Here is a 72089-nt window from a genome sequence, read left to right on the forward strand (position 1 = left end):
CCCAAGGAAGCAGTTGAGGCTAGCTCATTGAATGTATTCAAATCACAGATAGATAGATTTTTAACCAATAAGGGAATTAAGGGTTATGGGGAGCGGGCAGGTAAGTGGAGCTGAGTCCACAGCCAGATCAGCCATGATCTTGTTGAATGGTGGAGCAGGCTCGAGGGGCTAGATGGCCTGCTCCTGATGCTAATTCTTGTGTTCTTATGTTATGTACTATCTGTAGACTCACATTGTGTCACTAAATCTGTTCTGTCTGCAATGGTGTCAAGACCCTTACAGCAGAAGCGGCCCCGACCTGCGAGAGACCATCAGTGGCAAGTTGGGGCTGTAAAATGAGAGCGGCAGCCTGGAGCAGTGTGGCGGCATACTCCAAGGTACAGTGCAAGCTGATCCAGGAGGGCCATGGCAGTGAAGAGGGCAACTGGATTGGACATTCCCATTTACACTTCTTCCAGACTCCTCTTTTGTTCCTTTACTTGTCACATTACCATCACCTTTTGCTTTGTACTATCATCCCTTTTGCCATCCCATCACTCCTGCCCTCTACTCTATGACAGACCTTCCCTTTTGTTCATTTCTCCCCTCCCCCTTTCCCTGCCTCTGCGCCTGCTTAAAATCTGTTGCATCTCGAACTTTTTCCCAGTTTTGAGAAAAAGTCATCGAGCTGCATCGTGAACTCGGTTTCTCTCTCCACGGATGCTGCCTGACTAGCTGAGTACTTCTCTCATTTTCTGTTGCAATACTGGTTTATGTTGCTGATTTTTAGTCCTGGAGTCATTTAAGGCACAGGTTCTGATAACAGTTCCTAATTTATTCTCTGCGACTGATTTGATACTTAAACTCCAGGCAGAATTATTATTTCTCATCTGTGAAAAGCCAAAGGTTCATTGCACATTTGTGAAATAAGATTGAATGATCAGCATGTGGTGTTCCTGAATTTTATTTAAAGGTTAATTTACAGTTCTAACAGGAACCATAGATCCATAAAATAAACAGATTGCCTCAACAGTTTGAGTAAGCTCCAGCCATTCTCTCATTATAATTTTGAATCATAGCTGTTTTTTTAACAACTGTCTAAGAGCTTCTCGCTAGTATTTCTTGTAGCTAACTTACAGACAGTTTTTTGGCCATATATAAAATGTAGAAAAATTAACATTTGCTCTGGTTAACACCTTACCCAGTCGGTATTTCATGAAAAACCCTTAAATGTTCATTGTACTTTACACAAAACTTTATCAAATTCCAATAAAATTCAAAAACAGATCATGTCCTCATGCCTATATCCCCTTGTCATAGATTACAATATTTTGTCTCACAATTTGGCACTCCATAGCTGGAGAGGGCATCCACATACCTAAAAACAAATGTATGGAAGTAAGAATAAAAATTCCATTTTGGTTGTGTGCATATTTCCTCATCAAATCACAGGATGAAACATTTTTTTAAGTACGTACATTGTCACACAAAACTTAGTTCCTTTCATTTGAAGTCAATGGAAAGTGAAATTGGGTGGAGTTTAAAACGAGAGCCCGATCCAATCCTGTCAGCTTCCTGCCGGGCGTGTGAGGTTACTGTTACCTTCTACGTGTGTTCCAGTTGGGAGACATCTTCAGCATACAAGGGCTTGTTTTTGCACTAAATTAATACTTTCTTTAAATTTTGACAGGGGGATGTTTGGAGGTTGACACCACAGAAGGTGGGTATTTGACCCACTGGGGAGAAACTCAATATCAGCATGAGCATGAAATGGGCGGTAGCAGAATCGCTACCTGTTAGATAGCCCACATCATTTATTTTCCATTGAATTCAATGTGGGGTGGAGGGCAGGGTTATATAATGGGAGAGCGATCTGCCACTGCCCACTTTGTGCCCCTGCCAAAGTTAAAAATTACCCCCACTGTATCTGTCATCATCATCATCATAGGCAGTCTCTCGGAATTGAGGAAGACTTGCTTCCACTCTTAGAATGAGTCCTTAGGTGGTTGAACAGTCCAACACGAGAGCCACAGTCCCTGCCACAGGTGGGACAGATAGTTGTTGAGGGTAAGGGAGGGTGGGACAGGTTTGCCGCATGCTCCTTCAGCTGCCTGCTACTGATTTCTGCATGCGCTTGGCGATGAGCTCAGCGCCCTCCTGGATGCATTTCCTCCACTCAGGGCGGTCTTTGGCCACGGGCGCCCAGGCGTCGGTGGGGATGCCGCACTTGATCAGGAAGGCTTTGAGCGTGTTCTTGTAACGTTTCCTCTGTCCACCTTTGGCTCGTTTACCATCTGTAATAGTCCTTTGTCAGGGCAATCCAAAATGAATCCCACTGTCCTATTCTCTCCTCGTAGTCTTGTATCATCCTATGGTTAAACATTTAGCCAGTTTTCACTTCAATTATTTGATGGTCTCTTTCTGCAGCACTCACTGGGGCAACTATTCCATGCTCCAATAATCCTCTGTTTAAGGAACAGAACTGTCTCCGAACTCTGTTAGTGACATTTTAAATTGATGACCCCAAAAACAGAGGGAATAGTTTTTTCCTCTTCACCCTATCAGAATCCTTCATAACTTTTAAAACTGTTATTAAATGTTCTCTTTTCCTTGGCTGCCCCAATATCAATATTCCCGGTAAGTCTCTCCTGATGAACTTGCACCGTACACTCTCTATGGCTTTAATGTGCTTTCTACAATGGGGACCCAAGATTACTTACAGTACCCCAACTCTGGCCTAACCATGCCTTGTACCAAATTTATCATTCCTTCTTTACAGTTCTACACTATGCTCCTATTTAAAAATGCATTTGACCATTTTTATATCTCTACTTACATTTGCACTTTCAAAGAATTATACATTTGACCGTCTAAGTCTTTCTGGTCAATCAAATCATTCAGCATCCTTTCTACTGGCTATATATGACCATTACTTATTTTTCCTGTCAATATGTATTATCCTATACATTTCCATTTTAGATTGCATTTGTCACTTGTCTCCCCATTCTGGTACGCTGTCTCTGTCTTTCTGAAATCTGTTATACATGACAAAGGATATGGACTTATTTTGCCATATTTACAAATCAAGCCTAAGCATTTGTTTTCTGTTTCGAAGAGGATACCTTCGCACTCGAACATAACTGCCCAAACATAGTGTCGAACTCAGGCTCATTCTAGGCTGATCCTGAGGAAAGTTTTTCTCCAAGGGATGCCCTTGATCTACATTTGAACTCTCTACAACTTCAGACTGTGTCTGCCTGACTCAGGCTTCAATTCTGATATTTGATGCAGGATTTGCTACTGTACTTATAACAAAACTATCTGATGAGTTAGAAACAATCAAATCATTCCCACCTTCAACTCCTTCCACATTTGTAGGTAAAATATGATCAATATGAACAAACCTAACCTGTCCATTATCAAACATCTTGACCAAATATGTGCGAGGACCACATATCTTCACCACTCTTCCTGGTAACCACTTTAACCATTTATGGTGATGGTTCTTCACTCTCACCTTCTGGTTTAATTTCACACTTCTCTCTTTTACTCTACCTCTATCATGATTGTCTCTGTCTTAATTGTGTCTCTTCTACGGACTGTGTCAAGTTTGGTTTTAACAACGAGAATCTGGTTCGTGGCTGTTGTTTGAGAAACAACTCTGCTGATGTTCTACCAGTAGTTGTGTAAGGAGTGTTAAGATATGCAATTAGAAAATTAGCCAATTTGTGGTCCAATGACAACCGTCATTTCTTTGGATTTGGATCAAACATTAGTTTGATTATGGCACATTTTACAATTTGTCCTGTGTGCTCTGCTGCACCATTTGAAGCAGGTTGGTACGGTGGAACCTTGGTATGTTTCACACCATTTTTGCTGGTGAATTGTGCAAATTCTTCTGAACAAAATTGTGGTGCATCAGAAACAATTTCTTCTGGGAGGCCAAATGAAGAAAATAATCTTTGCAAAATGTCTAATATTTTACTTGTTGGTGTTTCCAATGTGGAATATAACTCGACCCACTTCAAATGTCTATCAATCACAATGAACAATTGCTGTCCTTCTAGCTCAGCAAAATTGATATGTAACCTTTGTCACACCCTGGGAGGCTATTTCCATGGCTGTAATGGCTCTGATGGTAGTTTCTTGCTTACCAATTAACAAGTAGTATAGTGACTAAAGATGTACTCTCTTGGGCTGAAATTGGTGAAACACAAGTTCCGCCCATTTTTCGGCAGTCCCCGGGCGGTGCGTCATTTTTTACCGTCCGGTACCGCTGTGGCCGAGTGCGTGGGAATTTCATCCCACTTTTCTCGGCGGTAAATGGAGCGGAGTGCAACAGGCGCTGGCGGAATGCAGTGGGCGGTGTGCGGTGGAAGAGGCCTTTTAACTCAGGAATCTTCGGCTCCCGAGTTGTGCGCACGCGTGTGCGGCTGTCAAATTCTGTGGGGGGTGGAGGGGGGGGAGGTGAGAGAGAGAGAGAGATAGAGAGAGAGAGAGAGAGAGAGAGAGAGAGAGAGAGAGACGGAGAGACAGAGCGAGAGAGACACACCGGGGGGGGGGGGGGGGGAGGGGGGTGACGGAGAGACCGGGGGAGGGGGGTGATGGAGAGACCAGGGGGGTGAAATAAAATTTGTATTATCGTTCATTAATGAAAAAGGAGTAAATAAGGCTTTATTAGAACATTTAGATTATTGCCTAACACTAGAAAATACTACAATCCATTTAAAAATACATCAAACTGAGGAGAACTATAAAGATCTGTGTAATATCAAACAAACCTGTCAGCTCTGTGTACATACTGTCCACTTAAAAGCACCTTCTCCAGGATGGTATGCAGTTCCTGTTAAGTCCTGACTGTAATGTACTGACTTACATGAGACACATGCTGAAGTCAAGGTCACTCAGGACCTGCACCTTTAATTCCAGCTCTCCAGTGCTGCACTTGCCTGAGACCTCCCTTTATATACCTCAGTGGGACAGGTATGGAGTGTCTCCTGCAAGTGCACCCCTGGTGGTAAGGTATGCTTATTGTTACAGGTCATATCCAGTTACAGTCATGTATAGCATGGTAAGATAGTTATATACAGTAATGTGAGATACGTGACAGTTCCGGCGGTAGGTCATGAATTTTGCACTTTTGGGAGGTATGTCGGCGGTCTGCATGGGTGGGTGGTGTGCATACCGCCTGGCAGTATTTCACTGATGAAATTTCCGCCGGGTGGTAGGTTGACGATATGTACCTGTTTTTTGACAAAATTTGTGTTTTGGGGCAGTTAGTGGGTGGTAGTGGATGGTATGTAGATGAATTTCAGCCCCAATGTATTTATCTAAACCTGGCCACCATAAGTAACTGCGTGCAAAATTCTTCATCAATTACATTCCCAGGTGCTGATCATGAAGACATCCTAATAATTTGGACCTGAATTTATTTGATATAACCACTCTTGCACCCCTCCTGATACAATCTTTATTGACTGATAATTCATTGCTACAAATGAAGAATGGATGAATATCTTTGTCTGTTACCTGGTTTGGCCAGCCATTTGCGATGTAATCATATACCTTTGACATCACTGGGTCACGTTTGGTTGCTCGACCAATATCTTCAGCTGTGACAAGCAGTTCATCAATGTATAAAAAAATAGAACACTTCTTCCCTATTGGGTGTAACTTGTGAGGGGGAAGGCAATCTAGACATAGTATCAGCATTACTGTGATCAGCTGATCATCTGTATTCAATATCATATGTGTATGCTGACAAAATCAAAGCCCACCTCTGCATTCGGGCTGCAGCTAATGTTGGAACTGGGGACTTTGGATGGAGGCTTGCTGTTAGGAGCTTATGGTCCACAATGATGGTAAACTTATGACCATACAAGTATTTGTGGAACTTCTTGACTCCAAAAATTAATGCTAAAGCTTCCATTTTGATTTGTGCGTAATTACATTCACTGGCACTGAGAGTGTGTGAAGCAAAAGCAATTGGCCTCTCCTCCCCACTACATAACACATGAGAGATCACTACCCCAACTCCATACAGAGAGGCATCACATGCTAGCTTGCTCTCCTTAGATATGTCATTGTGAACTAAGGTGGTGCTCTCTACCAATTGGCTTTTACACTACTTGAATACTGCATCGCATTCTTCTGACCACTTCCAATGGACCTGTTTTTTTCAACAGCTCATTCAATGGATGTAATACTGTAGCCAAATTTGGGAGGAACTTCCCATAATAGTTCAAAAACCCAAAAATGATCGAAGTTCAATTCTTGGGAGTGTGTGCATTTCTAATTGCATCTAGCTTTCCCTTGGTTGGAAGTAAACCATCTTTGTCCACTCTGTGCCCTAAGTGCCCCACTGAATTTTGAAATAACTCACACTTGCAAGCAGTCACTCGTACTCTGTGCTTCTCCAGCCATTTGAGCATTTCATTCAATATGTTATTATGAATTTGCCTGTTTGATGCTGAAATTAGTATGTCATCTAAATAACATACTACCGCTTCAATGCCTTGCAAAATCTGGTTCATCACCCCTTGAAATATGGCGGGGGCAGAAGACACTCCAAATAATAGCCTATTCATTTGATATAGTGCTAGATGAGTATTTATAGTCATGCATGACTTGGACTTCTCATTGAGTTCAAGATGTAAGTAGGCATTCGTGAGATCTAACTTTGAGAATATCCTACCACCTGTCAGCATTGTGAACAAATCTTCTACATTTGGCAATGTATTGTGGAGATTATCCTCTTGAACTTGGTTTACAGTCACTTTATAATCACCACACAACCTTACCATCGGACTTAGGTACAACAATGGGTGTAGCCCAATTACATAGATCTATCTTAGAGATAATGTTCTCAGTCTCTAGTCTTTTGAATTCTTGCTCAACTTTCTCCTTGAGTGCATATGGTACAGGACGTGACTTGCAGTAAACTGGTTGAGCCTCCTTCTGTACCCTGACACTTGCCTTGAAGCCTTGGATCAGACTGCCTGTTTCGCTGAACACCTTCAGATACTTCTCGATGACATCATCTTTCGATGCAAATTTTGTTTCAACATGAAAAATGTCAATCCAATCCAGCTTCAGTGATCCCAACCAATTTCTTCCTCGTAAGGCAGGTGTGTCTCGTGCCATCACTAAGAAAGGCAAGCTCTGAAATTGATCCTTGTATTTCACTGCTACGGTGATACGACCCACCACAGAAATGTTGTCTCCCGAGTAGCCTTGCAGCTCTATCTTGGATTTCTCCAATGGGAAATCACGCAATTTGTGGAGATATAGCGATTTCGATATTACGCTTAAAAATGCAGCGATGTCGATTTCCATGGGTATCTTGGTTCCTGCAACATCTACTTGGATGATGATACTTTTCGAATCGCTGTTGGATACCCTCATGCTCCTGATGACGGGTATCTCGTCATCCTGTTGCTTTTCTTTCATGCTATGTCGTCTCTGGGGATTTCTATTTATAGCCTTGAAAGTTGATTTACTGTTCAGTCAGCATGCCTTCGCAAGATGCCCAGTTTTCATCCAGAGGAAACACTCTGCCTTCATATATGGACAACTTTGAACAATGTGTTGCCCCAGGCACTGACAGCATGACTTCAATGTTCTGTTACCTTTGACAGTTGCTGAGACCTTGGGGCCCAGCTGCCTTTTACTTTTAACCTGCAGGCGTTTCACCTCAGTTGTCCGACGACTGGAAATGTTTCGAAATTCTCGGGAATATTGGTCGGACATGTCCATTGACAGCTGTCTGACAAGTTAAATCAAAAGTCAAGTTAGGAGTTGCCAATAACTTTCTTCTGATCGCATCATTTTTCATCCCACAAGCAAAGCGGTCACGCAATACTCGGTCCTGAAAGTTTCTGAAATGACAGTGAATAAATAGCTTCTTTAATGCTACAATGTACTCACTGATACTTTTGTCAATTAATTGATCTCGTATTCCGAAACGATAACTTTCAGCAATTTCCGGTGGCTCAGAACTGTAGTGTTGTAGAACCTGCTTAAATGATGTGTCCTTTGCCTTGACAGGCATAAGCAAATTGTTCATGATTTCATACACCTTGGGCCCTGCTTCAGTTAAGAAAGTATCCTTATTTTTCCAGCACCACTCGGTTACGGTTTTCATCATCGGGGACTTTGATGATGTTTTTCACCGCGAATAGTATTTCTAGCCACGCCACATACGCTCTGAAAGCCTTATGGTTGCGTTGAAACTTACCCAAGTGCCCTATTATTCCCATAGGCGCGGCCATCTGGACTCTGGCAGTTCAATCAAGTATGCTTGTAATTTACCTTGGATTTTTTAAGCTGCTAATCAAAATAAAGAAGCTCTCAAAGTCTCTCTGTCAGTTGGCTGAATAATCCACCAACAAAAATTTCAGCTAGGTTGTCTAGAAATCCTATCCTTCATCCCCAATGTGATATCTTCTGTACAACCTCACAAATAGACAGGCTCGAAGATGGCTGATAACTTCAGGAACCTGTTAGGTGACCTGTTCTCTCATTATTGTAAACAGCAATGGCTGCATTACCACAGTAGTCCACTGGGTGGAGCTATATATATATAAATATATATATATTACAGCGGCCATTATTAAACGTGCAAAAAAGTCTCAAGAGATGAGCACAGCAATTTATATTAAGCACGAGATTCATCTTTCCAGTAAATTAATAAAATAATTGAGATGCAGAAAGCCATCAAAGGTTGCAGCAGGAATGGGGCCATTGAGCCCATCATCTCTGTGCTGGCTCTTTGCACTTTGCTAGAATAATCCAAAAAAACTTCCACTGCCCTGCTTAAATTATTCCCATAGGTGCGGCCATCTGGACTCTCCTCATAACCCTGTATCTTCCTCTACTTCAAATGTTTGTCTAATCTTCCTTTAAAAGGTGCAATAGTTTCTGCCTCAACTACTCCCCGTGGCAAAGTATTCCACGCTTTAACAACTCTCTGAGTAATGAAGTTTATTCTAAACTCCATCCTTACTCTCTTTGTGACACTTTATATTGAGAACATCTCATCGCAACTCCCCAGTGAAAATAGACTTTCTCTTTTTCCCCTATCAAAACACTCCACAATTAAAAATAATGGTTTCCTCATAACTATATTTTCTCATCTCCGGTATCATCCTGATATAATGCCAATATGTAAAGAGGGATAACAACCGAGGCAATTCCTATACATCAGCCGAGCATCAATAACAACATAACATAAGAAAATCATGAGAGAAAAGTTAATCAGCTCATCAAGCCCACTCTATCTTTGATAGTTTTCCCTCTTGTCCAACCTGTTGATCCCCTAAATTAGGGGAAATTATGGAATATCAGAAATTACTCTGAGGCAAGCTCACAGAGTCAACATACTGTAATAACATAATTAGAAACAGTATAGGTTTAGAAAGAGAAAATTCTGTATGACAAACTTACTTGGCTTCTTCGAGGACATTATACAGAAACCAAAGAGTTGAACTCCCTATTATATGGTTCAGATGAAAGGCATTCAATTAAACCTAAAACCCAGGAATCTAGGGTAGAACATAGAAGCAAATAAGAAGCTGGTTAACTATATGAAACACTCGTATTCATCAGAGGTGCAATGTCACACAGTGGGTAAACATGGAGTGGAATTCTTCAGGTGTCAGTACTTGGATCCCTGGTGTTTCTAATCTACATTAGTGGCCTAACTAGGAAAACCAAACGTAATTTGTCAAGGTTGATGATAATACGCGAATAGGAAATTAGTTGAGAATGAAAATGGAACAAAAGAGCCACAGAAGATTTACATTGGCTAAGCAATTGGATAGGCATATGGTAAATTAAATTGAATACTGATACATCGAAAGTATTGCAGATTGGTTGAAAAAGGGGCCATTACTAAAAGTTGAATTGAATTTAATTGGCATGGAGAGAGTTATAAAGTAATCTGGGAGCAAACCCATCACTTTCAACTTCTAGACAATGTAGCAAATTAATTTAAATGCTGAGAATAGAATGCTGAGATATATAGCCTGGCTGCAACGTTATAGAGTTTATGCTAACATTTTACAATGCATGTGCCAGACCTCATGGAGTTTTTCTATTCAGTTCTGGCCAGAACCCCAGAAAAAAATATATACGCACATTGGAGAGGGTACAGAGAAGAACTACAAGACCAGTGTTAAGGAAATCAACAAAGCTTAGAGAAACTAAATGTACTTTAGAAAGAAGGCAATTAGTGGGATTTCACTGACATACATGAAATATTAAATGTAATATTAACATATAAAAGGAAAATCCAGTTACTTTAAAGTTAGCCATGAGAGGACTTCAATTTTAAATGACAGAAAAGTAAACTTAAGACAGATATAAGGAAGAACATCCTTCCTCAAAGGGTAATAAATGTCAACAATAATTTGCAAGGCAGAATGTTGGAATGAAACCCATTAAGGGCATTTGAAATGTAGCAGGACACTTTAATGGTAGAGTTAGGGTAGTAGTAGGATAAACTTCAATGATTTGGATGCCAGTTTCTTATCCTTGACTGTAAGAATATATCTTTCTCTTTTACCATATCATTTGCTGTAAAATCTGTAAAAATTGACCAAACTTGCAAAACCTGACCAAAGATTTAACCAGCATGCCTTGAGAAGCCAAGAGACCTTTTGCTGAACTTTGCATAGACAAGAGCCCTTGGAAATTCTGTGAAAACAGGAAGGACATTGGACTATCGAACATCTTCAGGCAAGTGAAGTTACTGGCCTTGGAGCCTGCGGATGATTTAATGAACTTTTGATAACGCGGGAACTAAAGACCAATTATTTCACCATTATTGGTATAGATTGGGACAAGCTCGCTGTGGGCCAGTTGCCAAGTTTTTAGTTATAATTGACCTGTTTGAAAAACACTCGCTGCTGTACAGTAGGGAGAGCAACCTAGTCAGTTGCCAATTAAAGAGCCAGATCTAATTACTGTTGAATCAACCACTCGCTGGTGTGAGTTTGGGTTTTTGCTTATGATCGCTTGAGCTTACAGTAAATGGGATAGATTTATACATGTTTATGAATAATCTGGGATTATTGTGCACTGGTACAATTGGATGCTTGTTATAATTGCTTGTTGATTTTTAAATAAAGGTTACCCCGTAAAAGGGGAAACGAGATCTCCATGTCTTGAGTTGTCTGTTCCATGAGTCTGAACTGTATCAACTGTTAAACAGCACATCTTACAATGACTTTTCATACGTTCTTAACCCCTCTACAGAATACCATCAAGGTCACAGTGATGAGACATAGAAACATAGAAACATCGAAAATAGGTGCAGGAGTAGGCCATTCGGCCCTTCGAGCGTGCACCAGCATTCAATAAGATCATGGTTGATCATTCACCTCAGTACCCCTTTCCTGCTCTCTCTCTCCATACCCCTTGATCCCTTTAACCGCAATGGCCATATCTAACTCCCTCTTGAATATATCCAATCAACTGGCATCAACAACTCTCTGCGGTAGGGAATTCCACAGATTAACAACTCTCTGAGTGAAGAAGTTTTGCCTCATCTCAACCCAACATTGGGGACATTCTTCCTGCATCTAACCTGTCCAGTCCCGTCAGAATTTTATACGTTTCTATGAGATCCCTTCTCATCTTTTAAAACTCCAGTGAATACAGGCCCAGTCGATCCAGTCTCTCCTCATATGTCAGTCCTGCCATCCCGGGAATCAGTCTGGTGAACCTTCGCTGCACTCCCTCAATAGCAAGAACATCCTTCCTGAGATTAGGAGACCAAAGCTGAACAAAATATTCCAGGTGAGGCCTCACTAAGGACCTGTACAATTGCAGTAAGATCTCCCTACTCCTATACTCAAATCCCCAAGCTATGAAGGCCAACATACCGTTTGCCTTCTTCACCGCCTGCTGTACCTGCTTGCTAACTTCCAATGACTGATGTACCATGACACCCAGGTCTCGTTGTACCTCCCCTTTTCCTAATCTGCCGCTATTCAGCTAAAATTCTGGCTTTTTGTTTGTAATGTCCTTACACACTACTATAAATTCACACAAGGCACATTCTGCAGACAAGGTCACTCTGTGACCCGAACCTTTATGCACAGGACCAAGAAGTGATGACCCTGCGTGGGACCTCCCTTTATATACCTGGATGACCAGGTGAGGAGTGTCTCCCACAAGTTCATCCCCTGTGGTCAATGTGTGCATTTCTTAGGTGTATACAGTAAGCAGTGTTACATAAGAACATAAGAACATAAGAATTAGGAACAGGAGTAGGCCATCTAGCCCCTCGAGCCTGCTCCGCCATTCAACAAGATCATGGCTGATCTAGCCGTGGACTCAGCTCCACTTACCCGCCCGCTCCCCATAACCCTTAATTCCCTTATTGGTTAAAAATCTATCTATCTGTGATTTGAATACATTCAATGAGCTAGCCTCAACTGCTTCATTGGGCAGAGAATTCCACAGATTCACAACCCTCTGGGAGAAGAAATTCCTTCTCAACTCGGTTTTAAATTGGCTCCCCCGTATTTTGAGGCTGTGCCCCCTAGTTCTAGTCTCCACGACCAGTGGAAACAACCTCTCTGCCTCTATCTTGTCTACCCCTTTCATTATTTTAAAAGTTTCTATAAGATCATCCCTCATCCTTCTGAACTCCAACGAGTAAAGACCCAGTCTACTCAATCTATCATTATAAGGTAACCCCCTCATCTCCGGTATCAGCCTAGTGAATCGTCTCTGTACCCCCTCCAAAGCTAGTATATCCTTCCTTAAGTAAGGTGACCAAAACTGCACGCAGTACTCCAGGTGCGGCCTCACCAATACCCTGTACAGTTGTAGCAGGACCTCCCTGCTTTTGTACTCCATCCCTCTCGCAATGAAGGCCAACATTCCATTCGCCTTCCTGATTACCTGCTGCACCTGCAAGCTAACTTTTTGGGATTCATGCACAAGGACCCCCAGGTCCCTCTGCACCTCAGCATGTTGTAATTTCTCCCTATTCAAATAATATTCCCTTTTACTGTTTTTTTTCCAAGGTGGATGACCTCACATTTTCCGACATTGTATTCCATCTGCTAAACCTTAGCCCATTCACTTAACCTATCTCTTTGCAGCCTCTCTGTGTCCTCTACACAACCTGCTTTCCCACTAATCTTTGTGTCACCTGCAAATTTTGTTACACTACACTCTGTCCCCTCTTCCAGGTCATCTATGTATATTGTAAACACTTGTGGTCCCAGCACCGATCCCTGTGGCACACCACTAACCACCGATTTCCAACCCGAAAAGGTCCCATTTATCCCGACTCTCTGCTTTCTGTTAGGCAGCCAATTCTCTATCCATGCTAATACATTTCCTCTGACTCCGCGTACCTTTATCTTCTGCAGTAACCTTTTGTGTGGCACCTTATCGAATGCCTTTTGGAATTCTAAATACACCACATCCATCAGTACACCTCTATCCACCATGCTCATTATATCCTCAAAGAATTCCAGTAAGTTAGTTAAACATGATTTCCCCTTCATGAATCCATGTTGCGTCTGCTTGATTGCACTATTCCTATCTCGATGTCCCGCTATTTCGTCCTTAATGATAGCTTCAAGCATTTTCCCCACTACAGATGTTAAACTCACCGGCCAATAATTACCTGCCTTTTGTCTGCCCACTTTTTTAAACAGATGCATTACATTAGCTGCTTTCCAATCCGCTGGTACCTCCCCAGAATCCAGAGAATTTTGGTAGATTATAACGAATGCATCTGCTATAATTTCCGCCATCTCTTTTAATACCCTGGGATGCATTTCATCAGGACCAGGGGACTTGTCTACCTTGAGTCCCTTTAGCCTGTCCAGCACTACCCCACTAGTGATAATGATTATCTCAAGGTCCTCCCTTCCCACATTCCCGTGACCAGCAATTTTTGGCATGGTTTTTGTATCTTCCACTATGAAGACGGAAGCAAAATAATAATTTAAGGTCTCAGCCATTTCCACATTTCTCATTATTAAATCCCCCTTTTCATCTTCTAAGGGGCCAACATTTACTTTAGTCACTCTTTTCCGTTTTATATATCGGTAAAAGCTTTTACTATCTGTTTTTATGTTTTGCGCAAGTTTACTTTCGTAATCTATCTTTCCTTTCTTTATTGCTTTCTTCGTCATTCTTTGCTGTCGTTTAAAATTTTCCCAATCTTCTCGTTTCCCACTAATCTTGGCCACCTTATACGCATTGGTTTTTAATTTGATACTCTCCTTTATTTCCTTGGTTATCCACGGCTGGTTATCCCTCCTCTTACCACTCTTCTTTCTCACTGGAATATATTTTTGTTCAGCACTATGAAAGAGCTCCTTAAAAGTCCCCCACTGTTCCTCAATTGTGCCACCGTTTAGTCTGTGTTCGCAGTCTACTTTAGCCAACTCTGCCCTCATCCCACTGTAGTCCCCTTTGTTTAAGCATAGTATGCTCGTTTGAGACACTACTTCCTCACCCTTAATCTGTATTACAAATTCAACCATACTGTGATCACTCATTCCAAGAGGATCTTTTACTTGGAGATCGTTTATTATTCCTGTCTCATTATACAGGACCAGACCAGGGGCAGCACGGGCCAGCCCATACTGCGGTTGTGTCCGCACTAGGTCTGTGCAGCAGACTGGTCTCCAGTTGTCTTGGTTAGTCCTTGCCACTGGACCAAGACCTCGCTCTATCAAGCCCGTGTGGTGGTTAGTGTGCAACGGCAACCCCAGATTAAAAAAATCCACGCACAGGCAACTTCCACCCTTCAGGATATAGGTCTGGACCTGGAATATTAGGCCCGTCATTGAAACATCTGTGAACTCATCCTTTTTTGGCGTGGAAGCAAGTAATTCTCGATTCGAGGGACCGCCTATGATGATAATGAAATGGGAATGGCAGAATCATCAATGGCTGTCATGTGAAAAAATGGGGGCAGAGGTTATGGACTGAAATTGTTGAACTCGATGTTGAGTCCAGAAGGCTGTAAAGTGCCTAATCAAAATATGGGCCGAGATTTTCCTTACCTCAACAGGTCCGTTGCGGCCGAAGTCGGTGGCATTTAGCAGCCCAATGTCAAACATTGAAGCCTTTATTTTCAACACTTTGCATTCTTGGACAGATTTGTGTGCACCTTTGGAAGCAGCTTAGTGAGTTGTACTGAATGGTGAGATATAACGGTATGCCGCCCTCCCATCCCACCCCCTCCCCCAATGATGATGGATGTGAAAGGAATGGCTTGGACATTGTCGGGTTGCTTTGATGTTGGTGTGGGGTGATGCCAACCTGGCACATCATGTGGCAGTCAGGGTTACAGCTTCAAGTGAAATAACTGTGGCCATGGTGAATCTATACCTGGTGTCCCGGCAGCAATGTGGTTGGGTGCTGATGCCCTGTGTACTATGCAGCATCAGGTGATTGCAGAGAAGATTGGTGTTGCTGGTGTGCCTGGTGCTGCTAGTGTTGGGGCTGATCGCAGTAGGATCTGAGGACCAAGGTGAGACAGTATAAAGGGCATCCATATTGATGGAATAGATGGCAGGTGAAATAGAGATGACAAAAGCATTCTGTCAATAGTGAGAGAGCTCTTCCAATGAGGTAAGAGTGGATAGAGAGTGGAAAGCCTGCAGAATCTATGCTGGAAATGGACATTTCCTTAGGCACAGAAGCAGGTGCAAGGTATGTATATTTATGTGCTTTTTCCAGCTGTCCCTTAATGAACTCGCACAATTGTCACCAAGCTCTCCCCTTGCCTTCACAGGCGAGCTTCATGAGGTCCGTGAATCCTGTACACAAACATTAAAAGCTGAAACCTCATATTAAAATGCTTCTAAAGGGTCTGTAAACTTCCATGAGGTTACCCGCCTATCAAAAGCGGGTCTGTGGCATGCTTCGAACCGCGTCCCAGTTAAATGCGGAAATCGGTAGGATGAAGGCGGGTTCCTGACGCGGTTTAAATTTCAGCTCTTTTAACTGCCAACCCACCCGCAAACTCGCAGGATCTGTGAAAGTTCCAGCCAATGTGTATGTATGGTCATTGTCACTGCTAAAAATGACATGGCAACACAGCCAGGAAAATAATGCTGTCCTTCACTGGTGTATAATTCAGTATTTGAGTATGAAATACTGGCCAGTGAAAAAAATATTTTCAACTAAGTGCACTACTCCCATAGTGTACTCTGGAGTGAGAGGAGATGCAATTTATTAGATTACCAGAAATCAATAATGTATTTTACATGCAATATATTGATGTAATTCTTCTTTTTAGGGTTCCAAAGTTCATACAATCATAGAAATTCATAGCACGGAAGGAGGCCATTTTGGCCCATCGTGTCCGTGATGGCTAACAAAGAGCTATCCAGCCTAATCCCATTTGCCACTGTCCTGCCCATCTGACCATGGATATCTTCCTGCAGTCTACAGCTCTCTTCTTCATTGTCAACCACACAGCCGATTTTAGTATCTGCAAACTTCTTAATCATACCCCCTACGTCAAATCTAAATCACTGATGGACACCACAAAAAGTTGTGGAAAAAAGTGCTGAAGCAACACTATTCCTCCAAACCATATATCCATATTGTAAATCTTCTGGTGATTAGATTGCTGTCAAGTATTGAAGATAAACTGACAAAAACCAATGTTATTTTTTTTTGTAAGAACCTTTGGGATTTGATATTGAACAGGAGTTTTTATTCCAATTTGAGGAAATCTGGTTCTGTCAATGGCCATTTTGAAAGCAGTAGAATGATATAAAACCATGTTATAAAATATCCACTGAAACATAGAAAACATAGAAACATAGAAAATAGGTGCAGGAGTAGGCCATTCAGCCCTTCTAGCCTGCACCGCCATTCAATGAGTTCATAGCTGAACATGCAACTTCAGTACCCCCTTCCTGCTTTCTCGCCATACCCCTTGATCCCCCGAGTAGTAAGGACTTCCTCTAACTCCCTTTTGAATATATTTAGTGAATTGGCCTCAACTACTTTTTGTGGTAGAGAATTCCACAGGTTCACCACTCTCTGGGTGAAGAGGTTTCTCCTCATCTCGGTCCTAAATGGCTTAGCTCTTATCCTTAGACTGTGACCCCTGGTTCTGGACTTCCCCAACATTGGGAACATTCTTCCTGCATCTAACCAGTCTAAACCTGTCAGAATTTTAAACATTTCGATGAGGTCCCCTCTCATTCTTCTGAACTCCAGTGAATACAAGCCCAGTTGATCCAATCTTTCTTGATAGGTCAGTCCCACCATCCTGGGAATCAGTCTGTTGAATCTTCGCTGCACTCCCTCAATAACAAGAATGTCCTTCCTCAAGTTAGGAGACCAAAACTGTACACAATACTCCAGGTGTGGCCTCACCAAGGCCCTGTACAACTGTAGCAACACCTCCCTGCCCCTGTACTCAAATCCTCTCGCTATGAAGGCCAACATGCCATTTGCTTTCTTAACCGCCTGCTGTACCTGCATGCAAACCTTCAATGACTGATGTACCATGACACCCAGGTCTCGTTGCACCTCTCCTTTTTCTAAGATATTCAGATAATAGTCTGTCTCTCTGTTTTTACCACCAAAGTGGATAACCTCACATTTATCCACATTATACTTCATCTGCCATGCATTTGCCCACTCACCTAACCTATCCAAGTCACTCTGCAGCCTCATAGCATCCTCCTCGCAGCTCACACTGCCACCCAACTTAGTGTCATCCGCAAATTTGGAGATACTACATTTAATCCCCTCGTCTAAATCATTAATGTACAATGAAGGCCACTGCCTTCCCGTGCTGAGGGCTACAAGAAACAGGTTGGTGCGGGGAGACTTTTGATTGGGGGGGAAGAGTTTTGATTGGTGGGGGTGCGGGGCGGTGGGGGGGAGGAGGAGAGCTTCTTTAAATGAATTTGAAAATGTCTCTGACAATAGCATTACAACTGGCTGTTAAGAGGTGAGAATGACCAGAGAAACTTTCCTTAAGTTTGGTCTCTCAGTACCAGCAGATATCTGGCCGTGGCTTTTGTTTTGGTAGTAATCATGACTTAGGTAAAAAAAAATTAAATCCCACCAATTCTTAGTGAACAACTGCATGGATGCCCGTAGATACCCTGTTGGGAACATTCCATCAGCACCCATGGGTGCCTTATTGGGAGTAACTGCATGGGTACCCTCAGGTACCTTGTGCAAGTGACCATCGTTCATTCATGTGTAAGCCCGAGCCTTGACAATCGGAGCCTGTTCCACTTTTCACCTGATCTCTACGCATTGAACAGTTCCAGCAGGCTCAATGGATAGCGACCAGGTGCTGGAACCCCGATTGAATTTCTGCTCCCTAACCCGATGACAACAAGGCCAGTTGTATTACTCTTATCATTGCACCACCCACGATCACTAGCTCATGATGTTGTGATAATAGAAGATAACAACTTGCATTAATATAGCCCTGCTAGCAAAATATTTGATTTATAAATGGTTTTCTTCTGATATAAATGTTATTAAAAAGTACATATTTTAATAAGCTTTATATAGTGGAATGTGTAAATTATGCAAAAGTTGCAGTGCAAGATCTGTATTAGTTGTTGTGAAGGTGTTTAGTGCTTTGCAAGGTCCTCTCTGCTTCCCTTGCCCCCGCCTAACTCTGGCTACCTGCGCTGATTTCTTCACTCTCCGCAAGTGGCCACATACGCTGGTCCAAGTTAGTTTGGAACAACTATTAGATGTCCAAACTGGCTTAAATGGCCAAACAGGCATAGGTGGCTGGTAACGTCTCCTTTTGGGAAAAAAAAAACTAAAAGAAATCCTAACTAACTCACTTACACTGGCACAAATTAAATGTGCAGAATGGGAACATTAAAGATACTCCAGAAAAATCAAGTTACTCCAAAAGAAACGGAGCAACTCCTGGGCAAAGTTGGGCCCATAGTGTGGTATAGTACTAATGTCAAGGCTTTTCAAATCATCTTGCAAAGTAACTGCAATAAGCTGAGAAACATATCTCTAACAGAACGGCATATTAACCTTGTCCTCAGCAATTTTCGTCATCTATATTAGAAAACAAAGCCTGAATGGAGGGAGGGGAGCATGTCTTCAGATGAATTTGTTTACTTGTTCATAACTTTACTGACCCAGCCTTAATTGAGAGCTGATTTGCTTGTTTATTTTCTGGATACACCTTGTGACAGAACTAGTTATCAGACTGGAAGCTCTTCAGCGAGTGCAAATTGAGAAGGAATATTTAAACTTTGATTTTAATTAACGATCAACCTGAAAGAAATGACTGCAACATTCTGTGCACTGAATATGTTGGGCCTGAAACCACGCTCCCCACCAGCGCGTAGGAAGTGCGTTGGAGGTCACCACACGTTCTGGGTTTAGTTATGCGAAGCAGCCGTGCACCTTAACTCGGCACTTGCAATCTGTGAAAAATTATTTTGGCAGATCCACCACATCTGAAATTAAAGGGCCTCCGCGGGCGGAGAGTTGGGCTATGTGCTCAACTCTTGCCCAACAAATGTCCTTCAAATTCTTACGACTGCTTTTAACAATGTAAGGTTTTTAATATGCAGAAGAATACATTTTTTCCAAATAATTCAAACATTTAAAATCCTGTTAAATGAGGTAAGTTTATTTTTAGGCCCATTAAAAAAAAATTACATTTTTGTTTTAAATAATTAATTACATTCTAATTCTATTAATTTGAAATATGGGATGTTTTGCTGTTAGTTATTTTCAATGTTTCTGTGTTTTTGGCGGATCCCTATTCATACTTATGCTCCATGGAACTGACAGAAGTGTGAATGGGAATTCCTCTACTCTGATAGGTTGGGCCGACTCACGTGATCCCATTGATACGTACGAATTCCAAACGCTCCTGGGATGCATGTGACCTGACGAAGGCCTTCGCATCGAGGGCCAGGACCGCAAGTCTCCAAACCTCCGCGACCACCGGGTAATTTCGTAGGAAATTGTGCGATCGGAGGCATCCGCCCGCGGGAAGCTTCCGACTGCAATTTCTGGGCCAATAATTTAATCAAAGCGGATTGTTATAACAACCAAGAAGAGGCAATGTTGGCCACATTGAGACTTGGATGAAAATTAAACATAAGAACATAAGAAATAGAAGAAAGTGTTGGCCATTTGGCCCCTCGAACCTGCTCTGCCATTCAATAAGATCATGGTTGGTGGTCAGGGATCAGCAGGTGTTGGGGCTCGTGGATGGGGGGTCAGAGGAATGGTGCGGGGGAGGGGCAGGGTGGGTGGTTGGCTGGGAAACGGTGATTTGAGTCGGCTTAGGATTGGGGGGCTGGAGATTCGGGGGGTCGACTGGGGGGTTGGCCGGAGAACGGCAGGTGAGGAGAGAGGATCGGGGACAACCACCAGAGGATTGTGGCCAGCCTCCGCATCATTAGTGATGTGGGGCAGCTGGAGGGGGAGGGCGGGGATGGTGGAGGCCTCATGTTGGGGATCGGAGGCCTGGGATGGCAACCAGAGGCCTCTAGGGCGAGGGTGTCTCTGATTGCGGGGTGGGTTAGCTAGGGACCCTGGATCCAGCAGTCCCCACCTTGATACAACTGCTGGGTTTCACAAATTGTGTGAAACCCGTCCACGTGCAGTTAAATTCAACATGGAGGTGAAAAAGAGGCTTCATTATAATGGGCCTAAAATTGCCAGATGTGTACGGAGCGCGCACGGACCCGGCGAGGCCTCACAAAAGCCGGTTTTTAGGACGCAATGCGCATGCGCCGAAAACCAGCTTTTCTGATCTGTCAAGATTTCTCCATGCAGATCCCCCACATCCCCGGGAGAAGGACATTCGCGCAGGCGAGATTGGGCTATTTGGCCAACTCCTGCCCAGCGAATGTTCTTCAAACTCTCAAAGCAGCTACTTTTACCAGCGTAAGTGTTTTAAAACATATAAAAATTAAATTTAATCATACGTTTTATATTAAAACCCTGTCCATTAAGGTAAGTTTATTTTAAACCCTATTAAAACACATGAAGAAAAATTCCCCCAATTATTTTTTTATCGAAAACATTGAATTAACTTTAATTTCAATTAATTCTAAATATCTGAAGTGCTTTTTTTTATTTATTATGTTGTGTTTATTTTAGGGAGTTACACTCATTGATAATAACAGGATCTCATAAATACTGCAGCGTGATTGGTGGGCCAGGCCCACGTGATTCCGGCATTTCCGTATTTATAGGGAAGTCCTCTCCCCGTACGCTGCGCATCGAATGAAAACCTCCGACCGGAATCGACGGCACCTCCCGGACCACCAGGTAGTTTTGTAAAACATTTTCTGGTCGGAGGTGTTTGTCCGTAGGAAGCCTCCGACTAGAATTTTCCCACCAATATTTAAATTGACGTTCCGCCCCTGCCAACGGGATGGTCACCTGCGCCGCCCACCCCCCATCCCGCCTCTGTTAAAACCGGGAGTGGGCGGGTTGGATGCGGGATCAGGTTGGAAATCCTATTTTTAACACTTCAACTGCACTCACTCTCCAAATCAACCCATTTTTATAGGGAAAAATTTTGGCCATTCAAACCCTTCAAATTACGTTCAGTATTCGCAGTTTGATACACATATTGGGTGTACATGTTGGCCAATTATTTACACAGCTCGAATCTAAGTGTGGAATGCTTATGTACCAATATTCAATAAGCATTGATCTGTCTGCAAAACAAAAAAAAAAATCACTGCTGACTATCACTGTTTAAATTGTCTGCATAGATTGCCATAAATAAGCTTTATTCAGCAGCCTCTGCAGGGAGTATTCATTTGACAAAGACTGACTTGCTCTGAAAATAATTTACTTTAATAAATGCATATGTGATTGCTTTTATTTGAGTGTCTGCCTGATCAGGCTATAATTTAGCTAATACTATGTGACTTGAAAGATGCAAGTTTTAAAGGTCAAAATTGCTTGCAACTGATTGCTCTGAAGTCCTTTGTAACCATGCAATTTTAGTTTTAAGTGTGTAATTTTGTAGTTATTGAACACAATGCTTAATTCTTCCCAATCCTCATCTTTGCAAATCCTTATCTATTCATTCACGCAGCACAAAAGCAAAATACTGCGGATGCTGGAATCCGAAATAAAAACAGAAAATGCTGGAAACACTCAGCAGGTCAGGCAACATCTGTGGAGAGAGAAAGAGAGTTAATGTTTCAGGTCGAGACCCTTTGGCAGAACTTTCTGACGAAGGGTCATCGACCTGAAATGTTAACTCTGTTTCTCTCTCCACAGATGCTGCCTGCCCTCCTGAGTATTTTCAGCATTTTCTGTTTTTATTTCTTATCTATCCATTCTACAATTCTATGCATTGGTTTACCACTCATTCAGTTGGAGTGAGATATATTTTTTTAAATAGTTTTTCCAGGAGTTTGCATTCTCATATTTTGATTACAAGGTAGTGTTGCTTTTTTTTTAAATTAAGTGTCTTATCATGAGAGTTATGATCGTGGCGGAGGTGCCAGTGCAAAGAATGAGAGGGGATCTCATAGAAACATATAAAATTCTGACAGGACTGGTCAGGTTAGATGCAAGAAGAATGTTTCCGATGTTGGGGAAGTCCAGAACCAGGGGTCACAGTCTAAGGATAAGGGGTAAGCCATTTAGGACCGAGATGAGGAGAAACTTCTTCACTCAGAAACATAGAAACATAGAAAATAGGTGCAGGAGTAGGCCATTCGGCCCTTCGAGCCTGCACCACCATTCAATAAGATCATGGCTGATCATTCACCTCAGTACCCCTTTCCTGCTTTCTCTCCATACCCCTTGATCCCCTTAGGCGTAAGGGCAATATCTAACTCCCTCTTGAATATATCGAACGAACTGGCATCAACAACTCTCTGCGGTAAAGAATTCCACAGGTTAACAACTTTGAGTGAAGAAGTTTCTCCTCATATTGGTCTTAAATGGCTTACTTCTTATCCTTAATCTGTGTCCCTTGGTTCTGGACTTCCCCAACATCGGGAACATTCTACCTACATCTAACCTGTCCAGTCCCGTCAGAATTTTATACGTTTCTATGAGATCCCCTCTCATCCTTCTAACCTCCAGTGCATACTGGCACAGTCGATCCAGTCTCTCCTCATATGTCAGTCCTGCCATCCCGGGAATCAGTCTGGTGAACCTTCGCTGCATTCCCTCAATAGCAAGAATGTCATTCCTCAGATTTGGAGACCAAAACTGAACACAATATTCCAGGTGAGGCCACACCAAGGCCCTATACAACTGCAATAAGACCTCCCTGCTTCTATACTCAAATCCCCTAGCTATGAAGGCCAACATGCCATTTGACTTCTTCACCGCCTGCTGTGCCTGCATGCCAACTTTCAATGACTGATGTAGCATGACACCATCTAGATAATATTCTGCCTTCGTGTTTTTGCCACCAAAGTGGATAACCTCACATTTATCCACATTATACTGCATCTACCATGCATTTTCCCACTCACCTAACCTGTCCAAGTCACCCTGCAGCCTCTTAGCGCCCTCCTCACAGCTCACACCGCCACCCAGCTTAGTGTCATCTGCAAACTTGGAGATATTACACTCAATTCCTTCATCTAAATCATTGATGTATATTGTAAAGAGCTGGGGTCCCAGCACTGAGCCCTGCGGCACCCCACTAGTCACTGCCTGCCATTCTGAAAAGGACCCGTTTATCCCGACTCTCTGCCTCCTGTCTGCCAACCAGTTCTCTATCCATGTCAGTATATTAACGCCAATACCATGTGCTTTAATTTTGTACACCGATCTCTTGTGTGGGACCTTGTCAAAAGCCTCTTGAAAGTCCAAATACACCATATCCACTGGTTCTCCCTTGTACACTCTACTAGTTACATCCTCAAAAAATTCTAGAAGATTTGTCAAGCATGATTTCCCTTTCATAAATTCATGCTGACTTGGACTGATCCTGTCACTGCTATCCAAATACGCTGCTATTTGATCTTTAATAATTGATTCCAACATTTTTCCCACTAATGTTCCAGGCTAACCAGTCTATAATTCCCTATTTTCTCTCTCCCTCCTTTCTTAAAAAGTGGTGTTACATTAGCTACCCTCCAGTACATAGGAACTGATCTAGAGTTGATAGACTGCTGGAAAATGATCACCAATGCATCCACCATTTCTAGGGCCACTATGTATTGTGAATCTGTGGAATTCTCTATCGCAGAGAGTTGTTGATGCCAGTTCGTTAGATATATTCAAGATATATGGCCCTTATGGCTAAAGGGATCAAGGGATATGGAGAGAAAGCAGGAAAGGGGTACTGAGGGAATGATTAGCCATGATCTTATTGAATGGTGGTGCAGGCTCGAAAGGCCGAATGGCCTACTACTGCACCTATTTTCTATGTTTCTATGCAAGTATACACTCAGTTATTTAAGGTGCTCCATGCTGGTTTATAGCTGTGAGTTAAAAAGTTTTATTTTCAAAGAGATTAATTTTACATAATTTATATATATACCCCCACTTAAGTGTATAAAAGATAAAAATCGGTTATTTGCACAATTGGAGTGAGATTTTTTTTTAAATAGTTTTTCCAGGAATTTGCATTCTCATTTTTGATTACAAGGTATTGGGTCTTTTTTAATTAGTTGCCTTATCAGGAGAGTTATATTGGTGGCAGAGGTGCAACGAGAGATTGTGGCGGAGATGCGGCGAATGTTTGTGGTGGAGGAGCGGTGAGAGATCGTGGCGATGGTGCGAAGGTTTGTGGCGGAGGAGCGGCGAGAGATCATGGTGGAGGTGCGGCAAATGAATGTAAGAGGGCCAGAAGAGCCGAGGGCCCAGATGCAGCACGGGCCAGCCCACACTGCGATATGTGTGCGCACTAGGTCCGTGCAGCAGAGCAGGTCTCCCGTCTTCCTGCTTAACCCTTGCCACTGGATAAAGACCTAGTTCTTTCAAACCCGTGTGCAACGGCCACCACACATTAAAAAAATCCACGCATAGGCAGCTGCCACCCCTTCAATTGGAGTTCAGGGCTTGGAATATCGGTCCTTCATCAAAGCATCTGTGAACTCATCCCTTTTGCTACGGAAGCAAGTCATCCTCATTCAAGGGACTGCCGATGATGATGATAATGCATTGGGAGAAATGCAGAATTTAAAGATGAAAGCAATTCATTTGGTGTAGGTCCATGTGAGAGGAAAAAGAGAGCGCTGGAAACTAATGTTGCTATCGGCTAGAATGCTTGACCATGCCATGCTTTGGATTGTATTGTATTCGTCTATTTGTTCCTTCCATGAGGTAATTTGGGTGTTGGGGGAGGGTAGGATATTTGCATTGAATGTATGTTCAGGAGCAGGCCCCAGGCTGCCTGCTACTTCCTCAGTTCCATGTTAAGGACAAACAGCATTTGTTCCAATTGGGATATATGCCATAAGAAAGAAAGGACTTGCGCCTTTCAAGACCTCAGGAAGTCCCAAAGTGCTTTACAACTATTACATTACTTTTAAAGTGTAGCCACTGTTGTAATGTTGGAAACGCGGCAGCCAAATTGCACACAGTAAGCTCCCACAAACAGCAATACGATAATGATGAGATCATCTGTTTTTAGCTGAGCGATAAATATTAGTCATGACACTGGGGAGAACTCCCATGCACTTCTTCGAAACAGTGCCATGGGATCTTTTACGTCTATTAGAGAGGATAGACGGGGCCTCAATTTAATGTCTCATCTTCGAGAAGGTACCTCTAACAGTGCAGCACTCCATCAGCACTGCACTGGAGTGTCAGCATTGATTAAGTGCTCAAGTCACTGGTGTGGGACTTGAACCCACAACCTTCAAGAATCAGAAGCAAGTGTGTTACCAACTGAGCCATAAGTTACACCCTATTTGGTCTTCCATTGATTTCAATGGACAGGAAAATCAGGTGGATTACATAATGTGTAACTAATTCAATATCACCAGTTTTACACCATTGCCCAAGGTTAAAATTTCCTCCAGTAGTCTAACACATGGTGAAGGTTCAAACAAGAAATGACACACCGATCAATATTTGAATTTGTAATAAATAATTAAAACTGCCTGGGATTGGGTTCAAAGCTGTAAAAAAAAATCAATGGATTTCGATTACATTATAACCCACGAGTGGGGGGCAAAAATGGTCAAAAACTGTGTAGAGGAATTATTTGTGCTCAGGGGCTGATGATGTGATGGATGTTATGACACCCTCACTGCAGCAGAGGTACAGTAAAACCAGGGACCAATGGGAAAGTGACTGCAGTGGAAAAACTGAAATTAAAAAAATGCAACGTATGAAAATAAGAAAAATATTATGAGGCCACAGGAAATTTAAATGAAGGAGAAAGAAAGAAAGACTTACATTTATATAGCGCCTTTCATGACCACAGGATGTCCCAAAGTGCTTTATAGCCAATGAAGTAATTTTGAGGTGTAGTCACTGTTGTAATGTGGGAAACACGGCAGCCAATTTGCGCACAGCAAATGTCCCACAAACATCAACGTGATAATGACCAGATACTCTGTTTTTGTTATGTGGATTGAGGGATAAATATTGGCCAGGACACCGGGGATAACTCCCCCTGCTCTTCTTTGAAATCGTGCCACAGGTTCTTTTACATCCACCTGAGAGAGCAGATGGGGCCTCGGTTTAACATCTCATCCATAAGATGGCACCGCTGACAGTGCTGTGCTCCCTCAAGTACTGGACTGAAGAGTCAGCTCAGATTTTTGTGCTCAAGTCTCTAAGATAAGAAATAGGAGCAGAAGTAGGCCATTTGGCCCCTTGAGCCTGCTCCGCCATTCAATAAGATCGTGGCTGATCTGATCAGGGGCTCAGCTCCACTTCCCTGCCCGCTCCCCAAAAACCTTTACTCCCTTATCGCTCAAAAATCTGTCTATCTCCGCCTTAAGCATATTCAATGACCCAGCCTCCACAGCGCTCTGGGGCAGAGAATTTCATAGATTTACAACCCTTTGAGAGAATAAATTTCTCCTTGTCTCAGTTTTAAATAGTGGCCCCTTATTCGAAGACTATGGGCTAAAATGACTACTTTTTTTGCATGCTTAACGCCCATTTTGCCGCTGAAATGACATATAACGCCCCGATATCGCCCATTTTCGCACAAAATGGAAACTGACAGTTCTTTTTTAGGAGACATATTGCCGAGCGTAATTTTCCCAATGTGATTAACGGCGAAAAAAAAATTACTGCCCACCCACTTTTTTAGGGCGGAATCAGCAGAATGGGCGATTTCAACGCCCATAATATCGCCCAGCGTTACTTTCCGCACGCAATTAACGCCGAGATTCAATATGAACGCCCGCTCCCTGTTTTTTGTCGTAAAGAGCATATTTACCCAAACTAACGGCCATGGAGATCGCCCATCCTCAATTTCATCACCTCGCACACATATCACCCACAATATCGCTCGCTCAAAAAAACTCCCACAAAAAGTGGAACTAACTGGAACGAATGCCAACGGTGTGGCTGGCATTTATTAAATTCTACTCTTACGTGAGGAGCTGATATATGAATGATTTGCCTGAAAGAGCGCTGATGTGAGTGATAACGCTGACACACTGCTGTGTGTGTGCAGCTCAGACATCAATGGTGCCCATCACCTTAGTGCCTGATAAGGTTTACGTTGATTGATGTAAAGTTGTATTTAATCCTTTCAGAGTAAAGAATCACCAGTGTGCAACGGTCCAGCGATCTGAGACAATGCGCAACAAGGTTATGTTCAGTAACAGAAGTTTAATATCAACATTGGTCTGAAATCATATGTATCACAGCCAATAACACCCAACCCCCTCTGCCCACACCCCACCTTTTTCCACCATTGACATAAATCACATGTTTAACATGTCCAGCAACACAGAATACAAAGGCAAAGCAGGAGCGTGGTCCCCTCCCCCCATATATTACAACAAATTACATACACCCAGCTGGAGATAAAACACAGCCATCACCTGCGGACATGCAACTCACTTTCCTTCCCCCCTCTCCTTTTTCTCCGCCTGGCCGAGGAGCTCCTCAGGCGGTGCCTCATTGGGGGAGATGAAGGCAGATGCGGTGGTTGCACGGGTACGGGAGCAGGGGGTGCTGAGCGGGCAACATTCTCTGATTCAGAAGCAGAATCCTGGTCCTTGCTCTCATCTGTCCTTCACAGTGGTGGTGCGGAATCTACAGGTGGAGTGCCGTGCTCGGTGACCCCTGCGAGGCCTGTCGCAGACATCACATTTCATGACCATCAACACATTGTGCATTGCAATGATTTTCAATTAAGCCAGCATTGTCTCTATGACACTTTTCAAAATTATCTATCATATATGATTGTTCGGATATGAGTTGTTGTGGCATCTATTGACTTTACCTCATGCAATGGTGTAAGCTTTACTCACGTGGCATCACTTCAGGGTCTGCCGATGTGTCCGTGGCTGTCCGGGGTTGCTTCCTCACACGTGCAAGCACTCGCTCCTCCATCTCTGTGATGTCGCTGGGGACTGGTGGCCCCCCCCCCATCCGTTCGCCTCTGCACGGACCTCATTGTCGATAGCTTCTTCTGTAAAAGGTGACATGATGACATGGCATGAGATCATTGTGTGATATCTTTGCTAGGTACTGTCATAGAGACTGATGTAACACATAAGCGACAGATGTAATCATGATTATTGTGATTATTATCATTCTTTACCTAAATGTGTGCAGCATGACCTTAGGCTTTGAGTAAAATAATCCCGGTCAAAGTGCAAGAACTCACATCTGCTGATAGTCACTCATGACTGTTACAAATCAAATGATATAAATACATAAGTACATGTAAATCAATGTAATACTTACTCTTGCGTATCCCACAAGGTCGTTCCTTCGTTTATGGCATTGGTTGCTCTCACGCACCTCGTTGGTTGCCAATGAGACCACCTCTTCTATCTCAGTCCATATCCTCTGGTAGGCCTTTAGGGTGGGTTTCCCAGGCCCTCCCTGGTCAAATCACCCCAGCGTAACTCGACCTCCTGCAGGCGGAAGGCATTTGCCTCATCCGAGAACCTCCTGGCTCTTTTGCGGCCTCCAATGTGCTCCTCTCCCAGCTCACTGCTCTCTCCAGCATCAGTCTCCACAGCGTGCTGTGATGCCTCCTCCTCTCCCTCCATTATAGGGCAAATTCGGTCAAATATGTGGCTGGTAACAGCTACTTTTTGATTGCCTACTTGCTGTGAAGCTCTAAAGTCTCCCTCCTTCCTCCCAAAGCAGCCACACCACACCCAGCCACGCCTTCAGTCCCTCTGAGCTCCCTCTCTCTCTGTCTCCTCTTCTGCACATGTCATGATGACCCTTGACCTCCAGAATCGCGGGAATCGAGCGTTGCCATGCCATTGCTAAAGATGCCACACTTTACGGCAGGTCAAAAATTTTTTATGCTGCCGCCCATTTGACATCGCTCGCGGTAACACCCATTTTCAAAAATGTAAACTAGGTGATTTGAAAATGGGCGAGAAGCCGGCGATCAGAAAAGCCTTTTTTATCACCCACGCCAGAAATAGCGCCCACTTTTGGGCGATAACCTCTAAAGTGGAGGTTCTAGCCCTATGTCCCCTAGTTTTAGTTTCCCTTATGAGTGGAAATATCCTCTCTGCATCCACCTTGTCGAACCCCCTCATTATCTTATAAGTTTCAATAAGGTCATCTCCCATTCTTCTGAACTCCAATGTGTATAGTCGCAACCTACTCAACTTATCCTCATAACTCAACCCCCCTCATCTCCGGAATCAACCTTGTGAACCTTCTCTGAACAGCCTCCGATGCAAGTATATCTTTCCGTAAATACGGAGACCAAAACTGTATGCAGTACTCCAAGTGTGGCCTCACCAATATCCTGAACAGTTGTAGCAGGACTTCTCTGCTTTTATACTCTATCCCCCTTCCAATAAAGGCCAACGTTCCATTTGCCTTCCTGATTAATTGCTGTACCTGCATACAAATGTTTGTGTTTCATGCACAAGGGCCCCCTGGTCTCTCTGTACTGCAGCACTTTGCAATTTTTCTCCATTTTAAATTATAATTTGCTTTTCTATTATTTCTGCCAAAGTGGATAAACTCACATCTTCCCACATTATATTCCAACTGCCAATTTTTTGCCCACTCACTTAGCCTGTCTATATCCCTTTGCAAATTGTTTGTGTCTTCCTCACAATTTGCTTTCCCACCCATCTTTGTATCATCAGCAAACTTGGCTACATTGCACTCAGTCCCTTCATCCAAGTCATTAATATAGATTGTAAATCGTTGAGGACCCAGCACCGATCCCTGCAGCACCTCACTAATAATTGTTTGCCAACCGGAAAATGACCCATTTGTCTCGACTATCTGTTTTCTGTTAGTTAGCCAATCCTCTATCCATGCTAATATATTGCCCCCAACCCCGTGAGCTTTTATCTTGTGCGGTAACCTCTGTAGTGGGTCTCGAACCCACAACCTGCTGACTCATAGCTGAGAGTGCTATCCACTGAGCCAGAGCTGACACCTTTTTTAAAAATAAAGCAATAAAAAGACAGAGAAATTTAAAATCTGAAATTAAAGAACTAAAAAGTCAAATGGGCACATGGGTGCACCGGGGTGGGGCAGTGGGGGGGTGGGGGCGGGGGCGGAGACCAAGCGATAAAGAAGAGCACGTAACAAAACCAAGGAACAGATTCAGCCAGGTGAAGAAAAATAGTTGATTGATATAGTTGGGAGTGAGTAAATAGGGCGATAGAGTTACATCAAAAAGCAGAGAATAGCAACTGGGAATACAAGACAGAGCCCAGCAGTATGAGTAGCAACTTAATGAGGGAGCAGAGGCACAGAACTCAAGCTCAATAAGCCAAGCAAGAAAATACCCCAAAATAGATTGAGGAGAACCCTCAAAATTAAGAACTTCAATGAAGAGGACATGGAAGGGATAGGGAACAGAAAGTTGATGAATGTAATACAGCAAAGATAAGGTATGATGGTGAAAGTGGAGGAGGATAAATTCATCTTAAATTTATAGCCTGATTTACATGCTGAAGTGATAAGGAAGGAAAGGTACTGATTAATGGTGAATGGATGAAGTAAGATGAGACTTGAATGAAATGATTAACATATTCAGTAATTATTTTATTCATTTATTGCAAGAGCATGGTGCCATGTATGACATGATCATTTATTACTTTTTCAGAGAAGGCACTGATGCCTATTGAGCAATGTTCACAAAGGAACATAAGTTGTTAGATAACACTGATGGATCATTTATTTGAAACAGATTATTACGTGGAATAGAAGGATATATTGGTTTGAAATTCATACATTTAATAAAAGGAAAACTGAGAGGTGAAGGAATTGCTAGGTGAGCAGCAGGTAATCCATGGTCTCCGTATTTAAGGCAGGATATACTTGTATTGGAGGCTGTTCAGAGAAGGTTCACGAGGTTGATTCCGGAGATGAGGGGGTTGATTATGAGGATAAGTTGAGTAGGTTGGGCCTATACACATTGGAGTTCAGAAGAATGAGAGGTGATCTTATTGAAACTTATAAGATAATGAGGGGGCTCAACAAGGTGTATGTAGAGAGGATATTTCCACTCATAGGGGAAACTAAAAATAGGGGACATAGTCTTAGAACAAGGTGTCACCCATTTGAAACTGAGATGAGGAGAAATTTCTTCTCTGAGAGTTGTAAATCTATGGAATTCTCAGCCCCAGAGAGCTATGGAGGCTGGATCATTGAATATATTTAAGGCGGAGATGGACAGATGTTTGAGCGATAAGGGAGTAAAGGATTATGGGGAGCGGGCAGGGAAGTGGAGCTGAGTGCATGATCAGATTAGCGGAGCAGCCTCAAGGGGCAGAATGGCCTATTCCTCCTATTTCTTATGTTATGTTCTTATGTAATATTTGGTCTGATAGAAGGCAACATACTGCCTCTCAATGGCCTTTGGATTGACTGCACTTGTTAAACAGCTGAACCACATCAAGGAGGATACTGAGAATGCCAGGTAAAGAACAAGAAATCATAACATCTCAAGAGACTGGCGCAAGGTTGCCACACAAAAACAAACTAAAATAAAAAGCTTGAGAGGCAGGTGACTCCGAGTGATGAAGAAACATAAGAGAAAAAAAAAGGTTGAAATAATCAAAAGTATCCAGGAAGTGGTCACTAAGTAAAATGCAGGTAATTCCAAAGGAAACCAGGTGAACGAACGTCAGGTAATAATCAAAATAATCCCAAAATTCCATTACACCAGCATCATGCCCTCCTATGCTGATCCTGCATTTGGCTCAAGGAGCCAAATGGCCTACTCCTGCTCCTATTTCTTATGTTCTTATGTAATATTTGGTCTAATAGAAGACCACATACTACCTCTCAATGGCCTTTGGATTGACTGCACATTAAATAGCTGAACCACATCAAGGAGGATACCGAGAGTGCCAGGATCCTTGAGTTTGCAGGTGGGTATCTCATTTTCATGGGGAAGCAAGAATCTGTGAGACCACGGGTACAACTCTTGTGGCCACCTGCCTCATGTGGCTGGAAAAATTGGCCATTGTTATGAGGGGTTTCACCCCAAAGAGAACCCTCTCAGCACCGGTACAAGGTGGTTGATCCTCATTGCTATAAAAAAAAACAGTGGGGATTCAGGACGCTTCTCTCCCATGGACCTTTCTGAAGTATGCTACATCTGATTTGGTGTATGGACTGCCAGTGTTACAATCTCGGGGAGCAGGAACTCCTGGTACAGGAAATCCCCATCCTTAATGCCACCTCCTTGGCATCATTGGCCTTGTAAGGGGTGGGCAAAGGTTTGTCTCCTTACAAAACCAGACGGGAGCTCCCAGAGTAAAGGTATCTTTGCCTTTTACTGGTGGATTCTGCTAAACTCCCACCAGAGGTGTGACAGTCATCTGGTGGATTCATAAGGAGAATTGGGATCAGTAATTCTTATAACAAGCCTTACCACTTTGAACTGCTTCAAGACATCTCACACACAATAAATTACAACCACGACAACAACATTTATTTATATAGTGCCTTTAATGTAGTAAAACACCCCAAGGCGCTTCACAGCAGTGTTACAAGACAAAACAAATACATTTGACACAAGAAGAAATTACGGTCGATAACCAAAAGCTTGGTTAAAGAGGTAGGTTTTAAGGAACATCGTAAAGGAGGAAAGAGAGGTAGAGAGGCGGAGAGGTTTAGGGAGGGGATTCCAGAGCTTAGGGTCCAAACAGCTGAAGGCACGGCCACCGATGGTTGAGCAGTTATAATCAGGGATGCTCAAGAGGGCAGAATTTGAGGAGGGCAGACATCTTGTGGGGTTGTGAGGCGGAAGTAGGTTAGGGAGGGGCAAGGCGAGGCCCTGGAGGGATTTGTAAATAAGGATGAGAATTTTGAAATCGAATGACTTATGAAGTGCAGTGACCATTGTTATATAAGCTGACATGCATGCTGGGTAAATATACGGCCATCTTCTCTGGAGCTTCCTTCTCATGGGGTGTCAAAGGGAAAAGCTTTGGTCCACACCTCTTGCTAATCTCTCTCTATTCTTATAGTCTGTCTCCTCTTTGAAATATAATTCAAAAAGAGTAAAAATGGCTTTTGTTTGCTATGGGCTGCACTCCATAATCATCATCATCATAGGCAGTCCCTCAAAATCGAAGAAGACTTACTTCAACTCTATAAAAGTGAGTTGTCAGGTGACTGTACAGTCCAATGCGGGAATTATAGTCTCTGTCACTGGTGGGGCAGACAATGGTTGAAAGAAAGGGTGGGTGGGGAGCCTGGCTGGCCGCACGCTCCTTCCGCTGTCTGCGCTTGGTTTCTGAACTGGAAACTGAAATGAGACTTTTGAATTCTTCTACCAGTTACTTTCAAGAAACTCACATCCGAGAATTAAAGGACAGTATTCAAACCCAGTTTGTCATTTTTCAAAGAACGTCCTTTCATCATCAGGGAAATCATAGAAACATAGAAAATAGGTGCAGGAGTTGGCCATTCGACCCTTCGAGCCTGCACCACCATTCGATAAGATCACGGCTGATCATTCCCTCAGTACCCCTTTCCTGCTTTCTCTCCATACCCTTTGATCTCTTTAGACGTAAGGGCCATATCTAAATCCCTCTTGAATATATCCAATGAACTGGCATCAACAACTCTCTGCGGCAGGGAATTCCACACGTTAACAACACTCTGAGTGAAGAGGTTTCTCCTCATCTCAGTCTTAAATGGCCTACCCCTTATCCTAAGACTGTGTCCCCTGGTTCTGGACCTCCCCAACATCAGGAACAATCTATCCGCATCTAACCTGTCCCATCCCGTCAGAATCTTGTATGTTTCTATGAGATCCCCTCTCATCCTTCTAAATTCCAATGTATAAAGGCCCAGTTGATCCAGTTTCTCCTCATATGTCAGTCCAGCCATCCCAGGAATCAGTCTGGTGAACCTTCGCTGCACTCCCTCAATAGCAAGAACATCCTTCCTCAGATTAGGAGACCAAAATTGAACACAATATTCCAGGTGAGGCCTCACCAATGCCCTGTACACCTGCAGTAAGACCTCCCTGCTCCTATATTCAAATCCCCTAGCTGTGAAGGCCAACATGCCATTTGCCTTCTTCACCACCTGCTGCACCTGTATGCCAACTTTCAATGACTGATGAACCATGACACCCAGGTCTCGTTGCACCTCCCCTTTTCCTAATCTGCCGCCATTCAGATAATATTCTGCCTTCGTGTTTTTGCCACCAAAGTGGATAACCTCACATTTATCCACATTATACTGCATCTACCATGCATTTGCCCACTCACCTAACCTGTCCAAGTCACCCTGCAGCCTCTTAGCGCCCTCCTCACAGCTCACACCGCCACCCAGCTTAGTGTCATCTGCAAACTTGGAGATATTATACTCATTTCCTTCATCTAAATCATTGATGTATATTGTAAAGAGCTGGGGTCCCAGCACTGAGCCCTGCGGCACTCCACAAGTCACTGCCTGCCATTCTGAAAAGGACCCGTTTATCCCGACTCTCTGCTTCCTGTCTGCCAACCAGTTCTCTATCCACGTCATTATATTACCCCCAATACCATGTGCTTTGATTTTGCACAAAAATCTCTTGTGCGGGACCTTGTCAAAAGCCTTTTAAAATCCAAATACATCACATCCACTGGTTCTCCCTTGTCCACTCTACGAGTTACATCCTCAAAAAATTCCAGAAGATTTGTCAAGCATGATTTCCCCTTCATAAATCCATGCTGACTTGGACCGATCCCGTCACTGCTTTCCAAATGTGCTGCTATTTCATCCTGAATAATTGATTCCAACATTTTCCCCACCACTTATGTTAGGCTAACTGGACTATAATGACCCGCTTTCTCTCGCCCTCCCTTTTTAAAAAGTGCTGTTACATTAGCTACCCTCCAGTCCATAGGAACTGACCCCGAGTCGATAGACTGTTGGAAACTGATCACCAATGCTTCCACTATTTCTAGGGCTACATCCTAAAGTAGATAGGATGCAGACTATCAGGCTCCGGGGATTTATCAGCCTGCAATCACATCAATGTCCTTAACACAATTTCCAGGCTAATAAGGATATCCTTCAGTTCCTCCTTCTCACTAGACCCACGGTCCCCTAGTACATTCGGAAGGTGATTTGCGTCTTCCTTCGTGAAGACAGAACCAAAGTACTTGTTCAATTTGTCTGCCATTTCTTTGTTCCCCATTATAAATTCACCCGAATCCGACTGCAAGGAACCTACGTTTATCTTCACTAATCTTTTTCTCTTCACATATTTATAGAAGCTTTTGCAGTCAGTTTTTATGTTCCCGGCAAGCTTCCCCCTCTTAATTAAACCCTTTGTCCTCCTCTGCTGAATTCTAAATTTCTCCCAGTCCTCAGGTTTGCTGCTTTTTCTGGCCAATTTATATGCCTCTTCCTTGGATTTAACACTATCTTTAATTTCCCTTGTTAGCCACGGTTGAGCCACCTTCCCCATTTTATTTTCACCCCAGACAGGGATGTACAATTGCTGAAGTTCATCCATGTGATCTTTAAATGTTTGCCATTGCCTATCCACCGTCAACCCTTTAAGTATAATTTGCCAGTCTACTCTAGCCAATTCACACCTCAAACCATCGAAGTTACCTTTCCTTAAGTTCAGGACCCTAGTTTCTGATTTAATTGTGGCACTCTCCATCCTAATAAAGAATTCTACCATGTTATGATCGCTCTTCCCCAAGGTGTCTCGCACAACAAGATTGCTAATTAGTCCTTTCTCATTACACATCACCCAGTCTAGGATAGCCAGCTCCCTTGTTGGTTCCTCGATATTTTGGTCTAGAAAACCATCCCTAATACACTCCAGGAAATCCTCCTCAACCATATTGCTACCAGTTTGGTTAGCCCAATCAATATGTAGATTAGAGTCACCCATGATAACTGCTGTACCTTTATTGTATGCATCCCTTATTTCTTGTTTGATGCTGTCCCCAACTTTACTACTAATGTTTGGTGGTCTGTACACAACTCCCACTTGCGTTTTCTGCCCCTTGGTATTCTGCAGCTCCACCCATACCGATTCCACATCATCCAAGCTAATGTCCTTTCTTACTATTGCATTAATTTTCTCTTTAACCAGCAATGCCACCCCACCTCCTTTTCCTTTCTGTCTATCCTTCCTAAATGTTGAATACCCCTGGATGTTGAGTTTCCAGCCTTGGTCACCCTGAAGCCATGTCTCCATGATGCCAATTATATCATACCTGTTAACTGCTTTTTGCGCAGTTAATTCGTCCACCTTATTCCGAATACTCCTCGCATTGAGGCACTGAGCCTTCAGGCTTGTATTCCTAACACACTTTGCCCCTTTATAATTTTGCTGTAATGTGGCCCTTTTTGCTTTTTGCCTTAGGTTTCTCTGCCCTCCACTTTTACTTTTCTTCTTTCTATTTTTTGCTTCTGCCCCCAATCTACTTCCCTCAATCTCCCTGCATAGGTTCCCATCCCCCTGCCATATTAGTTTAACTCCTCCCCAACAGCACGAGCAAACATTCCCCCTCGGACATTGGTTCCGGCCCTGTCCAGACCGTCCGGTTTGTACTGGTCCCACCTCCCCCAGAACTGGTTCCAATTTCCCAGGAATTTGAATCCTCCCTGCTGCACCACTCCTCAAGCCACATATTCATCTGAGCTATCCTGCAATTCCTATTCTGACTAGCACGTGGCACTGGTAGCAATCCTGAGATTACTACTTTTGAGGTCCTACTTTTTAATTTAGCTCCTAGCTCCCTAAATTCGTCTTGTAGGACCTCATCCCTTTTTCTACTTATATCGTTGGTACCTATATGCACCACGACAACTGGCTGTTCACCCTCCCTTTTCAGAATGCTCTGCACCCGCTCCGAGACATCCTTGACCCTTGTACCAGGAAGGCAACATACCATCCTGGAGTCTCGGTTGCGGTCACAGAAACATCTATCTATTCCCCTTCCAATCGAATCCCCTATCACTATCGCTCTCCCACTCTTTTTCCTGCCCTCCTGTGCAGCAGAGCCACCCACGGTGCCATGAACTTGGCTGCTGCTGCCCTCCCCTGGTGAATCATCCCCCTCAACAGTACCCAAAGCGGTGTATCTATTTTGCAGGGGGATGACCGCAGGGTACCCCTGCACTACCTTCCTTCCACTGCTCTTCCTGTTGGTCATCCATTCCTTATCTGCCTAAGTAACCTTTTCCTGCGGTAAGACCAACTCACTAAACCTGCTATTCATGTCATTCTCAGCATCGTGCATGCTCCAGAGTGAATCCACCCGCAGCTCCAGTTCCGCAATGCAGCCGGATACACTTCCCTCACACGTTGTCGTCAGGGACACCGGAAGCGTCCCTGACTTCCGACATAGTACAGGAGGAGCATAACACGTGTCCGAGCTGTCCTGCCATGACTTAATCCTGAGATAAACTTAAATTGGCACCCAACAATGCTAAAGGTTACTTACTGATCTAGAAAAGAAAAAGAAAAACTACTTACCAATCACTTACCCCCTTGGCTGTGACGTCACCTCGTGATTTCTTTCTACTTCTTTTTTGATTTCTCACCCTGCTGCAACTATAGGTCTTTATAGGCTTCTCTGAACTACCACCCGAACTCCCGACTCCCCGAACTCCTGGTCTTGCTGGGTCTTTATAGGCCTCTCTGAACTGCCACCCGAACTCCCGACTCCCCGAACTCCTGGTCTCGCTGGGTCTTTATAGGCCTCTCTGAACTGCCGCATCATTGCCAACCATCATTGCCAAGAAACTATTCACTTCAATGGAAGCCTTTTTTGGCAAGGGCGATAGGTTAGTTTCAATACACAATTTCAATTATCTCGGCTGGAAATGGTTCATTCTTGTAATGTGCCCATGCATTTTCATTAGCTTTTTTGTTTTCACATTCTTCTATGCATCATTAAAAGGCTGCAGCATAATCAACATGTTCTCCGAGGAAGACAAGAGCTACTGGCTGCATCAGTCATTTTCAGGGTATGGGATGGCACCTCAAGTAGCAATTATTTAACATAGAGAGTGATGTCCTACTATGTATTAGAGCAAAGTGTGCAGGGATTTGATGCATCAGCATTAACAGAACACCAGCTGAATTTTGCCGGGAACAACATGCAGTAAGGCAAGATATTGCACAGACTCAGTATGAAGCCAATTTTCAGCTAATTAATGGCCAGTTATGCGCAGGTGAAAATCGGAATCAGAGGGAAGGTAGCAGGATCAGTGTGGATTGTAGTTGCCGATCCACCCAGTTTTGGCCTGGCGAGCAGGATTAAAATCAGCCCTGGAATTTGTAATATGGAGGTTTTATTGTAAATAATTACCACAATCGATGCTTATGTCTTGAGAAAGCTGAGTATGATTTCCAGTTTGTGTGCAGACATTCCACTAAAACACAGGTAAGGAGCAAATATCAACAACTTGAGCTTACCAGCCTGTGATTTTGTGACCATTAATTTGAATGGAGTGTGGAGTTTCTCAGTATGCTCCACCAGTGTGGACCAAGAGGGCTGAAGTAAAAGAACACAGGCCATCGTGTCTTCCTTTTGTTTCACATAAATGAAGATTTACTGATCAGTTAAATTAGCTGTGCTGCCCTTGTAAAGACAATGGTTTAAAGTGCATCGGATCCCGTGAGTATAGTTAGACTTTGGCAATAATGTGAAAAAGCTGCTGCATGCCACTTTCCCACACTTAAAATACTGAGAGATTTGGATTCTTTTCACATCAAAATTACATTTCAGCAAGAAAAATGCTGCCGTGTTAAATGTGCTACACACCCTTGTGCAGTTTATTCATGCCACCAACATTTTCAGACATAAATGCTGCCTAAAATCTACTCAAGGTTCTTGCAGACAGCATTATGTCAGTTTGTTTTGCAGTGCAACTCATGTGAAAGCAACATGATGGTGTGTGGCTCCTGTTGTATCCTTCCTGGCTTGGCAGATACACACTTGTCTATTATAGGGGTTGACAGTAATGCAGACGTTTCATCTCAGATTAACAGCTTCCCTCAGCTGTACCTTACACATTCCATTTAAGTTTCTGTGCCCTTTGTGCTGTCATCCAGAGAAGAAAGAAAGAAAGCCTTGCGTTTGTATAGCGCCGTTCACAATCTCAGGACGTCCCAAAGTGCTTTACAGCCAAAGAAATACTTTTGAAGCGTAGTCACTGTTGTAATGTAGCAAACAGGGCAGCCAATCTGTGCACAGCAAGCTCCCACAAACAGCATGTGATCACGGCCAGATAATCAGCTATTTTTAGTTGAGTTTAGTTTAGTTTTATTGAGCGATAAATATTGGCCAGGACACCGGGGATAACTCTTCTTCAAAATTGTGTCATGGGATCTTTTACACCCAACTGAGAGAGCAGATGGGGCCTCGGTTTAATGACTTATCTGAAAGACGCCACCTCCGACAGTGCAGCACTCCTTCATTTCTGAGCTGGATGTAGGATTTCTGAATCTCTCTGGGCTTACACTTGACAGTGAGATGATTCTTTCCAAACAATTAGAAGAGTTTATTAAAAACATACACACATGCAAATTAGCAGCAGTAATCAGTTATCTTAAAAAGACACACACATGCACATTACCAACAGTTGTCAATTATGTTATAACAGCTACAATGAGATTATAATAACGAGTGATATACGTTATGTCCCTTTGGCTGGCAGCTTTGGACATACGGCTTGCTGTTTTAGCTGGTCTTCAGGGATGTCTTGTGCCGTGTGTCCAAGAGAGAGAGCAACCTGTGTGGATTGAGTTTTTAAATCCCTTAAGTCCATTGTCCCTCCGAAAGCCTCATGATTGGATCTTGGCTCCAGGGCAGCTCCTTATTGGCTCTCCTCACACGTGTGGCTGTCTGGTCTGGCTCAGCCATCTCTGATTAGTTTAAATGGCTTTGGGGGCTTTCATTTTGTTTGTTACAAACCTTAGCCCATGCTGGCAACCTGTGGGCTTCTATTTTATCTCAACACAAACAGGCCTTTTCGTTAATCGACACTTTTAACATTTATACATACATATAATCAATTTTAATCATTAATAAACACTTTTATTCTTACAAACTCCCCACCTTGAGGGGGAAATATCCCTATTGACCCTTCATATATTGTAAGCATTGAGGGGGAGAGGAAGAAAAGTGGGTGGTGACTTCCCCTTTAACTGGTCTTTTACCATCTCTCAGGCTATTTGAGCGTTGGTCTCTGTATCTGTCCACTGATTGGTGGGCCTTATGGCTATTCCCAGGGTGGTTTTAACTAAAGGGTGGAGTTGGGTCAGGAACATCAATTTAAATTGTTCCTGATTCTTTCCTACTGTAGCATTTGCGGGTGCCTAGTTCTGAGTACGTTGATAGATATCATACAGGTGATTACTGAAGGCTCTATGGGTCTCTTCTGGGCATTGCTAGGTCTGATTAAGCAGAGCCACTAAGTTCAAGATTCGGATCCCTAACTGGTTTAGGATCTCGGTCATGAGTACATCAGCCACTGCGGCAACCTGGAGGACTGCGTCTGGCAGATTATCTTTTAGGGAAGTGGAACAGACCCCTCCTGAAATTTGCCCACCTCCTATTAACTTCCAGTGGGTTGTCCCCATCATTAATGGGCCTCAACTCATGGCTACACGCAGTGGCATCAGCACTGGATGTGGGCCGTGAGTCGGTTTGGTTACTGGTGATGTTACTGTGCGCATTACATCGTGAAGAAGTGGCTTCTACGGCTACGATTAGCTTTTGTGTCTCCAAGGAATCCCATTCTACACCATTCTCCAGGGGATTATACTGACTTCCTTTCTCTTCCAAATCTGTTTCCCCCTTTTCCCCTTCTGCTGTCTCTGTTATGGCTCCCCGTGTTACTGCGGATACCAGGTCTTGCTGCTCCACTAACTGACTTTTTAGCCTCGCTATTTCTAGTTGGCACTGGGAGTGATCTGCCTCCCTATGTGGCTTCTTAATGACCTCTCGCATCTTCTATCTCTTATGGAGCCTCAAGTTTTCCGATTTATATTTTTTTAACTCTAATTTGTTTACATTTGCTTCAACAGTGGCTGCTGTGGCATTTAAGTTTGAAAGGCTTTGTTGCTGTAGCAGTGAAGCTGCCTGTTCGGCCCCTCTTTTTAATTGCCTAATACTGTGGTTTAAGTGGCCAATTTCTTGACTTAAATGCTGTATTTCTTCCTATTTTAACTGCTTCACAAGTTGGAGGCCTTCTTCCTTTTGTTGTTTTCTACCTTCAATTTCTCTTTCTTTCAGTTGAATCTCTTTTACTTGCAGTTCTTTCAAATCTTGTATCACTTTGGCGTCTTGCCTCATTAATTCCTCATCTCTCCGGGCACAATAAAAAGCGCTGAAGGCCACGAGACTGTTTGCCCGTTTTGTTCTCAGCTCTCCCCTATTTACCCTCTCCTGTATAATTCTCACCATCTTCCTAAATGAGGCAGGTCTACCCTCGAGCTGTGCCTGTGCCCTTAGCTCTTATGCGTCGTGTATCGGGAGCTTTTTGGACAACCTCTCCTGATAAACTAGCTCAACATTGCTTTTTATTGTTGGCTTTCTGTCCATGACCGATCCCTTCATCCTGTGTCTTTTGAATATAACTACTGGTGGGTCCCCACTTAAACAGTCACAACCCACCCCACTTAAACAGTTACAACTATCGAGACGACTGCTTCCCTAAGATGCAACTCCCGATCCGTTTAATTGTTTCGATTATAATCGCAATACAGGTTAGAATCGCAACTCCTGAGATTTCCAATTGTTCAAAAGAATCATCAAAAAGCTGTCTCGCCAGTTGCCGGCATTCTTCACCAATTTTGTAGGATTTCTAAATCTCTCTGGGCTTACATTTGACAGTGAGACGATTCTTTCCAAACAATTGGAAGGGCTTATTAAAAACATACACACATGCACATTAGCAGCAGTGATCAGTTATTTTAAAAAGACACACACATGCACATTACCAACAGTTGTCAATTATGTTATAACAGAGCTACAATGATACAATAACGAGTGATATACGTTACGCCCCTTTTACTGGCTGGTTTAGACACACGGCTTGCTGTTTTAGCTGGTCTTCAGGGATGTCTCGTGCCGTGTGTCCAAGAGAGAGAGCAACCTGTGTGGCTTGAGTTTTTAAATCCCTTAAGTCCATTGTCCCTCCGAAAGCCTCATGATTGGATCTTGGCTCCAGGGCAGCTCCTTATTGGCTCTCCTCACACGTGTGGCTGTCTGGTCTGGCTCAGCCATCTCTGATTAGATTAAATGCCTTTCCAATACACAAAGCCCACGCGGCAGCTCTGGGGGCTTTCATTTTGTTTCTTACAAACGTTAGCCCATGCTGGCAATCTGTGGGCTTCCATTTTATCTCAATTCAAACAGGCCTTTCTGTTAATCTACACTTTTAACATTTATACATACACATTATCAATTTTAATCATTAATAAACACTTTTATTTTTACATGGAGTAACTTCATAGAACAGCAGAAGTTTATCTGACATTTATGTGATCTTTTTTGAACAAAAATATGCTATTTTCTTTCAAATCCCAGCTAAGTGGCACTTATCCAAGATATTTTGCAGCATAAGCTTCTTTGGGCTGTAACGGTCATTATTAAAGGGTTCTGTTGAGAGATAACTATACTGTATTACATTACAGACTCACTAGGATAAAGAGTTACAATAAAACACATCGTTAAACAATCGCATATAATAAATATTAAATCAACAGACCAATGACCCATAAAATATTCATCGTGATCACTAGTTAAATATTGAAAGCATTCTGGTTGCACTCAAAGCTTTTCGTCTAATTCTTTATAAACTCACAGTTCATTCCTTTAACAATTCCAACAAAGATGGCTGCTAATCACGGAGTACACTCCACACCGATAGGAATCTCCCAACCTGATGTGTTTGGAAGAAGAATAGGACACACATAGAAATGTCAGGCAGCTCACTTTCCAGGACTCTTATTCCTGCATCACAAGACAGAGGCGGTCTCATCTCGCTTCGACAGACAATCAGTGCGTGCAGAGCTTCCTGATGCTAAAGGTAGCTCGGATAGCAGATCCAACAGCACCATTAACACATGGGACTGGCTGACTATTCATCAGAAGCATCTCAGTCATACTGCTTCTTGCTCTCAGTGATCAACATAAAAGAAGGCCTGCCAAAGAAAGACTTGCATTTATATAGCGCCTTTTACGACAACCGGACCTCTTAAAGCGCTTTACAGCTCATGAAGTACTTTTGGAGTGTAGTCACTGTTGTAATGTGGGAAACGCAGCAGCTAATTTGCGCACAAGCAAGCTCCCAAAAACAATAATGTGATAATGACCAGATAAGCTTTTTTTTGTTATGTTGCTTGAGGATAAAATATTGGCCAGGACACTGGGGCTATTTCCCCTGCTCCTTTTCAAAATAGTGCCATGGGATCTTTTACATCCACTTGAAAGAGCAGACGGGGCCTCGGTTTAACGTCTCATCCAAAAGACAGCACCCCTGACAGTGCAGCACTCACTCATCACTGCATACTTATATTTTTTTGTGCTCAAGTACTGGAGTGTGGCTTGAACCCACAACCTTCTGACTCAGAGGCAAGAGTGCTGAGGCACTGAGCCACAGCTGACACTATATAAAGGTGAGCAAGGTGAGGTGAGCAAGACAACCAAGGCCCAGGGTACCCGAATTGGCCCTTGCACATCCACCAGGCATTGATTGTAGAAAGCTGTCTGCACAAAGGAAGGATCGGCAGCGAGCTAGATGCAGAGCTGTGTCACTCATTGCACAGACAACAGCATGCACCATAAAGCTGGCCACATCCAGTGATAGGAATGGTCAACTATGGCCTGTAACTTGGCTTCACTTCCTTGCAGGACAATCCAATACTGACTTATGTGGACGGTGTCATGGAGTGGCAGCCTCCTCCTAAATCATCTCGCTCAGCACCATGGCCTCTTCAGCAAACCTATACCTACACCTTGCGATTCATTTACCTTCACTTTTGCCAGTCATTTTTTAGTCGCCTCACCGTTCAGCCTTTGACAAAGGCCACTATTGTTGGCCGCTGCAGATATGATGGTAAGCTCTGCAGGGAATCAAATATGGCCAGGGTGATCTCCTGGACTGGTTTTGATCACCTCGATGGGTCGGAAAGAAATTTTCCTAGATTTTTTTCCCCCAAATTGGCCTGGGTTTTTAGCTGGTTTTTGCCTCTCCCAGGAGATCACATGGCTCCGGTTGGGGTGGAGTGTAGAATGTTTCAGTGCGAGGGGTGTCGCAGTTGTTTGGGGCTGGTGCTCTTTACCTTTTCGCCATTGTTCATTGTTCATTGGTTTATATGTAACCTTCAGGGCTGCTGACCAAGGGCCGTGCGGCTCTTTGTCGGCCGGCGTGGACATGATGGGCCGAAATGGCCTTCTTCTGCGATGTAAATTTCTATGTTTCTATGTTTCTATATTGGGTTCAGATGCCTTCTGAGCCTTTCCAAAGGCTTTTAAAATTTCCGTTTCCTGATTCTGACACACTCCTCCCTAATTCTGCCACACCTCAACATTTCTCCCCAGTATGCTGCGATCCCTTTCACAGTTGTACCATATCTCAAAACGTACCCCAGTCCTAGCACACCCTGAATCTCTTTAATGCAGCACATCTGAGGTACCCCCATGCCCTCCTGAAGAAATTGATATTTTAAATCATCGCATGACTTGTTCACCTTTTAGCAATTATGCCATTATCATGACATTGTATTGAAATTGCTGAAATAAGTAGAATATAAGGGAATACATTCCTGTCACTGAGTAGTTAGCGTTAAATCAGTAAGAATAATTCAGTACAAAACCAAAATAGTGCGGATACTGGGAATAGGAAATAAATACTGAAAATGTTGGAAATACTCAGCAGGTCAGGCAGCACCTGTGGCGAGAGAAACAGAGTTAACATTTCAGGTCGATAACCTTTTGTCAGAACTGGAAAAAGTGAATGATATAACAAGTTTTAAACAAGTGCAGAGGCAGGGAAAGGGCCCTGGAGAAGAGGAAAGAATAAAAGGGAAGGTCTGTGATAGAGTGGAAGGCAGGAGAGTTTAAATGACAAATGAATAATCCTATATGTAAGATTGAAACAGGCTGTGAAATCTGAATTTTAACTTATGTTCTTCAGGTAAATAAAGAGTAAGAGACTACACTGCAGATTAAAATTTCTCAATGATGTGCCCTTAGGATATTCATTAAAACTTTAGGAATGTATGCACAGGGCCTTGAGATAGGAATGAGATTCATAGACTGGAACAACATGCCTTACACATGGAAATTAAGTACTGAGACATACATTAGTCACAAATGTAATTCAGGAATTTAGAATGACTATAGACAAGTTTTGAAAATGCATGGAAATACCAATAACTGAAGGAAAGAGTGAAAAAAATAAGTCAGGGATTTGATGTAACCAGAGGTAGATATTAACGTCTAAGTGTTGGCATATGTGAAGGAAATAATTGTCTTCAGATAGATATGTGAGATGTGCTATTGATTGTGGGTGAGATAAGACTGTGGATAATGACTGGAACTTAATTGGGAAATATGCCTGGAACTGAAATGGTAGTCCGGGACTAAGTAGGTCAAGAAATGGGGACTCTCTGGGTCAAGTTCTGGACACAGTTCGGGGCTGACTGCAGATGAGTATTGGCAAGTTGAATTAGGTTGTACCTTTTGCGTTCACTCTAGCTTATCAGGGTGAGGTAGATAATCTCTAGGGACAAGAATAATGTTTTAAGACCAGCAGTGAATCCCAGCTTTAATTTAAGATTACTTGGTCTAAGTTGTCTTTTTTACACATAACTTTCAGCTTAATTGAATAAGTACGATACAAGCTTGGAGTGCTCACAGGCAATGAAAAAATAGCAATACAAATGTTGTTTCACAATGGTGGACAGTCTGCTTTCTAGCATGGAATTGTAAATCAGTGACCCAGGCCAACAAAACTTTCAAAGATAAAGAGTGGTGCGGAGTTATGGTAATGGAGGGTTAAAAACCAAGGGAAACTAAAAATACCCAATTCTAGCACTGCTTAACTATTTAGTTTGACCATGATTAAATTACCAAATCAGAGATAAGAAACATTTGGGGGGAAAGATTTGTTGCGCCACACGTTAGCATCAGGAGATGGCGCTGAAATGAATTTGACAGCAGTAATGACAACTGATGCCAGTTCCAGTGCCCTACATCATATCGGTGGTGTCAGTAGTGCCAGGGAGCTCACCATCAAGGAGATCGCGATGTTAGTGATTGTGCAAAGCTCACTGAACACCCGATCTCCATCACTGGGTTTAGCCACTTACCTTAATGGCAGCGCAGAACAATTACATGGAGAGCTGGTAACTACAAGCCGAAAGAAGGATGGATTTTGCGTGCAATTTAGGTGATTTTCGTCTGCTGCTAATTTTTAGGGGCCGAAATTGCCCAGCGCTGGGTTTGAAGCACATCATTCGAATTGGATGCTTTCTTTGCAGCGATTCCGGCGCAGAATTGGCCTCTTTGAGAAAAAAAAAATGTTAGTTGCACTAACAGAGTGCGACACCCAGCATCGCGCTCAGCGCATCAGTGCCGTATTGACACATCACAACGTCCCTCCCCTTCTTTTAAAGGGGAGGTTTGCTGTAAACTCTGCGGCCTCTTTACTGGCGCCCACTGGGCCACCAGGGAGGGTGTCGGCCGGGCGAGTGGCCTGGCGCCCAAGGGGGGGGTGCCGGGGCTGCATGTTGGTGGCCCGGCCACACCAGCGGCCACCATTGTCGGGCCGGCTGGAAAAAAGATGGCGGACGAGGCGCTACCACCTCCCCTTTAAGGACAGCCCCGAGGCGCCACAGCTTCTCGCACCAAGCAGCTGTCGATGGCATCACCCCATGCGTCCTGCAGGGCAATTACCCCCCCGAGGGCGCAAGGAGGTCGGCGCACACAGCGATGACGTCATCAGCGTATGTGCGCCGCGCCAGTGGGCTAATCGCAAGGCGCGCCGCAAACCACAATTTGCCAGCGGGTCAATGTGGCTGCCGTGCCCGCGCGCTAACTCATTTGCGCTCCCTTAGCGCTGGCCAGCAGTGCGAACAGGCCCTGTGCTAAGGGGCAATGTCAACCCCTTAGTCTATACACTCCCCATTGCTTGAATATAATGAATTGATTGCCCTTGGGAGAATTAGTTGTATAAATACACTTCAGAAAGACAGAATTTAATAAAGTAACATGTCTTAAGGGATAGATTTCCCTTTGGTTTGTTTTCATATTTACATTCTCGTTTTGTAAAAATGAATTTGACTCTAAATTTGGAATGTTTGATAGCCGTGTTGAGATTGATGAGTAATTTTATTAGAGTAAGCATGATTCCCTTGAGTCCCCCTAATTATTTTTGTTTCCTCCCTTTCATTAAGAAGAGGGTTGAAGCTGTAAATACAATTATTTTTTTCCAATTGAATAAGCTTGGCTTGTTATCTGAGTGGCACTTGACATCACTTAGTAGCAAGTTTAAAAGTCTTGAGGCTGTGGAATGAGATTTCTTGCCAAAGTGTTGTGTGTACATGTCGGCCTATTAACAATGTCCTCAAGGATTCTAAAATTATATGTTGCTGCTGATCATCGCACTTATTCAGAACTGATGTTGCAAAAGCCATTCTTTTTAACCAAATGTTTCCTTACACATTAAAACAAAGGTCTTTATACATGAAAACAAATGTCCTCTTCAAGCACAGGCTGAACAATGTGTACCATGCTATGTGACAAACATTTTATGATTTGACACTTGGTCAATGCACATATTTTGTACCATTTTAGTTCACCTCAAAAAACCTCCCCATATGATGACGATGTGAATTCAATCTTTCCAGAATATCTGCCATGTTACAGCACATAAATGTTTTTTAATGGAATGGAGTTCATTCAGGGGTTAATTTCAACCTCCAAAAACTAGTGGGTGGGAGTCGGGTGAGATATTAAAAATGTTTAAAATCTCAAACACGACCCCAACACGCCTCTGACCTGCCTATTTCCAAATTTAACGCAGGCAGGACAAGGGCGTGCGGGCTACCTGCTCCCAGGAGGTGGGTTGGCGATTTAAATATTTTAATGAGGCCGGCAGCTACAGATTTCAAAGAAAGAACAAAAGGGGGTGAAATTGCCCTACGCCCGGATTGGGGATGTTAACCTGCTGGGGCCGGGACTTTCTGTGCCCAGCATAAAAGTCTCGCCCTGGCCGCTAAATTGGACTTACCGCCCCCTCAAAGGAAGTGGAGCGCAATCTCGCACGCTCTGCTACCTTTGGGGACGGTTCCAGCGGCACTAACGGGGCGAGATGTTCGGCGCTACGCAGATGCTCCATGTAGCTCTGACGCGCTTCAATGCCCCTCCCCTTTTGCTTAAAGGGGAGGGCTGCTGCACGCTCTGCAAGGACTATGATGGCCGCCACTGGACCACCAGGGCAGCCTGGTCTGGGCCTGCAGCCCGCCCCCCAAAACGGAGTGCCGGGGTGTACGATAGCAGCCCCCGACCTCGCTCGGGGGCACGACCAGAAGCCAGCCCGTGACTCGGCAGAACGTTAAAGATGGCGGGCACAGGGGGGGGCGATGGTGACCTCCCCTTTATACTTCCGCCCCGCGAGCAGATTGTTGAGCAGCTTCGGGACCAGCGAAGCTGGCGTTGACATCCGCTCGCACCCAGCCTCGCGGGCTGCGGGGAAATTTCCCCTGTGGAGTCGGCACACGGCGCTGAGGGGTCGCCACGCATGGTGATGACACTGCCGGTTGCGCAGTGGCCCGGGGCACGACCCATGGCAGCGCCTCCGCAAACTCCCAAACAATTCCCTGGGAGCCGGTAGTGCCTCCCCCACCCCCCCACCCGACGAAAAGTGTCTTGCACTAAATAGCGCCTCTGACAAAGGGGCAATTTCTTGCCCAAAGACTTGCATTTCTATAGCACCTTGTCATGACCTCAGGACTTTACGAGGTCCCAAAGTGCGCTACAATAAATGAAGTACTTTCTTGAAACGTAGTCACTGTTTCAATGTAGGAAACATGGCAGCCAATATGATTATAGAAAACACCCACAAAAAGCAATATGATAATGAGCAGATAATCTGTTTTAGGGATGTGGGTTGAGGGATAAATATTGGCCAGGAGACTGGGGAGAACTCCCCTGTTCTCCCTCGACTAGTACCCTGGGATCTTTTTTGTGTCTCGGTTTAATGCCTCTCTAAATTCCGGGTTTCCTTGGCCTTGGGAAACCCGGAATTTCGAGAGGCATTAAACCGAGACACATAAAAGATCCCAGGGCACTATTCGAAGAGGAACAGGGAAGTTATTGGAAACCCTTGGGACAGCTCAAGAAAGGCAAGGGCAGCTTCAGGGTGAAGGTAAGCGCATTTACAGTACTGCTTTGGGCCAGAAGGAGTAGGAGTACGTGACCCAATTCTCCCAATGTTACCTTTTCCCTTGGATAGGCACCCCGCCCCCCCCGCCCACCCGACCTTCAGACCACCCCCTATACAAACACCCAAACACCTCCCCCCAGGATCCGGGATTGGACCCCTCCACGCTTCCACTAACAGCAGCAGGCTCCGTGCCTGCAGCTGCGGCCTGCTCTGGAGTGCTCCCCGCCTGACTGGAAGCCAAGCCTGTCAATCAGCCTGATTTCCAGGCGAAGCTTTTGTCAATGAAAAAAGTTATAACTCCACAGCATGCGGGGTAATACAGAATTCCAAAACTCTCCCGCCCACCCCCCCCACCACCCCGACCCTGCCACTGTCTGTGTAGCCTCCAGACAAAGACATGCGTTACTAAAGTATTTTTACGGCAGGGGGAAATAGCTCTATGTTTGCTGACTCCTAAAAGGCCGTTCAGAGTAAAACGCCCATGTCAGCATCAGAGCACCAGAAGATTGGAATGAGCTATGAATTGGAGCTAAGCCTAGAATAAGTCGTCAAGGGTCGAAAAGATGGAATTAACAAAGGACTGAACTTGTAAATTTTAATAAGCCATCAACATAATTCAAAGAATTAGACAGATTATTGTGCATGGAATCATAATATCAAGACCTGTAGCATATGGAAATAAAATAAAAACACTTGGGGTTGTCCATACATAGGAACTAGGTATAGGGTTGACTGATGTTGGGAGTCTGGGGTAGAGACTGTGGAAATGAAGTTAGATTCCAAATCGTAATTGGAAGGTGAAGAATAGTTTGGTCGCCAGGATGGTTTTTTTATTATGTGCGATGGAATAATTCGTATTTTGACGCTTTTGTGCAGTGTAGGGGAGGACTTTTTTTTAACTGAGGCTCAATTCTGACAGTTAATGTGATTGCATTGCCCCAAGCTGACTTGAACCAAAGTCGTAAACTTTTAATGATAATTCCTTATGTCTTTCACATGGTTTTTAATTTAACCTCTTTGTTCTTCATAGAACCATATTGAATACATTTTATTTTCAGGATCTGATGAAACTCAGGAGGCTTCAGCATGTGATAGTTACTTACACTAATGTTCCTCTTAAAATATAGTGTGTAGAGTACTTTAAAACCTCCCCTACAGTACAGAAAAGGGTCAAAGCACTAATTATTCCATCACCACCTAATGAAAAAACATCAAAGTGCCCAATTTTCTCTGCATTGAAAAGCCGAAGAGCAGGGGAAGGTGACTCCATAGCAATTGAAAATATATCAACACTGGAAAAGAAAGAAAAGGAAAGTGAGTGATTGATAAAGTAATTGCAGTAAAACGCTGGCGATTAAGAAAACAATTCTGAAAGTGGCTTTGTCCCAGAATGTGTAAACTAATTACATTTTTCAAAACGTGATTGTTGGGGTGCTGGAGATGGAGGAGTTTGAATACACATATTTGCTTGAGTCTCCAAATTAAATTTGGCTATGAGGTTCTACTTAGCTTCTGCAGCACATGTTTTTTTTGTTAATGTGAAATGGACAGCCGTTATCATTCGTTCATTGTTCATTTTCCACTGGCTCCTGCAACAATGAGTTGTGCTTTTAGAACCGTACAGTACGAACGGGAACCATTCAGCCCATTGGGTTTGTGCCAGCTATCTGGAAGAGTTATACACTGTATCCCAGTCCCCTGCTCTCTTTTTTTCCCATTCTCAAATATTTATCCACTTCCCCTTTAAAAACTATTAGCAATTTTGCTTTACCACTATCTCGAAAGACAGATTTTATGTCCTGGTAGCCCTCTTTGGAAAGAAAATAATCTAAACGATTTGAATAAAAAAAAATCTCTTAACCTCTCACTACTTAGCTCCTTTAAAGCTGTGAAATGTCCCAAGATGTTCAACAAAGCGGGGAATCAGATACACGTTCCGGAATTTTGCCAGCGCTCAGAGCGCAAGTCCGGAGGCGGGTCCTCTGTCAAAATATAAAGTTTGAGAGCAGTCGGGATCCTGAGAATCTCACCACGACCAACCCCCGCACCAACATCACTAACAACAACACCAACCTGTCAAGGCCACGGTCCAAACTCACAAAGCCCCACCCCACGGTTGGCCAAGAACGGGTAAACACTCATCAAGGACACCAAGGCAGTCAGGGCCCACTGGAAGGAGCACTTTGAAGATCTCCTCAATCGAGACTCTGCCTTTGACTCGAGTGTTCTCAACTCCATCCCGCGGCATGTGACCCGCCACCACCTCAATGAAACCCCAACATTGCACAAGGTAGGAAAAGCCATAAGACAGCTCAAGAACAACAAGACTACGGGAGCGGATGGAATCCCTGCTGAGGCACTAAAGTATGGCAGAGAGGCGCTGTTGCCGCGGATACATGATCTCATCTCTCTCATCTGGAGGGAGGAGAGCATGCCGGGAGATCTCAGAGATGCAGTGATCGTGACCATCTTTAAAAAAGGGGACAAGTCCTACTGCGGCAATTACAGGCAAATCTCCCTGCTATCAACCACTGGGAAAGCTGCCGCTGGAGTCCTCCTCAACCGACTTCTCCCTGTGGCCGAGGAGCTCCTCCCGGAGTCACAGTGCGGATTTCGTCCCCTACCGCGCACGACAGACATGATCTTTGCAGAGTGGCAGCTGCAGGAAAAATGCAGGGAACAGCTCCAGCCCTTATACATGGCCTTATACATGGCCTTCTTCGATCATATAAAAGCCTTTGACACTGTCAACCGTGAGGGTCTATGGAGCGTCCTCCTCTGTTTCGGATGCCCCCAAAAGTTTGTCAACACCCTTTGCCTGCTCCACGATGACATGCAGGCCTTGATCCTTACCAACAGATCCATTACAGACCCAATCTATGTCTGGATCAGGGTCAAACAGGGCTGCGTCATCGCTCCAACCCTCTTCTCAATCTTCCTCGCTCCATTCTCCGTCTCACTGTCTACAAGCTCCCCGCTGGAATGGAACTAAACTACAGAACCAGTGGGAAGCTGTTTAACCTTCGCCGCCTCCAGGCCAGGTCCAAGATCACCCCAACCTCTGTTGTCGACCCTGCCTGCGTCTGTGCACATTCTGAGGCTGAACTCCAGGATATAGGCAATGTATTTACTGAGTCATACAAAAGAATGGGCCTTACGCTAAACATCTGTAAGATAAAGGTCCTCCACCAACCTGTCCTCGCCGCACAGCACTGCCCCCCAGTCATCAAGATCTACGGCGCAGTCCCTGACAACGTGGACCATTTCCTATACCTCTGGAGCCTCTTATTAACAAAAGCAGACATTGATGAGGAGATTCAACACCGCCTCCAGTGCGCCAGTGCATTCTTCGGCCGCCTGAGGAAAAGAGTGTTTGAAGATCAGGCCCTCAAATCTACCAACAAGCTCATGATCTATTGGCTGTAATAATACCCGCCCTCCTGTATGGCTCAGAGGCATGGACCATGTACAGTAGATACCTCAAGTCGCTGAAGATATATCACCAATGATGTCTCCGCAAGATCCTACAAATCCCCTGGGAGGACAGGCACACCAACATCAGTGTCTTCATCCAGGCTAACATCTCCAGCATTGAAGCACTGGCCATACTCGATCAGCTCCGCTGGGCAGGCCACAGAGTTCGCCTGCCAGACGGGAGACTCCCAAAGCAAATGCTCTATGCGGAGCTCTTCACGGCAAATGAGCCAAAGGTGGGCAGCGGAAACGTTACAAGGACACCCTCAAAGCCTCCCTGATAAATTGCGATATCCCCACTAACACTGGGAGTCCCTGGCCAAAGACCGCCCTAAGTGGAGAAAGTGGATCCAGGAGGGGGCGCCAAGTACCTCGAGTCTCAACACCGAGAGCGTGCAGAAATCAAGCTCAGGCAGCGGAAAGAGCCTGCGGCAGATCTGTCCCACCTGTGACAGAGTCTGTGGCTCTTATATTGAACCATTCACCCACCAAAGAACTCACTTCAGGAGTGGAAGCAAGTCTTCCTCGATTCCGAGGGACTGCCTATGATGATGATGTAGCAGTTAAAAAAGCTATCCATTCACTGTCATTTTGGAAATTTTCAGGACCGAGCTTTGCATCACCGCTTTGTTTGTGGGTTGAAAAATGAACAATTCATTAGTAAATTATTGACAACACCAAACTTGACTTTTGATTTAGCTTGTCAGACAGCTATGTCGATGGCTATGGCCGCCTAATACTCCCGGGAATTTCACGCCATTTCCAGTCATCAGAGGTGAATCGGCTGTAGGCTAGAAGTAAAGGGCAGTTGGTCCCCAAGGCCTCAGCAACTGGCCATGGCAACAGTGCATTGAAGTCATGCTATTGGTGCTGGGGCAAACTTCGCTCAATGCTGTCCATATGTAACGGCAGAGTGTTGCTGCCAGAAAACTGGCCATTTTGCGAAGGCATGCTGACAGAAGAATAGAGCACATGGGATTGGGGGTAGTGTACTGACATGGATTGAGAACTGGTTGTCAGACAGGAAGCAAAGAGTAGGAGTAAATGGGTACTTTTCAGAATGGCAGGCAGTGACTAGTGGGGTACCGCAAGGTTCTGTGCTGGGGCCCCAGCTGTTTACACTGTACATTAATGATTTAGATGAGGGGATTAAATGTAGTATCTCCAAATTTGCGGATGACACTAAGTTGGGTGGCAGTGTGAGCTGCGAGGAGGATGCTGTGAGGCTGCAGAGCGACTTGGATAGGTTAGGTGAGTGGGCAAATGCATGGCAGATGAAGTATAATGTGGATAAATGTGAGGTTATCCACTTTGGTGGTAAAAACAGAGAGACAGACTATTATCTGAATGGTGACAGATTAGGAAAAGGGCAGGTGCAAAGAGACCTGGGTGTCATGGTACATCAGTCATTGAAGGTTGGCATGCAGGTACAGCAGGCGGTTAAGAAAGCAAATGGCATGTTGGCCTTCATAGCAAGGGGATTTGAGTACAGGGGCAGGGAGGTGTTGCTACAGTTGTACAGGGCATTGGTGAGGCCACACCTGGAGTATTGTGTACAATTTTGGTCTCCTAACCTGAGGAAGGACATTCTTGCTATTGAGGGAGTGCAGCGAAGGTTCACCAGACTGATTCCCGGGATGGCGGGACTGACATATCAAGAAAGACTGGATCAACTGGGCTTGTATTCACTGGAGTTCAGAAGAATGAGAGGGGACCTCATAGAAACATTTAAAATTCTGACGGGGTTAGACAGGTTAGATGCAGGAAGAATGTTCCCAATGTTGGGGAAGTCCAGAACCAGAGGTCACAGTCTAAGGATAAGGGGTAAGCCATTTAGGACCGAGATGCGGAGGAACTTCTTCACCCAGAGAGTGGTGAACCTGTGGAATTCTCTACCACAGAAAGTTGTTGAGGCCAATTCACTAAATATATTCAAAAAGGAGTTAGATGAGGTCCTTACTACTAGGGGGATCAAGGGGTATGGCGAGAAAGCAGGAATGGGGTACTGAAGTTGAATGTTCAGCCATGAACTCATTGAATGGCGGTGCAGGCTAGAAGGGCCGAATGGCCTACTCCTGCACCTATTTTCTATGTTTCTATGTTTCTAAACCGACTGGCAAAGCTATAAATAGAAAGCTCCACACACTTCATAGGGCCTGAAATTCATTAGGACGTAAGGACCACCCATTTCTCAGTGGTATTCCAGCGGTGTATCATTTAAAACTGCCAGAATACTGCCAAGACCAAAGAGCGCTAGTTTGATGACATTTTTTTTGGCGGTATACGAGCGGTATGCAAGTGATGTGCAGCGGGCGGTATGCAGCATTATAATCAATCAAGATCGACTTTCTTGTCGATGGACCGTGCGGCACTGCACTGCGCATGTGCACATTTTTTTTTGCTTTTTTTCAGAGATGCTTTTACCCCACGATTTCGGGGGTCAGGGGTCACCTGCGCATGCGCAGAGAGTTGAAGTCGAGGGAGAGAGCGTGAGAAGGAGCAGCAAATTATTCGAGGGTCAGTTTTATTCATCAGAGATTCCAGAGTCAAATAATATTAACAAATAATAATTATACACTATCAACAATAATAATACATATTTTATAAATAAAAAATCATATAAATGAAATAAATATAAATATAATGGAAATGCTGAAAAAGAAGTCAAAGCACAGGAACATCGAGAAGGATGGGAGGTTAAGGGTGCCCGCCTTCGATACGACGGAGCTACCTGCCCTGCTGGAGAATATCACGGGGAGATATTCCGACCTAACCAAGGGTGATCGTGGAAAGCCCTCCCCCCACCACCCCTCAAAGATGTACAACAAAATATTGGATGAGATCGGGGAGGCTGTGTCCTCCACAGGTACAATGGTATGCACCGGGGAAAGGTATCTTAAGAGGTGGAATGACCTGGTGAGGGTAGCAAGAGTAATGATTTTATTTATGCTCCCCCCCCGCCTGCCATGTGCCATGCATCATGTAAATGTAGGGTGTTTGTGTGTGTGTGTGTGTGTGTGTGTGTGTGTGTGTGTGGTCTAATGTAAATGTAACATTGGCCTCATGTAATGTAAGTTTATTGCACTGTAATGTTGGGCTCATGTGATGTATTGTAACGTTGGGAGCATGTAACTTTATGTATATATGTATTGTCTGTCTGCGATATGAAATGAAATAATGCAGCAGGTGGACATTTAAGTAAGACTGCGCTACATGACTGTACTCATGCAACCTTGACCCCTCCCCTGGTGTCAAGCACTTTTAAATGTTGTTTTGCACTTCCAGACTCAGAGGATTCAGACCAAACTCCGCAGAGAGATTAACCGACAGGCCCACTGCCTCCACCTCTGGCATCATCCAGCCCTCTCCCAGCTTTACCCCTGGCAGAGATGATGAAGAGGAAAAGCAGCTGATTCTGGAGCTGGTGGGGGTGGAGATGGAGGAGGATATAACAGTTCCATGTGGGCCAGCTGGCCATCACCGACTCGATATATTCATGGGATTCCCTGATGCCTTCTCTGATTGTGCAGGACCAAGCCATGCGCAGCAAGGCACCCCCAGCATTACAGCGCCTTTGCTGCTGCGACGGAGGTTGGTGCAGAAAAGGTCCATTGCTATAAGAAGGATAGGCTCGTACCAGGACATGGTGCGTGTGTCACAGGCCAGCATCGATATAGGTCGAGAGCTGCTCAAGACTATGGCTACAATTGCCGGAAACATCGTGGCACTATCAGAACGACAGTCGGAGGATATGTTGCGTCTGATCACCGCGATGGAGCGAACCACCAACTCCGTCGATGCAATGCAGCAATCAACTGGATCGCAACATGGCGCGGAATCCCCTGTGTCATAGTAGTCGGGTCGACAGCACCTGAGGGTTGGGAGCTGCCAGTCCTGAAGACCTGCCTTCCGGATCACGAGCTTCTCCTGAAGCCCCATTCATTGCGCCTGCAATGTCTGCCCCCCAACGACAGCAGCAGCCCTTGGAGTGCACCGCTGCACATTGGCTTGGTACCACCATGGGGAGGTCTGGGCTCAGGGGCAGTGGGAAAGGGAAGGGCGGGAGTAAGAAACCGGGCGGGGGTGGGAGGTGAGCCCCAAGAATGAAGGAGTACATGGTCAAGGTCTTGGTCGAGGAGAGTAAAGGGTGCTTTGTTGTAGTCAAGTGTTCATTGTTCATTTAAAATAGTTGAAGTTTGATTTTTATAGATTATTTCAAGTTGTTAATGTTTTAAAGTTGATAAAATTGATAAAGTTGATAAAGTTGATAAAGTTGGTAAAGTTGTTAAAGTTGTTAAAGTTGTTACAGTTGTTCAAAGTTATAGTTATAAGTTTTACAAAGTTTGACAATTCTTTTATATTTTTTACATTTTTACATAAACATTTCAATTGAATTTAAACACTTTTGCACAGTGTCAAATTTTTGGGCCAACAGTCATCAAGGTCCCAAAATGCAGCTCTCCACACTCAAGCAAAGTGTCCATTTATGAGCTGCTGACGTAACAATTTTGCAATGACATAAGCTCCGCGTGTCCTCCGCTGTGGTGTTGGGGGGGTGGGGGGGCGGGGGTGAGGTGCCTTGGGTTCATCGCGAAGCTCGCCTTATCCTCCTCCCCCTCATTTTCCTCTTTTTCCTCCTCCATTACCTGCACTCTCTCCTCAGGTGGTCCCGCTGTCCCCTGTGACAATTCCTGTCCCTGCATGATTGCAACATGCAGCACACCACTCTGAACTGAGCAACCTGCTCAGGGTGATATTGCAGCCTGCCTCCCGCGTGGTCCAAGCATCCAAACTCCAATTGTCTTTTTAATAATATTACGTGTGGCTATATGGCTCTTTTTATATCATTGCTCGGCTTCTGTCTGAGGGTTTCGCAGGGGGGGTCACGAGCCAGATGGCGGGGCCGTATCCTTTGTCCCCCAGCATCCAGCATTTACCCTGTGGCTCAGACTTCAACAGGTCAGACACAGTGCTCTCACGCAAGATGTGCGCATCATGGATGCTCCCTGGCAAATGGACATTCACTGCCATGATGCGCCGCAGATGAGCTGCCCATTGAGGGAGTGGAATTCCTTATGGTTTCGGTACAACTCCACCTTCTGTAATGGTGTTCGCAGGGTAATATGGGTACAGTCAACAGCACCCTGCACCTTGGGGAAGCCGGCAATGCGTACAAATCCCAAAGCCCTCTCACGCTGAGCCTCCCTGGTCATTGCGAAGTTTAGAAATTCCAACCGGCATACATACACTGCGTTGGTTACCTGTCGAATGCAGCGATGAGTTGTGTAAGGGTTTCTAAATACCTGGTCTCCCATTACATATTTCTTTGACGTCAGGATTTATAAGAACATAATTACACATGGCACAGGGTTTTGGCACAACCACGATTTGTTTGATTTATTGAACCTACATACAACTACCTCCCCAGTATAAATCACTACGATCTACGTGGGACTAACAGACCCACACTACATACCCCTACAAAAGGTTAATTTGCATCGACACAACTTGACAACGTTAAACCCGTCCCCGATTTAACTGTTATACATAAAGTTACCCAGACCCAAACACAAAACCTTTCTATGATTTGGCTGGAACAAACATACAATCACCAATTCCTCGGCTGTCTTCTGAAATTGACTGTAGGCCCCTTTCTTGGTTGCAGCTTGTGTCCTGAAGACTGGCTGGCTTCTGTTGCTGTTCCTGTACTGTCTTTTGCTCTCGAAAAATGGGTTTTCTTTATACCAAAAGCCAACTTGCAATCTTGAAATAAATTTAACACGATGGCATGTAGAACCGCCAAAAAATGCATGTTTCATTACATACTGCTGACATACCACCGGAGCTGCGAAACGGGCAGTCCAATCCAAGGGTTCAAGGCGAATGTCAGGGTATCGAAGGACGCTAGACCAGTTTACTGCAAGCCACATCACATACAGTATGCACTCAAGGAGAAAGTTGAGCAAGAACTCAAAAGCATACAGACTGAGAACATTATCTCTCAGATAGATTGATGTAATTGAGCTACACCCATTGTTGTTGTACCTAAGTCCGATGGTATGGCAAGGTTGGGTGGTGATTATAAGATGATTAGAGGTGTTTCTGTTGTGGAAAATAACAACAAATAAAACACTGGACAATTTGTGAAGATTTTTTTCTTCACATGGCCTCCCAGAAGAAATTGTGCCTGATAATGGGCCGCAATTTTGTTCGGGAGAATTTGCACATTTCATGAGCAGAATCGGTGTGAAACATATCAAAATTCCACTGCAACACCCAGCTTCAAATGATGTAGCAGAGTGCACAATACAACTTGTATAACATGCCCTCATCAACAAATGTTGGATCCAAATCCAAAGAAACGGCAGTTGTCGTGGACCATAAACTGGCAACATTTCTGATTACATATCGTAATACTCCTCATACAACTACTGGTAGAAAACCAGCAGAGTTGTTTCTCAAATGACAGCCATGAACCAGGTTCATTGTTAAAGCCAAACTTGGCACAGTCAGTCGAAGAGAAATAATCAGGCAGGAAGAGAATCATGATAGACGTAGAGTAAGAGCGAGAAGTGTGAAATTGATTCTGAAGGTTAGAGTGAAGAACCATCACCATAAATGGTTAAAGTGGTTACCAGGAAGAGTATTGAACATATGTTGTAGGCATCGGCTCACCAAGGATTGTTGAACATTATCTGGAAATTGCGTTTTAATATTTCTCACTGCAGAAAAAGCTGGAAGCCTGTTGTGGGAGGGGCCCAGGTACTTTTCCATGTTGTACTCGATATCTACATCTGATGGGTGGGCGTGGTCTGACAAGTTACAATGGTCAGGATAAGGCAACTCATCACAGGTAATGGTCATGGAAGGTCCATTGTTAAGCAATGTGAATGCATCAGAGATAGATCAGATATGAACTGGTCAGTGATCAAGCCTTTATCTGGATGAGATAACCACGAGAGGCGGGAAACCAGAAAAATAGAAAGCCATTCAGCCCCAGACCAGTTGGAAGTGAAACCCTATCAACCAGCCATCAATGGAATACACAGAAGCCACACAAACAGGAAGTCTCGAAACAAGGACAAACTTTATTCGGCCAGAAAAGGCAAACAGTGTTGGGATATAAAAGGTGGCTGTTTGGCCACAGCTCTCTTTCTTGCTCTCGCTTGCTTCACCTCTAAGAACCGAGCACGCTATCTGGGACAGAGAGAAGAAACCAGTACGGATACGTTTTCACTAGGAGAAGCAGTGAGTAAGCCAAAGAATCGGTGAGCATCATCCCTGCCCACGCATCTTTAAGATCACAGCCGCTGTGTGAGGAGGTGTCGAGTGTTCTCCCAACCAAGCCTTAGAAGTATTTTGGTGGGGAGGTTTTGCTGCAAGGACCATAGGGGTATGCCCAGCCGGTCAGTACAGATTCGGGGGTACACTTGGATCCAAGCAGAGGGTTTAGACATTGGGTATTTTGCAATCGGGGTGGTTTAGACATGCCAGGGTATTGGATTGTACTACATCATCACTGTGTTTACTTGTAATTTTGCTGTGTTGAGGTAGCTTTAATAAAAGCATTGGTGGTTGAGACCGAGGTATTTGTCCGTGACTCATTCACCTGTTCAGTAGAGTAATCACTCCCAGGTCTAGAACTATTGTGATGTGGGGGTGTGTCGAAAACACCTAAGGGAAACCACTTACAGAAATGTGGCTCTTGCACATATTTGGTCAATATATTTCATCATTGAAAGGTTAGGTTCACTAAGATTGATCAGATTTTACCTACAGATGTGGAAGGAGATGAAAGTTGGGATGATTCAATTTATTCTGATGAATCAGATAGTCTGGTTACAAGTAGAGTACCAGTAGCAAATCCTACATCAGATGTACCAGAAACAGGTCCAAGAGGAGGCCAGAATTTAAGTCTGCGTCTGAGTCAGGCAGACAAATAGTCCAAAAGTGTAGAGTTCAAATGTAAATCAAGGTCAGCCCATGGAGACAAACTCACCTCAGGCTCAGCCTAGAATGAGTCTAAATCCTACAAGAAGACTGGAAAGTTCTGTTCAAGAACAAAGGTATTCTCTTCGAAACAGAAAACCAGTGGTTAAGTTGAATCTGTAAATATGTAAAATAAGTTCATATATTTTGTTATGATTAACTTCTTCAATAAGGAGTGAGAAGTGTAATCGACCCTCTAGTGGACTACTCCACCTAGTGGCCACAATTCTGTTGGGTGTCATGTGGTGAGCTGTGTGTGAGATTACTTTAAGGAATAGAAAGAGATGAAATCAAATTATTCATAAGAGTTAGTCTCAAGGAGTGCAACAGAGGCCTGATGAGAACAGTGAGGAAGAGAGCCAGAGAAGGATCCTTTACACAGCCATCCTTGAAAACATGTTGTGCAGGTTGCTTTTGTCTTTTTGTATTGTCACATCTACTAGGCTGGGCAAGGTGAGCTAAACAGGTTGATTCCAGAATCAATCTACCTGTGTGTAGCCACTTTCCTCCATACTAGCGCTTTGCATTTGTCCAGTGGGATTTGCAGTACAACCTTGAGTAATACCATGATTGATGTGCTGCTTTCTTTTGAGATTGTCCTTGAGGGGATTATTTCCACAGGTTAACATCCAAACACTTAATTGTCTGAATACTGCTTGATTGTGTTCTTGAGATTAAAAAATCACTTAAATATGAAGTCAATTTATTTACCTGTGGGTTTTTTTCAGGAGTTGTTAAGTACGGCGTTATTTCTTTGATGGATCGGTTTTACATTGATGCAGGTAGCCAGTTAGCATTTCATATGTAGAAGTAAATCTATGCGCCCACAGAATTTGTTTTTATCTTCAGCCTTCCAGCTGCTCAAGCCTCTTAAATGTCGCTTAGCTACTTACTCGGTATAGATGCTCCATTGCTGGCTCACAGGACAGGTGGGAACGAGCATGGTTTGTATTTGATGGACAGAACAAAAATCTTGGGGTTTAGTGGGCAGATGACCATTCTGCAGAAAAGTATTATGCAGTTTCCAGGCTTGGGTGTTATTCCTGCATCATAGGTTCAAAGAGAAAACTTCATATCATTTGTGTATTATCGGCACAAATTCAGTAAACTGCACGAGCAGTATAGTTCCAAAATTGATAGAGTAAGTATATGTGTTGCAATCAGACTGATAAGGGGAAGGTCTATTGCACTTGTCCAGACTATCTGCACTTTCACAGGCTCTACAAATAGGCACTACATAGAATCATAAAATACAGAAGGAGGCCCTGTGCCGGCTTTTTGAAAGAGCTATCCAATTAGCCTCACTCGCCTGCTCTAGGTGTGTCAGCTGTGGCACACTCGTCTCTGAAACAGAAGGTTATATGTTCAAGTCCCACTCCAAGAACGTGAGCACATAAATCTAGGCTGACTCTCTAGTGCAGTGTTGAGGGAATGCTGCACTGTTAGAGGAGATGTCTTTTGAATGAGATGTTAAACCGAGGTCCCGTCTGCCCTCTCAGGTGAACGTAAAGGATCACATGACATTTTGAAGAAGAGCAGGGGTTATCCCCGGTGTCCTTGCCAATATTTATCTCTCAATCAACATAACAAAAACAGATTATCTGGTCATTATCACATTGCTGTTTGTGGGGGTTTGCTGTGTGCAAGTTGGCTGCCGTGTTTCCCACATGACAACAATGACTACACTCCAAACATACTTCATTGTCTGTAAAGTGCTTTGAGACATCTGGTGGTCATGAAGGGCACTATATAAATGCAAGTCTTTCTTTCTTTCCCCATAGCCCTGCATATTTTTCCCGTCAAGTATTTATCTAATTCCCTTTTGAAAGTTGTTATTGAAAGCTGCCACTATAAGAACATAGGAACATTGGACTCAATTTTCCCTAATTAGGTTTGTTGGCATATTGCCAGAGTTACGCCCGTTTTACTTGGCCCCAACTACTCAAAAAAAAAGTAGCAAGTTTTCCCATTTTATTTTTTGAAATTGGCACTGCGCAGACTGTCCTGTAGCCTTGGGGGGTGGAGACTATTGTCTGCACCAAAAAAATAATGCCCCCCCCTCCCCTTCTGCATATGCGCAGGAAAAAAAGGATGTTTTTGACGTGATTGCTATGGGCATGGCACGCATGCCCAGTACAGCTCCCAGTCTGCATTCGGACATTTTTAAAGAGCCAGTTGTGTTTGAGAACTTTAATTCTCATTGGAAAAATCGGAGCTGCAATACAATATGCACCGCGATTCAAGGACCAAGAATTTCTTACAGGATGAAGTGGAGGTACTAGTTACTGTAATTGAGGCCAGATGGCACTAGCTGGACACCTAAAAGGTCACATAAAAGTTTCACCAAGGAAATGAAGAAACACTGGAACCAACTTGTTGTGCGAGGCCCCTTGGGGAAGATTGAGCATGATATGGTCGAATTCGTTATTAAGACGGAGAGTGACACAGTTAATTCAGAGACTAGGGTCCTGAACTTAAGGTAAGGTAACTTCAATGGTATGAGGCGTGAATTGGCTAGAATAGACTGGCAAATGATACTTAAAGGGTTGACGGTGGATAGGCAATGGCAAACATTTAAAGATCACATGGATGAACTTCAACAATTGTACATGCCTGTCTGAAGGAAAAATAAAATGGGGATAGTGGCTCAACCGTGGCTTACAAGGGAAATTAAGAATCGTGTTAAATCCAAGGAAGAGGCATATAAATTGGCCAGAAAAAGCAGCAAACCTGAGGACTGAGAGAACTTTAGAATTCAGCAGAAGAGGACAAAGGGTTTAATAAGGAGGGGGAAAATAGAGTATGAGAGGAAGCTTGCCAGGAACATAAAAATTGACTGCAAAAGCTTCCATAGATGTGTGAAGGAAAAAGGATTAGTGAAGATAAACGTAGGTCCCTTGCAGTCAGATTCAGGTGAATTTATAATGGGGAACAAAGAAATGGCAGACCAGTTGAACAAATACTTTGGTTCTGCCTTCACGAAGGAAGGCACAAATAAACTTCCAGAACTATTAGGGGACAGAGGGTCTAGTGAGAAGGAGGAACTGAAGGATATCTTTATTAGGCGGGAAATTTTGTTGGGGAAATTGATGGGATTGAAGGTCGATAAATCCCCAGGCCTGATAGTCTGCATCCCAGAGTACTTAAGGAAGTGGCCATAGAAATAGTGGATGCATTGGTGATCATTTTCCAACAGTCTATCGACTCTGGATCAGTCCCTATGGACTGGAGGGTAGCTAATGTAACACCAATTTTTAAAAAAGGAAGGAGAGAGAAAATGGGTAATTATAGATGGGTTAGCCTGACATCAGTATTGAGGAAAATATTGGAATCAATTATTAAAGATGAAATAGCAGCGCATTTGGAAAGCAATGACAGGATCGGTCCAAGTCAACATGGATTTATGAAAGGGAAATCATGCTTGACAAATCTTCTGGAATTTTTTGATGATGTAACTAGTAGAATGGACAAGGGAGAACCAGTGGATGTGGTGTATTTGGACTTTCAAAAGGCTTTTGACAAGGTCCCACACAAGAGATTGGTGTGCAAAATCAAAGCACATGGCATTGCGGGTAATGTACTTATGTGGATAGAGAACTGGTTGGCAGACAGGAAGCAGAGAGACGGGATCAACGAGTCCTTTTCAGAATGGCAGGCAGTGACTAGTGGAGTGCCGCAGGGCTCAGTGCTGGGACCCCAGCTCTTTACAATATACATTAATGATTTCGATGAAGGAATTGATTGTAATATCTCCAAGTTTGCAGATGACACTAAACTGGGTGGTGGTGTGAGCTGTGAGGAGGACGCTAAGAGGCTGCAGGGTGACTTGGACAGGTTAGGTGAGTGGGCAAATACATGGCAGATGCAGTATAATGTGGATAAATGAGAGGTTATCCACTTTGGTGGCAAAAACACGGAGGCAAAATATTATTTGAATGGCGGCAGATTAGGAAAAGGGGAGATGCAACGAGACCTGGGTGTCATGATTCATAAGTCATTGAAAGTTGGCATGCAGGTACAGTAGGCGGTGAAGAAGGCAAATGGTATGTTGGCCTTCAATGCTCGGGGATTTGAGTATCGGAGCAGAAAGGTCTTACTGCAGTTGTACAGGGTTTTGGTGAGTCCTCACCTGGAATATTGTGTTCAGTTTTGGTCTCCTAATCTGAGGAAGGACGTTGTTGCTATTGAGGGAGTGCAGCAAAGATTCACCAGACTGATTCCTGGGATGGCTGGACTGACATATGAGGAGAGACTGGATCAATTGGGCCTTTATTCACTGGAGTTTAGAAGGATGAGAGGGGATCTCATAGAAACATAAGATTCTGATGGGACTGGACAGGCTAGATGTGGGAAGAACGTTCCCGATGTTGGGCAAGTCCAGAACCAGGGGACACAGTCTTAGGATAAGGAGTAACATAAAAACATAGAAACATAGAAAATAGATGCAGGAGTAGGCCATTCGTCCCTTCGAGTCTGCACCACCATTCAATAAGATCATGGCTGATCATTCCCTCAGTACCCCTTTCCTGCTTTCTCTCCATACCCTTTGATACCTTTAGCCATAAGGGCCATATCTAACTCCCTCTTGAATATATCCAATCACCAGCATCAACAACGCTCTGCTGCAAGGAATTCCACAGGTTAACAACTCTCTGAGTGAAGAAGTTTCTCCTCATCTCAGTCCTAAATGGCCTACCCTTTATCCTAAGACTGTGTCCCCTGGTTCTGGACTTCCCCATTTAGGACTGAGATGAGGAGAAACTTCCTTACTCAGAAAGTTGTTAACCTGTGGAATTCCCTACCACAGAGAGTTGTTGATGCCAGTTCATTGGATTTATTCAAGAGGGCGTTAGATCTGGCCCTTACAGCTAAAGGGATCAAGGGGTATGGAGAGAAAGCAGGAAAGGGGTACTGAGGGAATGATCAGCCATGATCTTATTGAATGGTGGTGCAGGCTCGAAGGGACGAATGGCCTACTCCTGCACCTATTTTCTATGTTTCTATATTTCTATTTTACTGTGCAATGGTGACTACCCTGAATTCTGGAAGCCAGTGCAAAAAGAAATGGCAGGATTTTGGTCAAGTAGTAATATTTTCTTTATACAGTGGAATTGCAATTGTAAATGTGACCAGCTGTATATGTCCCACCTTGCAGAAAGACATCCTCTCTAAATAATTATGTTTTCATCTTTGCAGAGGAAGGTGTCACACAACAAACAGGGAAGAACTTGAACAGGAGGAGGCCTGGCAAATCTGCACCCACTGATACGCTTGGAAGAGAGGGTCACTGCTTTAAAGGGTCCTGCCTGGAGAAAAGCAACCACCACTGCACAAGCTGGGCCCACACTCTAGGGAGAGGATAAGTCCTGCAAATTCCAGTCTGGCTTTACTAAATGTTAAGTACTGCGTGGGCTAGCCATGCTTTGGTTCATGGGGATGTCTCCATCAGCTATGCTTCAGTTAAAGCAATGTGCTATCGTTCATCATGGTCCTTCAAATCAGCCTGCTGCCTGCGCTGTGTGAGCCTACTCATACCACCCTGCCCCCTCCTCTGCTGCTAACCATTTGTCTATTCTGTAATATTTTGCAGAACTTGAGACCATCCCTGATGGTGCAGAAAAAGATTCAGATGTGGACGAGCATGAAGAGGAGAACATCTTCCAATCACACCTTCCAGACCAAGAGCATGGATGTGATGGGGAGGCATAGGGGGAGGGGATGAATGAAGCCCCCACTGTTATATTCACTTTGGAGGAGGGGCAGGTGTCACCCATTGAGGTGCCCGCCCCTTTCCTGAATGGTACGAGTGTTGGGACATGCCATGGTTTCCCACAGTCCGAGGCTGCGGGTTCCAATAGGGTGCAGTGAGGCACACCCAGGGCTCCACTGTCCCAGGCTGCAGATGCCAGTGGGATGCAGTGAGGCACACTCAGAGCTCCACCGTCCCAGGCTGCAGATCCCAGTGGAATGCAGCGAGGCACACCCAGAGCTCCACTGTCCCAGGCTGCAGATCCCGGTGGGATGCAGCAAGCCACACCCAAGGTGAGGAGTGGAAGGAGAGCTCGACCACACTCTCCTGAGGTGCAGTATCTATCAGATGTGGTTCAGAAGATGGCAATGAGTGCAGAGAGCATTGACCTTATCCGATCACATCAGTGTGGTGGGTGATGAGGTATAGGGACTGTCGGGAGAAGTAACAACACTCTCACGAGAAATGGGAACGCTTTCCGGGAACATGAGGGAGGGAATGTCTCAGGCACCGGAAACAATGTCGGTGCACATGAGGGAGTGAATGTTGCAGGTAGTTGACACACTGTTGCTCAAAATGAGTGAGGGCATGTCCCAGGTAGCTAAGACACTGTCGGCGAACATGAGGGAAGGAATGTTGCATGTAGTTGGCACACTGTCAGGGCGCATGAGGGAGGGAATGTCAGAGTTAGCTGTTGCAATAATGGAACACGCCCAGACCCCGTGCCCATTGACAGAATCAACTGCCACTCCCACTCCAATCCCCAGACCAGCCCCTGAAGAGCCCCAAGCCGCGCCCTCCACATTACCGCCTGCACTCTCCCATCACATCAAATAGTGCGCATTACCCGAGATGTTTGAAAGAATAAGCTTGGTACCAACCCGAGAATAACTGCGCCACCACCAATGGGCAGGGCTGGAATCAACAAGGCCAAGCGCAGTGGGCGGTCTTAGAATAAGATGGAGGAAAGATGGGCGCAGCCTTTCTTTGTTGTTGTTATTATTATTGTTGTTACTGTTGTAACTGTCCTAAATTAAATTTTTTTTGCAAGTTATGTAAATTTACAAGTTTAAAAGTTTGTAAGTGATTACAAAGTTTTTCAGTGACCTTAACTGAAAACTTTAAAGTTTGATACAAGAATATTTGTATTAAAGTTAAGAACAAAGAAATATTTGTTAAACTTTTGAATAAAATATATTTTAAATTATAACTGAAACATTTACATTATTTGTTCCATTATTAAAACAATCTTTTGAAGTAAACAAGAATCATTTCCTTCATTTGTTCCATTACCACAACACAACATTATGGAACAGGTCAAAACAGTAAAGATGGTCCATGTGGAATAGTTGCCGCTGAGCCTTCAGGCAGCAAAGCGTTCATGGATGAGCTGCTAGCACAAGGCTCGAGCAATCGTTAAAGGGGCATGACGGCCCGCCCTCCTCCGCTGTCGTGCTCCGGGTTCAGGTAGTTGCATGGCTTCCTCGTCCTCCTCCTCCTCCTCCTCGTCATCTACATCTTCCTCATCATCATCAGCCACTCCCACCTCAGGAGGCTCTTTTACTAACAGCTGCTGCTGCCTCATGATGTCTCAGCAATGCAGCATGCAGCACAGAACAGTAAACTGACCGACAGTCTCAGGGGAGTATAGCAAGTAGCCTCCAGGCATCGGAAATGCTGTTTCAAGATGCCAATGGTCCTCTCTATTATGCTGTGCGTCACAATGTGCGACATGTTTTATTCCCAGTCAGCTTCCGTCCGGGTTACGCGTTGGGGCATCATAGAAACATAGAAACATAGAAAATAGGTGCAGGAGTAGGCCATTCGGCCCTTCTAGCCTGCACCGCCATTCAATGAGTTCATGGCTGAACATTCAACTTCAGTACCCCATTCCTGCTTTCTCGCCATACCCCTTGATCCCCCTAGTAGTAAGGACCTCATCTAACTCCTTTTTGAATATATTTAGTGAATTGGCCTCAACAACTTTCTGTGGTACAGAATTCCACAGGTTCACCAATCTCTGGGTGAAGAAGTTCCTCCGCATCTCGGTCCTAAATGGCTTACCCCTTATCCTTAGACTGTGACCTCTGGTTCTGGACTTCCCCAACATTGGGAACATTCTTCCTGCATCTAACCTGTCTAACCCCGTCAGAATTTTAAATGTTTCTATGAGGTCCCCTCTCATTCTTCTGAACTCCAGTGAATACAAGCCCAGTTGATCCAGTCTTTCTTGATAGGTCAGTCCCGCCATCCCGGGAATCAGTCTGGTGAACCTTCGCTGCACTCCCTCAATAGCAAGAATGTCCTTCCTCAGGTTAGGAGACCAAAACTGTACACAATACTCCAGGTGTGGCCTCACCAATGCCCTGTACAACTGTAGCAACACCTCCCTGCCCCTGTACTCAAATCCCCTTGCTATGAAGGCCAACATGCCATTTGCTTTCTTAACCGCCTGCTGCACCTGCATGCCAACCTTCAATGACTGATGTACCATGACACCCAGGTCTCTTTGCACCTCCCTTTTCCTAATCTGTCACCATTCAGATAATAGTCTGTCTCTCTGTTTTTACCACCAAAGTGGATAACCTCACATTTATCCACATTATACTTCATCTGCCATGCATTTGCCCACTCACCTAACCTATCCAAGTCGCTCTGCAGCCTCACAGCATCCTCCTCGCAGCTCACACTGCCACCCAACTTAGTGTCATCCGCAAATTTGGAGATACTACATTTAATCCCCTCATCTAAATCATTAATGTACAGTGTAAATGAGCCAGGTGGCGAGGCTGTACCCTTTGTCTCCCAGTAGCCAGCTCTGCCCTTCTGGCTGCTGCTAAAACATGGCAGATATATTGCTCTCGCACAGGATGAATGCATCATGGGTGCTCCCAGGGAATCTTGCATCAACTGACATGATGCGATGCATATCGTCACACATAAGCTGCACATTAATGGAGTGGGAGCCTTTTCTGTTCCTGTACATCTCGGAATCCTCCAAAGCTGCTCGCAAGGCGATGTGGGTACAATCAATGCAGCCCTGTACCTTTGGGAAGCCAGCAATCCTGGAGAAGCCCACAGCCCTTTCACGTGTTGCCTGGGTGGTCATGGGGAACTTATTTAGTCATTCCTCCGGGAATATCGTGCAGCAGTCACCTGACGAATGCAGATATGTGTTGCATGTTGAGAAATTGCGCACCTGCCTGATAGTGTGGTGGATACAGATTTAATAGTAGCCTTCAAAAGGGAATTAGGTAAATATTTGAAGGAGAATAAAATTGCAGGAATATGGGGAAAGAGCGGAGGAGTGGGACTAACTGGATTGGTCTTCAAAAGAGCCGGTGCTGACTCGATGGGCCAAGTGGCCTCCTTGTATGCTGTACTATTCTATAATGGTTATTTATTGGAGTATATACGTTCCTCACCAGACATCTTCTTAGGACCATTACTCAACTGGTAGGAGCTGCTAGTGCACTGGGTATGCAGTTTCTAATTTCTCCGAGCTGTGACCCATTATACTGATAGGAGGATGACTGCCACCATAGACATAATGCTACAGTAACCAAGGTGTTACTTAGCCTGAGGTGACGTTGCTATATTACATTTAGATATAATCCTGGAGTGCTGGATGTCTCCAAGGCTGTATCTCACTGTTTGAAAGATTTGGCCTATTACCATTTCTAGTCACTCTGCCATGACATCTGCAATGAAACTTGCTAGAAGGCTAGAAATTTCCCAGTCTGTCGTTATTTGATAAATAACGTCATTTTATAAATAAAAATAAAAATTTCGGCATTTTTTTTAAGGGGGTAAATTTGGCCCCAAAGTACACCTGTCCTTAAAAAAATGGCGCTACACGATAATTCGCGTTAAAATCTGCGATATTGTCAATTTTAGCCCGAGGCCAAACAACGCCAAAAATACAGGCCCTGGGAAGGGAAAAAACACCACCCAAAAAATTGTAAAAAACAAAAAATCAAAAATCACAAAACATTTACAAGACCCTTAACTAAGTAATTGCTGCAAAAGAATTAAAAAATAAAAACTTTAACTTACCTTTCTTCACAGGTTTTCCTAATTACCGACGTTTCTGAGGCTGCAATGCCTGCTATTCTCGTGCGTTTTTTTTTTCATCCCAAATGGGTTCGCCGAATGGCCAAACTTTGGTGGTGCGGTTTTTTTTCATGGTGCTCATTGACGATCCGCTTTTTGTCGATATTTTCAAAACGCCATTCTTAAGGTTTGGGGAATTTTGTACATCTTATTTTATGGACAAAAAAGCACTTTTAATGTGAAAAAATTGCGTTAAAACGTGCGTTAGGCTGGGGAAATTCTAGCCCATTGTTCCTTAGAGAAACATTCTCAGCTGAAAATGTCACATTATGTTGGGTTTCTTTTTACAGACTCTACACGAATACTAAAGTTCTATTATATGTGCCTATGTGCTGTGAAAAAAAAGATGCAATTGCCACAATGGGATAAGCTTTTAAATCCACCCGTCCATCCACAGAAATGTAAACCTCTTATAAAGCTCACATAGGAGAAAGATTACACTGAATCTTACCAGTTTAACTTTGCAATTTAAATGGATATGTGCATCATTGGAATGTTTCCACTTATCTTGCTTCAGTAAACTTCACAGGATATTTCACTTGATATTTTCACACCCACAGAAAACATGAAAGAGGAGAAAAAAAATGACAGTCAGGTAATGCTGAGAACTGGCAGCTATCACTGAAGAGAAATAATAATCAGCTTCTATGGGCCGCTTCCTACATTGTCAAATCAAATTTAAAAAGCACTCCACCACATGTAATTGTACATTACTTTATATTTAGCAGTATTCAGTGAACCTCAATTAAAGTATTAATAACAAATGCTGTTACCTTGATAGATCAACATCTAGTCTAAAGAAGGTGTCTCACAAGTG

Source organism: Pristiophorus japonicus, chromosome 10 (genome assembly GCF_044704955.1).
Source record: "Pristiophorus japonicus isolate sPriJap1 chromosome 10, sPriJap1.hap1, whole genome shotgun sequence".
NCBI classification, from domain to species: Eukaryota; Metazoa; Chordata; class Chondrichthyes; family Pristiophoridae; genus Pristiophorus; species Pristiophorus japonicus.